The following is a 72,089-nucleotide window of genomic DNA, read 5'->3' on the forward strand; positions in this document are numbered from 1 at the left end:
CCCATGAAGAACCATGTCTGAATTCAGGAATAAGGTGGGTAAAATTTGAATTGAGTGTGCAAAGACTATCAGAATAAAAAGAGAACATGGGTTGAGAACTGGAGAACTCAGTCTGGTTCTCTTATCACCAAACTGTATGACTTTGAGTAAATCATTTAGTTTTCAAGAGAGTTTCGAATGTTTGTTAGAAAAAAGAATTTTTAATGATATGACCACATGGTCATTTTGGTGATCCACAATATTTATAAATTTAAGAAACTAGTACATAGTATTCTTTCCTTCTGTTGTCTTCTAATTTTGCCTACTCATGTAGATCATTAAATATATATGTTCAATATATGTCCTAATTTATTCACTAGGGCAATTGGTGTATGATACAAATCCAGGAGCAATGATAGAACATTGAAATCCAAATATATTTTTAAAAGATGTTAAGCCCTCAAAGAACTTTTAATATTAGTAAAGAAAAGAGAATAAATGAAGAAGTTGTGCTGTCATTGAGCAGCAGCTAATTGTTGAGCCTGGGGTGTAATTTTTTATACAGTCAGTACCTTTAGGTCATTGCCCTAAAATCTAATAATTAACGTTACTGTGAAATGAACATAATTTATAGATGAATCTGAGTATAAAAGAAAATTACTTGCAAAGATCATTTGCCTGAGGAGATATATAAAGAAACCACTCACAGAGCTGATTGGAGTACTCTGAGAAAAAGATTTTTCTACAATAAATTACAAAGATGTTGTATGATGGTTAATATTTGCCAGTTGTGTGTATAACAGATGATACTTCAGTCAGACAATTTAAACACGTATTAGCCTGTGTTCTGAATGGGAAAAGACTACCTCTGGTAAAAAGGAATCCATCCACAGTCAAAACAAAAGAGGCAATACACTGAGTATTTGCTTCCCCAACCCGTTCCACATCATTGCAATTGATTTTGTTAATCATTTTTAGCAGAGCTAACTTTAAAAACAAACAAACAAACAAAAAAAAAACAGGTGAAAGAAAGAAGCTTGAGGCATGCAGACTACTGACTATTTTCTTGAGGACTTCCTTTTCTAATTTCCAGTATGATTACTTACAAGCTAGTCTCCAAATTAAGCTGTAGAATTTTTCCTTTTCTCCACTCTGCTTGCTGGAGACTCTTTAGCTTCATCTGTACCAGCACGCCAACAAATCTACCGTCACCTTGAGGATTACCACACTCTCCACACAGCTATCATTTACGGCTGTAAATTCTTAGAACAACAGCTAAGGCCATAGCCATTGTGACTTATGAATTGACTTCTCTGCTGTGAGCTCTTTCAGGCAGGATTAAGAAGCAAAAACCCATCATTTTGTGAATCCCCGGTGTGTATAATGAAGCTGTTGAAAGTTAGTGATGGTAAAACCTGCTTGAAAAGACAGATGCTCACATTTAAAAGAAAAAAATTGTCCCTGGTAGTGTTATAAATCCACTACTGGTAAGATTATTGCCTATGACTGATGTTCAAATAACAAGAGATGAATTGGTCTCTTTTTTCTGATATAAGTTTTCCTCTCAACTAGATTTTACCTATAACTCTTACCAGGGTTACTTTTCTTCAATTGAAGCATACTTATCCTACTTAATGAATCAAGTATTAGGTTATTTAATGTATATTATCAACAAATATTAGCAAATTGGTATAGGTTTAAATGAAAACAACTTTGAATGCCAAGTGTTTTTTGAAGAAAATAGTTCATTAAAAATGAGTGTATTTTTGTACTAACAATTAGAGGAGTTTGGCCAAGTCCATGATAAAAGCAGCCATATTTAACTAATGTAAAATGTGTTGGGAAGCACAGAGCAAGAATTTTCAGGACCAAGTACCTTTTTCTAACAGTATAATGTTCCCTTTGCTCCAGGTCTTGGTTTCTGATACAATGTCTGACAGCTTGCTTTAGCAGCTCAACTGTGCTGAAGTTAACCAACAGAACACACACATGCACATACATTAATCTGAACAAAATTTCCAAATATAACAGATGTCACACACTTACACATGGGTGGAGTTCCATCAGATAATGTATTAAACAAAAAAGAAATTATAAAATGATTGATTCTCTTTTGCTTTTTTTTCCAGTTTTGCAGAGAAATTAATGCTATCTTTCCTTTGGTGTTATTTAAATACAGATGCCCCCACACCCTCATGTGGATTGAACATTTGGTCCTCAAGATGGCACTGACTTAGAAGGGTGATGAGCTTTCAGGAAACAGAGCCTAGCTGAAAGGAGTGGGCCATTGAAGGACTTAGAGTTACAGCCTCGCCACAGCCTAATTGAGTACCCTCTTTTCTGCCTCCACTTGAAAGGTTATGCTCACTGCCATAGCTAGGGACCACTCCTACACACTTGATTTTATGTTCCTAATGGACAGTATTCCCTGAGCACCAAACTGAAAAACATTTTTTTTCTCTAAAGCTGTCTTGTCAGTTATTATGTCAGAGAAACCAGGAAACTATTGAAATCACCACCTGCCCCCACTATACAATAAACAAAACTGAAGAGTACAATCTGTTCTCATTCTCAGAAATTAAGAGCAGGTGGTAAGGTCTATAGCCACAAACATGTGAGGCAATAATTATGTAGTCTTTCTCACCATTCATCTGTGGAAACCAACAGCCATCCTGGCAAGCTCTGATATTTAATCTTGTCAACTTGATCTTGATCGGCAGTCCTCTGAGCAATGTATCTTTGGGCAAGTCTGCGAAGGCATCTTTCAGGAAAGATTTACTGAGCAGTGAAGACCCTCTCCCAGTGTGAATGATCCCCTCTGGTAGGCTGCGAGTGTAAAGTGGACCAAATACATGTTACCAAATTGCCTTCTAAATATTTGCAGTTATAACCATAGCTTAGTACTACTCTCAACGAAGGATCTTCTTCTTTTGCAGTGGGCGGTACTCAGGGCAAAGAGCAATTAGTCAAAGCGTTGACAGTTCAATTAGTTCAGTGCTAAATGGGAAAGGTGTATCAACGTCTTCCTAAATTCAGAGAAAGTTACTGAGGAAATGTTGAAGAAAAAAATGTAAGAGTCAGAATCTTGGAAGAATGCTGTAAAATGCTGTCTTCTGGACAGACCATGGACCTTGCGCTCAGGAACTCCCACAGCTATAGATATCCGCACAAAGACTGTTCCGTGTCAAACTAGTCACTACTCTAACTTGGATGGGGGAAGGACTCCTAAGAGTTAACTCCTAGCTGAGGAGCTATTGACAGACAATGGATGTGGGGGAGTGTGTTGGATAGTTCTATGTCAACTTAACACAAACTAGAGACATCTGAGAGTAAGCAACTACAACAAATAAATTGTTCCCATCATGTATGGAAGCCCGTAGGGCATTTTCTTAATTAGTGATTGACTGGAGAGGGCAGCCCTTTGTGAGTGGTACCATCCCTGGGCTGGTGATCCTGAGTTCTATAAGAAAGCAGCCTGAACAAGGCTTGGGAGCAAGTCTGTAAACAGCACCCTCCATGGTCTGCCTCTGTATCAGCTTCTGCCTCTAGGTTCCTACCATCTTTGAGTTCCTGTACTGACTTCCTTTCATGATCTAGAGTGTAAGACAGAGAAATAAACCTGTTCCTCCCCAAGTTGTCTCAGTCATGGTGTTTCTTTACAACAATAGTGATCTTACATAAGATGGAGAGAAAAAGTGATTTTTGCTTTAGGGGTGTGGCTTAGGTTGCCCTTACTCAAGTGGATTAATCTACACTCATGTCAATGTGAGCAGCACCATTCAGACTCAGGCGATATAGGGAAAACAAGAGGAGGACATGAGTCTGGGAGGGGTATGCTTTCGGGGTCAGAAAGAAAGGATAGTTTGGGGAATATGGTTAAGATATATTGCATGCTTCTATGAAATTGTCAAGGAATAAGTAAAATATTCTAAAGAGGAGGCTAGAGAGAATGCTTAGAAGTTAAAAACAATTGTTGCTTGTGTGCCATTGTAGAGGACCCAACGTGGGTTCCTAAAATCCATATAATGTAACTTACAACCTCCTGCGTCTCCAGTTCTGAGGAGGCTATGACGCATTCTTCTAGCCTCTGTGACCACCTGACCACCAGGCACACACAAAGTACACAGGCACACATGAAGACAAGACAATTATATGTAAAAATAAATATTTTAAAATACTGAGAAGAGCATTAAAAAGTGGTTCAAAGCCAAACTCATGGCTGTTAGCCTGGCTGCCTGCTCTACTTGCTGGTGGGTGCTATTGCTGCTGCTAGAGATGTAATCCTTCACTGATACCAGAATCCAGCTTCTGGGTTTTCCAGTACACAGGAAAGATGAACAACTCTCCACGGGATTTCTACAAGCCCTCAGCACCATAGTGGGTTTATTGAGGCATTCAACTTCATGGACTGAGAAAACTACCAAGTTCATATTCTCTCCAATATGCCGATGGCCATGTTTAGCCTACCCAAGCCCCTGTTGTTTGTAAGCCCTTATAATAAATTCTGTGTTTGTGTTTGTGTGTGTGTGTGTGTGTGTTCTTTCAGTTCTGTTTCTCTAAAGAACTTTAACCTATCATTGTTTCAGCCTTCCAGGAAGTTGAATTTCTATCTGAAATTTGATTTTAAAAATGTTTAGGTTTACCAGGTTTTTCACCTAAGCAAAATACGTCTGCATACTGACTCTGAACTATGGAATGTCACTTTACTTCCAAAGAAGTTAATGTTACAGCATGGGGCAAAAATTGAACAAGGTTACTGAATCATTTACTTTCCCAAACAAAAAATCCTTTCTATAAGTAATGGCATCTCCTGTGGTTTTTCTTTCTTTCTTTCTTTCTTCCTTTGACTCTTCTTGACCTCGAGATTAAGAGGGACTTCTATGTAGTGGGCACTCTAGACAAGCTTACTACCTTTGAATCAGTTCTCCAGCCTTGTCATGGATTGTTTTATTTTGATTGAAGTACAGGTAGGCCTTCAATTTTTGATTCTCCTGCCTCAGAGTTCCCCCAAGTAGATGAAACTACAGGTCTATGGCACCAAGCCCAGTTCTGTTTTTATTTGGAATATATTCTCAAATAGGAAAATTTATGGGAGAAAGAAAGGTTCGGTGATACTATTTAGCCAAGAATTAGAAATATACACTTACTTGGAAGTTCTATAGCCCATGGATTACAAGAATAGGAAGCTCTGACTCTTTGTGGACAATTTAAGAGAAAAAAACAGTCTGCTCTCCTCACTGAATTGATAACCTGAAACTGCTCATCTCTGAGTTGTAGTTTTGTTAGAAAGTTTACATGGCAAGTTAAAAAGTTAGAGTTATTACACACATAGACTTATAGAGAGTAGGAGCTCAATGTGCATTTATTGAGACAGTAGATTACATTACCACATTCAGCAAAGGTGTTTGAATTTTCTTGGGATAACTGCAACAAATGGCTCAGCATCCTTCCATCGCTAAACTAGGAACATTTATTTATTTTTGGCCGCCACAACAGTGAATAAGAAATTGGCTGATACATTTTCTTTTAATTAACTCTTCCCTTCAAAAAGTAAATAACAACTAATGATTCATGTGGACAAAATGTTCAAAGTAAATCATGTTTCCTTCTTATATAGTCATCTTAGCTGGATTTTGATTTCCTTAAGTGTATAATGAGTAGTTAGAACAGAGATCTTTATCCTACTATAGAAAAATACTAAGGATTTAATAATAGCCCTGCCTTAAGATTACTTGACTGATTTTTAATATTGATCCCAAGATTCTGAAATCACCACAGTCATTTGGGACTGAATAATCAAGTTCTACTGCTAAAATGGGAGAAATTTCAAATAAGTGAAGAGAAGTTGTAATGATCCATTTCACAGTGGATAAGCATTGCAGACAAAAATATAAATTCACATTGGCTTCACATTCTTTTCTGGTGGGAACTCTGAGCAATCATCTATCAGCAACATTGAGAACAGTGAAAAGCTGTAGTAGCTTGCTAAGTACTTCCATTTTCTACAAAAATAATGGTAGGATTTTGATGTGGGATTTCCCTCTGTATGCTACGATTACCATTGATAAATAAAGAAACTGTCTTGAGCACACAATAGGGCAGAACAGAGGTATGTGGGAAAAACTAAAATGAAATCTAGAAGAAAGAAGGACAGAATTAGGAGAAGCCATGTAGCCCCGCCATAGACAGATGCCAGCACGTTAGCTGATAAGCCACAGCCACATGGTAATACACAGATTAATAGAAATGGGTTAAATTAATATGTAAGAGTTAGCCAATAAGAAACTGGAGCTTATAGGCAAAGTAGTGATTTTAGTAATATAGTTTCTTGTGATTATTTCAGGGCTAAGCAGCCAGGAACCAACAAGCAGCTCCCTTCTTACTACAGAATTTTATGCCTCATTCTATAACAGGGCAGTGCATCAACATGATAAACCTGAAATATCTACTTTTAGTAAAAGGTAATGGAATGCCTAAAGGTCAGAAAAATAAACAAAATGCTATAATAGTCAGTGGTACAAAATATCCAAATCTAAAATAATGCCAGAACTGTAATAATATAAATAATTCAATTTCAATTAAGATAAAAAACATAATATCAACATCTATAAAAATGTTAATGTTAGTAAATTAATTCATTAATTAAGTAAATAAATTGGGAAACATAAGCCAATTTTCTAAACAAAAGAATTGCAAGTAATTTACAGAGATACCCCAGTTTTAAGAGGATTTGCATCTCTTTAAGTGAGAATTGCTTATAGTGACTTACTTCCAAAGGCAACAGTATGAAAAGAAGGAAATGAGATAAAATTCTTAGTTGAGAAATGTGAAAAACATAACCTCTACCTAGTTCAGCTTGAACACTGATAAGTTGTATAGGTGACAGCATACTCTTGTGTAATTACGTTATATTTTATTTCTCTTTAAAAGTGTTTTTCTTCTTCAGATCAGAGTACAAATATAGGAAAATTATTAAACTTTAGTTGATTGAGACTCTACAAAATACTTGACTATCGTCCTTTAAACTGATAATGCCATCAAAAACAAGAAAAAAACATTCAGTCTGGTGGTATAGAAGAGTTCCAGCTACTCAGAAGGCTGAGACAGAGGGATTGTTAGTGCCTGAACTACTAAGTTCAAGTCTAGCCAATGCAGTTAATTAGATTCTGTCTCTTTTTCTTAGCTTTATAGTATTGTGATAAGACATGATGATAAAGGCAACTTAGAAAACAAAGAATTTAGTTGGGCTTACGGTTTCCAAGGGTTAGTTCCTATGATGGTGGAGCCAAAACATGACAACAGAAACAGCTGAGGACTCACACATGGATCCATGAGCAGGAGGCATAGAGGAGCACAATGAGAGTGGTATGAAGCATTTGGAATCTCAATCCCCACTCCCAGTGAAATTCCTTCTGCAATAAGGCCACACTTCCTAATCCTTCCCAAACAGTTCCACCAACTGCAGAACACATATTCAAACAGACGCTCCTAAGTACCAATTCTCATTTAAATTGCCACACTGTCAAAATGAAAAGTAAAAAGTGGGTTGAGATTATAGTTTCATTGGTAGAATGCTTGCCTAGCACACACAAGGCCCTAGGTTCAATACCTAGTACTGGCGGTGCGGAGAACTGGTCAACACCTCTAAATGAATTGTATTGTATTGACTCAATGCAATTCCATAGTATCCTGGATGATATAACTATAGAAGAAAAAGAATGTGAGGAAAAAAAACTAAGAAAATATGAAACATAGTGTGGTCTGAAAAGAGTAAATAATACATTCTTACAAGGTCAAGATGACCTTGATTTTCTTGATCTTTTAAATCTCAAGAGCTAGCTGATAAGCCAGTGTCACCATGCCTGACTTAAAATATCTTTACATAGGACAATTGCTAAACAAAAAACACTCAGAATTATTTTTGAATAGTTTAAATGAATGAAAAGATAATCTACCTGTAGCTGTGGGGTTACATACTTTTGCCTAAAGAAAATGAACATATTAAAACATATGAAAGACTTAGAAAGCCAGAGAAGGGAAAGAAAAAGAAGTCAAAAACAAAGTGAAAAAATACATGTTAATAATAGAAACAAATGAATTTGAAAAAAAAGAAACAAAAAAATTCAAAGTTGATTTTTTTGTGGGAGAAGGTTAAAAATATCACAAAGACTAACCAAGAGAAAAGCAGAAAGGACAAAATTTGTAACTCATAGATGAAGCAACATGCAAAAGTGTGGAGCCAATAGACATAAGATAACAAAGGAAAACAGTAAACAACTTAATATAAAGATGATAATCTAGATGAGATGAGCTAGTCCTTTCAGAGACGCTATGCCAAAAATGATAATGATACAGAATAATAAACCACCTGAGAAGGTCCGTATCTATTAAAGAAAGTGAATTGACAACTTACAACTTTCTAAAATAAAACACTAGGCCTGCATGAATTACTGAGAAATCCTACGAGTATTTAAAGAAGAAATTAGATCAATTTTCTTAATCTCTCTCTAAACACATATGTAGAATGAGTACATCATAATTCTTTCAATAAGGCCATAAATTCCACATTATCTAAATCTAAATATCTAGATATGAAATATCTAAATAGGTATTTCATAATATTAAATTATGGTTCAATAGATTTAATGCCATAAATTCAAAAATCTTCAATAACGCATAAGCAAATTGAATAAAAAATGTTAGAAGGAATAGTATACAACCACTCAGTATAGGTTTAAAGAAAATGTGCAAGGCTAAAACGCAATTGATGTAAATTACATAATCCTTTAATACAGAAAAATTATTTGAGGAAAATAATATTTATTTACTTTTAGAACAGCAAAAACTCAGTAAACTGATAATAGAGGCAAACTTCTACAAAAATAGCTATGGTTATTCTCTAGTTAGTATTAATGCTCAGAAACTCCAAGCTTTCTATTTAAGATCAGAAACACTGTGTAGAAACTGAAGACAAATTATACTTAGCCAGAGTTTATTTGATCAAAGAGTGATTCATCAATCATACAGTATGTCAATTCAGTGAAAATTCAAAGATGTCCAGCCAACAGAACTGGCAGAAAGAATCTATATACAGAAAGGCAGATATAGAAACACACTCATTAGTTATAACTAATCATTTTCTTTCTTTGAAGATGGTATAAGGGGCATTTTCCTTAAACGGGAAGGTTCTGACCAGTTTGCAATCTGTAGTTAGTTGAAGCGTAATTGTTGTGGTTGACTCTTTGTTATAAGGCTACCAAGTTTGGTTGTAGCTTATTTACACATAAACTAGCATAGTTCATTACAAAAAAATCAAAGAATTGAGGAAGCTTTAAACCAAATTTAATGTAATTTGTCAGAGGCAAGGAACTGTGTTCTTACCATTGTGCTTTAGTATTATGCTAGAAGACTCAGACAATGTAATAAAAAAGCTATTAAACAACGCACAGAGTGAGAAGATGACCAAACTGTTTTTGATTCCAGAGGACAGAGTAATATTTGTAAAATAATTTGAAAGTTTATTAAGTAAGCTCAACAAACTAAAAATCAATTAAAGAAAAATTGAATGATACAAAGTTAATATACATAAATTTAGCCTTTCTATATCAACAACAAAGAGGTAGAGTTAGACATTTAAAGCATCATAACATTTAAATTATCATCTAATAAATATAAATGCTCATACATATTTAATTCACAAAGAAGTATAAGGAAAACTACTACAATGTGAAAAGGAAATGAAAGAAGACATTAACAAATGGGGGTGGTGGAGATTCCATGCAAACAGACAGGAAGTTTCAATGTCTCCAAACTACTAGTTTGCTACCTGGCTTATTTATAAATTTAGTGAGATAAAATCAAATGGCCAACTCTGGAAAAAAAATGTATACATAGGCAACATTCTATGGATTCAAATATAATATTTGGTAATATATAATATGTAGACAAATACATGCATGCATACAGTAACAATCAATTAAAAAAGAGACCATGAATTTCAATAAAAGCAGGACAGAGTATATGGGGGGATTATGGAGAAAGAAGATAAAATTTTATAATTAAATAACAATGTCCAAAACAAGCAAAACACATAGGTGATGTTATGAATATCAATGCAGTCTAAAATTTGTATTAGGAAGTCAAAGATCCAGAGTAGAAAACTCAATATTAAAGGGCAAGAAATCAAGAGGCTTAATGTTTTCCAGCTTCATGACCCAGGATAAAATAAGTGATCAACATGATATAATGAGATGAGTTCCCAAGCCGTGAGAATACATGGAAGGATATCAAATACATAACGTTAAGTGGTAGCAGCCAGTGTAAAAGTCTATGTGTGACAATGGCAACTATTTGATAGTCTGTAGGGGAAACTATGGCAACAATGAAGACATTAGGGCTAAAGAGTGGTTAGAGGGAAGGTGTAATCAATAGGTAGCACATCTAGGATATGAATAGTATTGAAATGGCTCTATATGGGACCAAAGACATAATGAAACAGTTTTCTAAACACAAGAATGCACAGCACATCGAGAATCAATGCGAACGTTGCTGTGAGGTTATTAGATGATAATAAATTTATTTTATTATTAATAAGATAAATTTAGTTTATTATTCGATGATAATAAATCAATATAGTTCCGTCAGTTACAAGAAATATACGATTTAGGTGGGAAACATTGTGTAAGGGGCAGTGATAGATGGGTGAAACACAGAGAACATGGCAATCTCTATGCTTCTCTGTCTTTCTTTTTCTGTAAACTTAGAACTTGTCTAAATATAAATTCTTAAAAACTCCAATACCACATTCCCAATCAATGCCATATTGTGTTCAGGCGTCTCACTGACTATTTTGTTTTAGAAACTACTTGCTTTATTCATTTGACAACTCATCCATTATATTTCATAGAAAACTGTGCTCTCTGTAAATGAAATCTTACATGATCAATAAAAGACACACACATAAATAACTAGTCTCTTACAAAAGGCTAATTTAATTTTAATTATGAGAGAATCAAGGAAAATACTATTCTACTTTTGACAAGTGAAAGCCTTCTCTCTTTAAAGTAACAGTTACATGAACAATCAAAATAAATTCACATACACTTGTAGAGAAACCAATATTCTTATAAACTATAAAAAGTCAATTTTGTGCTTATATTTTAACTGAAAAGGAAAATAATAATCTTTTACTATAAAAGAATTAAGAAAACACAATTTTTGTAAAAAGGCTAGAAATAGTTTATGTAAGAAAAAGTTCTGGATATTAATCCCAAACATTAAATAGCAAGCACATGCTTTGTCCAATTCCCATCTTTTTCCTTCTACCATAGCCAAATACATTGTGTATTTATTGACTTGCTATGATTTTTAAGAAAAAAGGTATCAAATAATTGTTTCCAAAATGCTTTTATCTGTTATTATAATAGACTAATGAACTATAGTTATGACATCTTGTGAAAGTATTCCTAAGAATATTGTTAAGTGCTGAAATTGGTAATTGCATAAACTGGTGTCTGCTTCCTTGGAGCAGCCATAAATTCCTACACAATGTGTCCCTGACCTCAAGACTATAAAAAATGCATGACTATTGAACTCCTATCTCTCTACTTCTGTAAATAAGGCTTGCTTGCTGAAGATGTCCACACCTGACTTTTGTATATGTCAGTTACATGTTTTTCCTTTAAGCACCCAAACTGGAGGTCAAGGCTGTTACCCACTATGTTACCTGGAACAGCCCTAGTGGTGGTAATAAGGACTCCCTATCATTTAGTCAGGCAACTCAGGAGTTTTTCTGTTCAGGTAACCCATAACATTATCACTTTTGTCTTAAACTAAGCAAAATAAACTGGAGTCCTCAAGCAAAACTTTAAATCAGTTAAAAGGTTTAGATATGTTATCCTATGTTTGTCTGTGTATGTGTCTCTGTGTGTGTTTCTGTGTCTGTGTCTGTGTTTTTAGATATCTGTGGGTATACATGTCTGTGTATCTGTGTACGTGTTTCTGTGAATATCCATGTGTATATATGTGTGTGTTTGTGTGTATTTATGAGTTGTTTATATATGCCTCCGTGTTTGTCAATATGTGTGTGTGTGTATGTGTGTAGGTGCATGTGAATCTTTGCATTTATCTGTGTATATGTGTGTGTTTGTGTTTGCACATGTGTCTTTGTATGTATTGGTGTGTCCATGTGTAGGTGTGATTATGTGTGATCATGTGTATCTATGTGTGTGTATGTGTCTGCATAAATGTGTATTTCTGTGTATATGAGTGTGTATTTGTATGCATATATGCATGTTGTGTCTGTGTATGTGTGTAATGTATGTATGAATGTACTTGCGTATGTGTGTGTATGTGTATGTATGAGTGTATGTACGAAAAAGTGGGGTATGTGCACTCTCAGGCTTTTAAACCAGAAGAAACTTTTTATGTTAATCTTATATATAACTGGGGTGTGAGTGTGACAGAGATATAGTTTACCATAGGGAACCCAAATGTTGCTCAGCCTTAGTCAAAGAAGCCTCTCTTCAGGGAACAGGGGTCAATACAGAAATTCATACCTACATAATATGTGAAAATAAGTGAAAGGTCAGATTTTGTCTCAATCCCTCCAAGGTTTAACAAACACTGCAGAGGCAGAGGCAGGACATAAGAGTTGGAAGGTAGAGAGAAGGGCTCTAGGTGCCAGCTTCAGGACAAGACAACCTTTCAATTACAAACCTACAGCAACTTCAGTGTGCTTGTACTTAGTGTGCAGAAGAATGGGCTTATTAGCAGTAGGTATGGATGGAGATGGGGCTCAGAGGGCAAACGCCTCACTGTTAAGCTCTTTGTGACTGATAGATTCAAGGGGAGAGGGAGTTATTGCCTTCAGTTACATATCCACTGATGACCACCACCAGGTCTCAATTGTTAGTTCCAATCCAATGTTCTCACAAATGTCCTTGGCTAAAGTAAATGAGTCATGAAACAAAACCAAAAGTCATAAATCTGGGCAAATGATTGGTAGAATAAGTGGAAGGAGAAAGAAGGAAGATAGAAGAGTGTGTGTGGAGGGGATAATGTAGCCAGAATACATTAAATATGCATATTAAATTGCTAAATAATAAACTAAATTAGTTATAAAATGAAAACATGCATTGCACGTATGTACTATAATGTCATAATGAAGTTTATTGTATAATTAATATATGCATATAAAAACTTAAACTATACAAGAATTTCCATAGTAACTTTATAGCATACCAGAACTAGAAATAGTCTAGATTTCTCTCAACAGATAAATGTATAAACCAACTATAACACATCAATTCCACAATAATATAGCAGTTAATAATGAAAAAGATGACTGAGAGAGGAGAGTGATTACTTAACAAGCATGGGGGCCTGGATTCAGTCTTCATCATCATCACAAAGAAGGGAATGATAATAAATGCAGCAAGCTGCATGAATTTCCAAGGATTTTCATAAGTAATAAAGCCAATTCTTTAGGGTTAACTTGAAATGCTTAATTTCTATTACACTTTGTCTTTTAGATTTATTTATGTTTATGCATGAGTGTTTTGTCTGCAAACATACATATGTATATAGATATATAGATATACACTGTATTAATTATCATTACTGCTGTGATGAAACAACATGACCAAAGACAACTTAGGAGGAAAGGGTTTATTTGCCTTACATATCTTGAATCACAGTCCACTGAAGGAAGCTAAGACAGGAACCCAAACCTGGTGGGTACCTGGAGGCAGGGTCTGAAACAGAGGCCATGGTGGAGCTGCTTTTCATGGCTTACTCATCCTTCTTTATTACAGAAACTAGAGCCACCAATCCATAGTGGTACTACCCATAATGGCCTAAGTCCTCCCACATCAATTACTAATTAAGAAAATGCCCTACAGGCTTGCCTACAGCCTGATCCCATGGAAGCATTTCTCAGTTGAAGTTCCCTTCTCTCAGATGAGTACAGCTTGTGCCAACTTGACATAAAACTAGCCAGATAAATGTGTACCAAGTGCATACCTGGTGCCCACCAAGCTCAGAAGAGAGGGTCAGATATCTTCTAGAACCAAAGCTAAGGATGCCTGTGGACCACTATACAGATGTTGGGAACTGAACTCATATCCTCTTCAAGAGCAACGAGTGCTCTTAACTGCTGAGCCAACTCTCTAGCACCATTCATTACATATTTTAATGATAAAATCTGAAAAATGCAAACAGAGCAGTGATTGTCAGGGAATGAGGTGAGAAGAGGTAAGATGGTTGTTGCTCAAAGGTACCAGGAGGAATAGTTGGATGGAACATTCCTTCATCATGATTCTGTTGACAAGTGTGCAAATCTTCACTTGTAATAACATGGCAGTTAAATATACACAAAGACATATGCACCAATAAGTACACAGGTGAATAGAGAAGTCTGAGTGAAGTTAGTAGGTTATAGTAGTATACACAATTATAACAAGCAGGAAAGGGTAAGTTGAGTGAGGATAGTTAGATTATATTAGTATACACAGATAAGAACAGGTAGGAAAGACTAAATCTGTGTAGGGTTACACCTTGACTGGTGTCACTGTCATAATTTAGAGATGGTGACACTGCGGTGCATACCTAGTTGTTCTTGATGTGATCAGAGGAATAAACCAACAAACAATGAGATCTTTGCATATCACACACAGTAACTGAGTGAATCTAAAATTATGTTATATAAGAATTTCAATTACAATTATTAACTGAAAAAATATTTCAATGTTTGAAGAGATGTTTCAGCAAAGGCTTGAGAGTAAACCCATGAAAAACTGCTTTTTGGGGTGTATCCTCTGAGCAATGCATACTAAAGTCTTACAAAAATACCATTGCACAGTAGTGATGTGGATATAATTCCAAAAATACAAACAGCAAAACAGTGAGGACAAGGGCATGTAATAAAAGACAAATGTGTCTTTCATGCAATGCTTGCAGGAATGCAAAATGACCCCCCCAAAAAATAGTTTGGCATTATTTTAAGCTCTAAAATCCACAACATACAATGCAATCCACCTCACATTTGGGTTTCTATCCAAAGAAAATGGAAATAAGCGTTTATACAGAGAAAAATATATAAATATTTGACAACATTATTCAGAATAGCTTAAAAGTATAAACAACTAAATGCCCATAAAATGATGAGTAAATGAAAATCACTGGATATAAGCATGCAATAGGAAACTATGAAGTAATAAGAAATGATAGGGTGGGCTTTTTTGTGACGTATTTTCTTTTGAATTTTCTTTGTTCCCAAATGTAGTCCTTTTATATTACTGTTAGACACCAATGTAAAAACCATTGGTACACCAAGCTGAACTTGGGTGTAGTTATTACTTTGGTCTATAACGGCCTCCTTTCTCTGGTGAATGGGTTATTTGCCTAAGAAATTTTTGAAAGCAATTCATATCCCCATTTTTATGTCTTAGCTATTTGGCATTTGAGAAATCCTGTAAACATTAGGTGTCAGGGTTGGACAGATGACTCAGACATCAAGATGAACTGATGCAGAATCACGTAGAACTGCATGTCAAGAACCCATGGAAAGAGCTACATGGGACAGTGTGTACCTATAGTCTCAGCAATAGCAGGGTTGCTAAGATTACTGGTTAGCTAGTCTTCCTGAATGGGTAAGTTCCAGGTTTAGTGAGCGATCCTGCCTAAAGCATATGATGGATATATACGTGTATTCACACAGAGACACATATGCACAAACACATATTTGCTATCAGGCAAAACACAATTCAAGCCTTTAAAATAATGAAATAAAGATAGTTTTCACTTGAATTCACAATGATATTCTCAATGGTATGTAATTACAAAACTATTCTAATGGCTCCTTTTGTCTTTTCCAAACATCGCTTTCTCATTTAGCTTCAAATTAAATAATTTTCTATGTTTTCCCAAATACTAGGTCTAAAATTTTTGCGTCTGTGGAAATGAAATAATTTGATTCTGCTAGTTTTCACTATTTCATTCCAGGCGCTGTACTAAGAGCCTAATATATAAAGAATGAAATACAATAACCCCCTGTTTTCATGTTCATAAAGTAATGGAGACATGTTGCTTCATAACAGAAGTACTATTAAGGGTAACCCAGCCTGACACTGATGAAGCCCACAAAAGGTTCTTATCCGTATCTGGAATGAGTCTGAAGCAAAGAGGAGAATTAGTGGCAAAGGAAGTGGCTCACTCAATTGGAGATGAAGTTTTTGGCAAAGACTGTGTCTTAGCTACTATTCTATGGCTGGGAAGAGACACCATGTAAAGGGCAATTCTCTTAAAAGAAAGCATTTAATTGGGGGCTTGCTAACAATTTCAGAGGTTTAATCTATGATCATCGTGGCACTAGATAAACTGCTGAGAACTGTACATCATGATCCCCAGGCATCAAGTAGAGAAAGGAAGGAAGGAAGGAAGGAAGGAAGGAAGGAAGGAAGGAAGGAAGGAAGGAAGGAAGGAAGGGAAGGAAGGAAGAAAAATGGGCCCTGGCATGGGCTTTAGAAATCTCAAATCCCACTCCTAGACACAAAATGGATCTGGTAGGCAATTGGTTAAGAGGACCAGAAAACACTTTGAAGTTTTATACATACATACACACACATTTATATGTGTAATATGTACATATATATTTATATACATACATTATATATATAAACATTAAGAAGGAAAAGGCTGAATTTGTCTACCATGTATGCAATATAATAAATTGTCATCCAAGGCCAGGGCATCAGTAATTTAAACAACAAATCTAAGAACAATAATAGGCTGCCAAAATGTCTTCTGCTTACTACCTGTAATTGAGCACCAAAGGGAAAATATTCATTGCAGTAAGTGATTTTAAATATTGGGCAGATAATCTCATGACTTACCTTGGAGTTCCATTCCAGTAAACCCAGTGGAAGTTGAAAATATCATAAATTGGAAATTTCATGCACTTAACCCACTGTACATTGTAGCTTAAAATAACATACTCAGAATCTAGTTGAGCAAAGTCATCTAAGAGAAAGCCCATTTTATCATGGAGGGTTGAATACCCTCATGATTTAGTGAATACAGTGAGCATGGAGTTCTGGTGATTTGCCCCTGTACCAGTGGAAGCCTTGGTGTCCTGCTGGCCATCAGAAAAAAATGCCTGAGACATTATCAGTAGCCCGTGGAAATATCCAAGTTGGTAATTCAAATCTCTGATAAATATGAATATTTTTCATGCCATTGTAAAAGTTAAAAAGTATTGAGTTGAACCCGTACTAAAGCAGTAGCTGAGACTCACATCTGATTCACAAGTTGCAGGCAGAGAAAGAACAAGACTGAGCAAGCGGTGGGCTTTTGAAACCTCAAAGCTCAATTCCAATGAAACACCTACTCCACACAGTCATACCTCCTAATCCTTCCTGTGCCAACTGGGGACCAAGCATTCAAATGTATGAGTCTATGGGGACCATTCTCAAACAGGACACCATGCTGGGGAAGGTTCACAAGAAAAAATACTCCCAAACCTTAGTCTAGGACTTACAGAATCTGAATAATTACTCTTGTACAATTTCTAAAGCATCTTGTGATTGCAATATTCACTGTGGTTTAAAATGATTGACCAATTACAATTGAAAAGGTAGCAAATTAAAACTTGCAAGAGGGTCAAGCTAAAGGTGTATGAGAAGCCCAGGAAGATACGGACTTGTAGGAAAGGGCCACATTGAACCTCACTAATGCATCTGGATTAATATTCTCATCATGTTTAAATGTGCACTTCAAGTCAAAGCCTTTGATTCTCAAAAAAAAGAAGAAAAGAAATCAATCTTTTTAATATAAGTGATTCTGAGGCCTCTTATTCTTGAATGATGCTGTGTGTGCCAAGGTTAGCTACTTGAAACTGACTGAGGACAAGGATCCAGCACCTCTCACAATCTTAGCACAAAGCAGCCTCTGCTTTGTGAACAAAGTGGCCCCTCCTCCGAGAACGTGTCAGTTATGAAGACATATCTGTGCTCCACTTAAAAACTCTGCGTGAAGAGAAATGTTGTGTCCTCCCCAGCACTGAAATTAAGAGGCTTTTATCTGGATTCCTTTTATTTTCCTCTTAAGGACAAGTTGTTGTTTAGGGCAGGGCACTATATATCATTTTCTCCACGTATTCTCAGCCCATAGAACACTGTTGGGAGCAAAAAGGAACATAGGAAATGTGTGATAACTAAATAAATGATTTATAATGCACAACTGCATTTCCATTTAGGAATGCACAATTCCTAAATCTGGAATTGATCTCCCACTGGCATGTATTTCCCTGGCTCCAGGCATGAGCGCATGCTCTCAGGAAAGCAGAGGAGAGGTTTATAGGGAAAACTAAAGACAAACGGATGTCATGAAGAAGATGCTGCACCGGAAGTGCATTGCAACATCATTCTCTGGTCAGACAATGGTGCTCACGTGACTGGGCAGATGAGGACATGTCTGCCCAGAGCTAGACTCAATACATCAGGAGTTGTCATTTTCCACTGAAGCTCTTCGTCATGAAGGACAGTTTCTTTCCGTCAGGCTTCTCCGCCCTCCCCCTTTTCAAGGTCACCCTCACTACTGAAATCTGGCTGTTAGTCTATATCTTGGCACATCTGGCTTCTCAGAGTCAATTAGGTCCCCTAGCCTCACCTCCCCCAGAGTGTGAGCCCTGGCTGCACTCCGGATTCTTATTCCTAAGCCCTGGTGCTGTTCTCTGAGGACAGCCACTTTTCCTGTCTCCCTGGACCTGAGTCACACTCTCTGACCTTAAGCCCCACGAGCTGGCACACTATTTCAGATCCTGAATTCCTGATGCCTGTCCTGCAGCAATTGAACTATGTGTGTCATCACCTTAAAGAACATTCCAGAAGGAAAACTGGGATTTAATCTGTGGCCTAAGTCCAGAATCAGAAATTGATTTGTACCTAGCAAAAATAAAACAACAAATGAATGAATGGATCCCACTGAGAACACTGGTGATTATATGAAATTTCATGCCTGTCTTCTGTCAGTTTATTTAAAATGCTTTAAAACGTCTTTTCTGAGCTCAAAGGAGGTCTGTCCCAGAAACAAGATTAACTGATCACAAACCTTGGTTGTGACAACTGTCCCCTCTGCCCTGCCCTTCCTGTGCTCTGGACCCTAGTGAGCTTTCTCACCTATGTAAGGCAGCTGGGGGTATTTAGTGTTTACACAAAGAACAAAGGAAGGGGGAGTATGTATTGTTGAAAGACCCCCTCTAAATCCTCTCTAGCGTGGGGGCCTCGAGAGGTGGGCAGCAGCTAAGTATTGAGTTCTCCCCGTTAGCTTTCATGTGCACTCGTTCAGTGCTTAATAGACTGGCTTGCTGGAATGTAGAGAGAAGCGAGAACGTGGCCCCAGGGCTGAGACTTGGTGACTTTCAATCCTTTGTTCTTTTTCTCATACCCTTTCTGCAACACCCCTCCTGCAACACACATACATTTAAAACGATGTCCAGATATTTCTCTCTACAGTAAGTACAGACATTACAGGATAAAGCCGTCTACAGAGAGGTACAAGAGACATATAAGCAATCCAGTCATAAAATGCCAGACGTATAGGTGTATACTAAAGCTATAGATGCGTTTGAAGTGACAGACTGAATGCTTTTTATTTATTTATTTGTCAAGCTAGAACAGAATATTAGCAAGGAACGATGTTTCCAGTGTCTACACATCAACTTTGTTTTAAACAACTTTGCAATTATAAGAGACTTCCATTGTAACCCCATTTTTAAGTGAAGGGAGTATGGCTATAAACCAAAAGGGAAAGAGCTGACTGGTCTAAACCTGAAAATGTCTTCTATATGAAGTCCATCAACAAGGGCTTGAAATCATCCCACTGAGGTCCACCAGTGACAGGGGAACACTGCCCAGAACAGAGCTTTCATGGAAACACCCTAAGGCCGGTCTGGGAAGCCTCCTCTATCTCCATCGCTATCCTTGACACCTCAGGGAGATAAGAAGAGTGAGTAGTTAGACTTGGGAATGACTTTAGGGTCTAGAGCCTTCCATTCTAGGGGAGTCCGTGACTTGACTTGGGATGGGAACACGGAGTTGGGCAAGTGCTGACTGTGAGCCAGGCTTCTCCCATGCACCCGGCGCCACGCTAAGGGCACAGTGCGTAGCTCCCGCCCAGCACCACTTTGCTCTGACGTCCGTCTCCAGAGCTCTGACGATCGCCCCCGCCCGCCTCCCTTATAAAGAGACTTTTCCCAATACCCGGATCGATCACCTTGACCCTCGCAGCCCTCGTCGAGCTCCCCACCTATCCCCCTCCCACTCACCCCGCTCCTCCCTCCCTCGCTGCCCGGGAAATCAAGAGACGCCCGGACCCCGGAACAGCTCCAGGGTGACGCCCAGGTAAGAGCCCGGAGAGCGAGCTGCGGCCGCGCCCTCGGGGACTGAGAGAAGGGGCGAACTCTGGTGGAGAGGCAGCCTCCGCTCAGCTGAAAGGCACTTGTGGCTCTCCGGGTGCCAGCGGCTGCAGATACTTGGTTCTGGAGACCCGAGACGCGGGGTCCCGGGGAGCTGAGCATCAAGGAGCTCGGGCGGAGGGGGTGTTCGGTGAGTTAGCGATCACAAAGGCGGTGCCCACTGAGTCCCAGGCGCACCAGAGCCCGCTGGCATCCCGGAGGTGAGTGCTTGCACCCAGCGCCTCACCACCCACTTGTAAAGTGCAGACTTCCACCAGAAACTTAAGCTTGTGAACTGGGCATAGGAAATAACCGAGGTAGTGTGCGAAATGAAAGAACAAGAATTCCATAAGATGAAGCTTTAATTCAGAACTTGACAGCAGTCCTCTCCGTTTCGTTCTTCGTTTTCGTGACTGTGATTTATTCATTACTTTATTTAAAATCCTTTTTCTCATAGAGACCAGGAAGGGGCAGCGGGAAGAAAGGTGGGGGCATGATATAAACTAAGGACAAAGGAAGACTGAGATGGTCGAGGGTCATCATTTAAACAACGAAAGCATACTTAGTTGTTACGGTAAATTAAAACACAGGCGATGCATTTTAAATGGATTTTTTCTAGTCCTCCCCCAACACACACACCAACATGTTGGATCACTTTTGGACCTGTTTCCTGAAGTCCTCTGAAAGGATAAGTAGAGGATGAATAATGAACACACACACACACACACACACACACACACACACACACACACACACACACACAAGTGAATGTTCTTGGAGTATTTCTTTAGGATACACTTAAATTAAAACAGTTATAAAATATCGATTTTGTTTCAAATGACAAATACAGGCATAATCATTGCAAACAATCTGTTGACAGAAGACCTGAGATAAAACACAAATGAGACTTGATTTTAACTTGAAGGAATTCATGAAAATAAAAATATTACAATTGTATTTGTGTTTACCCTTTTTTCCTGCTTCTTCAAAATTCCAAACATTAACTTAATAAGTAGAAGCAGATCAGTCTACTGGACACTTGTTGGCTAAGACTAGTTTCATGGGAATTTCAATGCAAGCTTTTTTTTTTTTTTTTAAGGGATGGCTGGAGCCAGCTGCTTATTCTTGGCAGCCTGTGTAGGCATAGTGCTTGGCTGCTTAATAATGCATTGCTGTATTTTCTGCAGAAGGCTTGATGAAGTAGCCCACTGTGGAAGAATCTGCTCCTTACCTTAAATAAAAATGGCTTTTCATGTAGAAGGACTGGTAGCTATCATCCTGTTCTACCTCATTATATTTCTGGTTGGAATATGGGCTGCGTGGAAAACCAAAAACAGCGGCAATGCAGAAGAGCGCAGCGAAGCCATCATAGTCGGGGGGCGAGATATTGGTTTGTTGGTCGGTGGCTTTACCATGACAGGTAGGTATTCCCATGCTTCCTTCTAATGCTGGCTTGTGCTCTGTGTGAGAAGACAGACATTGCTGCTTGTCCTTTGAAGTTTTTCTAGCAAACTACGTGTACAGTTTAAAGTAATTTCATGTTTAATTTGAAAGAAAAAGGTTTAATCTCAATAGTACTTGACAAAAAGAAATTTATAATAAATCACTGGATTAGATGTTAGTGAAGCAAATACAGTCTTTCTTGCTTGGTTGGAGGGTGGCAGTGGTGAAAACAAAGGGGTGCAGGAAAGCAAAGCCATAGTCTTTCAAGTTGTGAATCTGTGACTTATGACCATGGGTCTCCATGCACCCACTAGTACAAGCGTGGGGATGTTCTCTTAAATGACAAATGAATACTAACTAGTTGTGATAGTTTAGCTCTAACAAGTCATTTTGTAGACACTACAATTCTAGTCTAACTAATGTCTGTTAGAAGACTACCTTCTCATTTAATAACCATTTTCCTGAAAGGAAACTATTTACAATGTGAAAAGAAAGGTTTCCAGAATCCTTGACATTAAAAGAAAAAAATCAGGGTGTGTCCTCAAAGGAATCCCCGGCCAGCATCTGCATTTCTCTTCCTTTGCAATTTTCTTTGTGCTAGAAGAGGAGAGGCCCTTGATCTTTCTTCCTTTGATCTCAGAGTCATTTATTTGGTTTTTCATATTCATCGTGGTCACTGAACATAATTGTGAAAACAATATAAACTTGTAAATGATTGGCAACACTTGTGTCTGAGCCTTGTTTAGTGAATATTCAACACCTGCAACATAATCTACTCTAGCTGGAACTCTTGACACCTCATTAGAAAAATATCTTATTAAAAATTGTATCCAAATGAAATATCCATTTTTGCACAGAAGTGCCATTGAAAGACAATTCATACTTTGTGTCAGCTAGGAATCTAACTATGCTGTGAAGATGGTTTCCATGTTCTGAAAGCCTTCATTTTGGTTGTCTGAAATCTACAGTATCCTGTATGGACTGTAGATTCTTATTTGCCAAGTATTTCCATTGTGAATTCAGACATTCACTTACATAGTTTAGATGGATTCATGTGCTCGTTATAGCAGACACTGTGAAAGGGTTGTAGAATTAAGGGACTCTCCAGACTTGATTAGTTAGCAAAGATCAGGGCCAAGTCTGGTTGACCTCACTCAGGATCCTCCATGCAGTGCTGTGTGCGGCTCTCTCAGTGATATACTGCATCCCTTTAAAAAAACATATTGTTTCCCAAAAGTCACAAGAAAAAAATGAGCTGCTGAATGTCCAAGCATTTTATTCTTTGCTGATTATTATAATATTCTGCTCCTCTATAATAATCTATTTCATATAGTCGTGCGTTGTTGTAGAATACATTCTTTCATCACATGCAGATTTGTAAAAACATGGCACACCATTAAAGTATATAAAAATAGTCAGATGAGACTGTTTCTTATAAAGTATTATCATAGTCTAACTGATGTGGTAACAGTTTTTTCTCCAAGCTCAGAAGACCCTTGTCAATATGACCATTCATTTAAAATCTGAACCATATTATTTAAGCCTCACTAGATTCAGACTGCTTACATACATTTCATAAGAAATTGAGAGGTAAATGTAGATTCTTTTAAAATATATACTTTAAAAGAATTTGTGTTCTTGCTCATTATTTGGCACAAATGGATGTAAATGTGGGGAAAGAATTGTGGCCCAGAAAACACTAAATCAATAACAAATGGAAAGGCTGCTTTTAATCATAGTAAATGACGAAGTTTTCAGTTCCGTATCATATTAAATGCAACCACCCAGGCACATATTTGATTTTTGGATGAGGGCAGCAAAGCCATGCAGTCAAAAGCAATTGCTAAGAAGCTTTGTGCTGTAAGATCATGGAGCCATTTTCATTCTGCGCCAGGTATTGCTGGCATGTTTTTGGTTTCAGCCATCTTAGCTCAAAGATGAAGTCTCAGGTTCTGAACCATGTAAGGATAAATTTCTTCTGATCCTTGTCAAGTACTCAGTGTGCAGGGTAGAGAAGAAAAACTCTAAAATTTCAACAGGATTTAGAATGAGAAAATCAATGAGCAGCAGTGTTTAGTTGTCTGCACAGCGGGTGTGAAAGCTTCTGTGAAGAAAGGAGTGGCTACCACACATTTCCTGCTCACTTCAGGATTTAGTACCTAAATTTCCCATTAAATGTGCCTAAAATTTCTTAATCAGGAGTCTTCTTATGTTAATTTTTTCATTTATTTTTGAGATTGTGATGAAATTGTACAATTACATCATTTTTCCCTTCACTTTCCTCACTCCAAACATTCCCATGTCCCCCTCCATGTTCGCTTTGAAATTCAAGGCCTCTTTCTTCTTTAATTCCTGTTTTACACACACACACACACACACACACACACACACACACACAGAGAGAGAGAGAGAGAGAGAGAGAGAGCCTTAGTTCCAGCACACTCTTTTTTGCCTGTTGGATTTAAAGGGGGATAAATTCTGGCAAGAAAACAGTTGATCACATCTTAGTGGTATAGACAGGATTTCTATACAGAGAGATATATTCTTCTACATTGCATTCTTTATGGGATGGTCAGTCTCTTGTCTGATAAGAGTATTAAGAGCCTGAGACCTTTATCATTCTATATACATTGTGCACAGGGATCACTTTGGACCTTTCTGTTATACTCGTAGAAATACATAAACTACAAAACCTTAGAGTTCTGTTGACTTTAATTTTTCCAGTAAGAGTAAAGTATAGGTCTGGGAAATATTAGGGGACAGTATTATGGCTGGACATGTTAAAAAAATCATCATATTAAATTCTCAAAGAATTAAGAAAATATTATTTGGAAAAAAAATAAAGAATCAAATTCGTTATGAGGAAAATTGGCTCGAGTTTTCTTAGCCCAAGCCAGCTTTCTTTGGCTATTTAGCTGCTCTCATCTAGTAATTGTGCTACAGAACTTTTATATATCTGAAAAAAGACCTACCTGTCGGAATACTGCATTGCAGAGTTTATAGGGCCACCTGAAGCCAGTGGCCACTGTGTTGAGTGGTTAGGCCCAGGGCACAGCAGGTGAAGAGAGTGTGTAACCCAACTGTTGGTTCTATTTCAGCCACCTGGGTTGGAGGAGGTTACATCAACGGGACAGCTGAAGCAGTTTATGGCCCAGGCTGTGGTCTTGCATGGGCTCAGGCACCCATAGGGTATTCTCTGAGTCTGATCTTAGGTAAGTGGGTGTTGAGATCCCAGTGACTCACACAGTTCTCAGTATAGAGTATAAATAATAAGTCAAATGACATGAGCAACTATTGTGGGAAAAATTTCTAAGTAGCAATTACCAGAAATTGTTATGTAGGAGAACACCAATGCTTAGATTATTAATCTTCTGGTTATGCACTGTGTAAAAAACCTCTTTGAACCTGTGGCCACTAGAACAGTGCATTTCTTAAACAACTGTGAATTATTTCCTTCAAAAAGTAGTATGGCTATATCATTAAAACCTAATCAGCTCCATTGTTCCTTTGTTCCTTTGGGTAAGTGAAACTGTTAAACGTTTCAATATTATATGAGAGTAACTCATTTTGCTACACACACAAAAAAATGCTTTTATTGGAGTTCTGCTTACTCAAAGTGTCTAAATGTTGGATTGTGTGACAGAAATGCATCGAAGTCTTCGAACGCACACCGACCTGGTCCATGGCTTCCAATTCATATGCCCCATTTATGTCATCCTGTTACCCACTGGACACAGCACTGTTTGATGTACTACGGAGTTTACATTAGGTTGCTAACTATCTCTTAGTACCATATTCATAGGACATGTAAAATGGGATTCTAAGTACATACAGATATCTTAAAAATTCATTTTCTTATGGGGAGAAAGATAAATAGTAAAAAGGTATCTGTCACGACTTTGCTCTCACAAGTACTTTTTTGATTTGTTTTAGGTGGTCTGTTCTTTGCAAAACCTATGCGTTCCAAGGGATATGTGACCATGCTAGACCCATTTCAACAGATCTATGGAAAGCGCATGGGTGGGCTGCTGTTCATTCCTGCACTGATGGGAGAGATGTTCTGGGCTGCAGCAATTTTCGCTGCATTAGGTAAGAACTAAACAAGATGGCTCAACTGAGTCTCCAACTCCTGAGCTTAGGGTTGGACTCTTTACAAAAAAATCTTTAAAACCATGTCGAGATCCATATTTATTCCTATAAAATCTCTATACTTAGAAAGGTATGGCTGTAGAGGTGAAAGCTAGACTCAGCTTCATTTATTTTGAACCTGAATCACAACATTACAGTGTGACCATAAGTTAAAAAGTTTATGAGTTGCTCTTGTGAGATATTTGTGATTTAAAGCACAATTGAACACAACTTTTTTATTACTTTATAAATAATACCAATCAAAATTTCCACTTCCTCCCACTTCCCTCTCACTCCCCCACACACCCTCCACCCTTCCCTTCCAGTCCTGAGAGCGGAAAAGGTACCCCGCCCTGTGGGAAGTCCAAGGCCCTCCCTGCTACATCCAGGCTGAAGAAGGTAGACATCCAAATAGACTAGGATCCCAAAAAGCCAGTACAGGCAGTAAAGACAAATCCCAGTGCCATTATCATTGGCTTCTCAGTCTGCCCCAATTGTCAGCCACATTCAGAGGGTCCAGTTTGATTCCATGCTTTTTCAGTTCCAGTTCAGCTGGATTTGGTGAGCTCCCATTAGATCAGGAACACTGTCTCAGTGAGTGAACCAACCCCTCATGGTCCTGACTTCCTTGAATTGAGCACAACCTAATAAAGTTAATTAAGCACAACTAAATGATACCATTTGGATGAGAACTTTAAAAAAAAATGTCCAGGAGGACAATTAAGGGAAATAAATTTAAACAAATTATTTTTGCCTTTATTCATCCCCAGTAACTGTTTTCACTTCTGTGAAATTGTTTCTTCCTGTTTTCTCTTCTGATGAATGCTATGCTAAGATTGATAAACACAGGCAAAACTAAATTTTATAAAGATTTTTGAAAGTAATAATATTGTTATGTAAGATATGCCCTATTAAAAGCAAATGTAAAACAATGTGTGAGTTTCAACCGTAAATAACATTTGCAGAGAAATAGGATCTTACAGCCTGTGGGCAGAACAGGAAGGCTTTCATCAAAACCATCTAACTTGAGATGCCAATATAAGTTTTTGTGAAGGCATAATGCTTTGGCTAGTTAATGGTAAAACTGAGGGTGATAGTACACAGCAAGGATTCTCCCACAAGTTTAGGTGGGTTTTGGTTAACTCGTGGAAAGTGTCCAATCCCCAGGTTCTCTTCACCCATATCTACTCTTGAAGGTGCAGATTTTGAGGTGAAAAAAACCAGGACCAGTTGCTGAAACGCAAATAGCCTCAGTAAGGCTGCTGAGGTACCTGGAGATGCAGACCCTGGAGAAGCTATGTGTTGCATCATTTTCATTCTGTCACCTTCCTTCTGTCAATCTCATCAGCTCTAGGACCGTTCTTCACTGTCCAGTCCTCCCTCTTGTTTGCCTCAGCCAGACTTTCCTCACTGGAGTCGGTGCAGGGGTCTCCCTGCTTGCAGGTCTGCCCTTCTCTGGTGACCAACTCCTAAATTCAGGCTCCATCCTCCTCTTTTCTTCTAAAAGTCAAAACTTCCACAGAATCTGTAGTCATGACAGAGCCTTTGTTTTTCTCTTCTCCTCATGCCCCTGTGTCATGTCTCCTCCAGAACTGTGACTCTTCCATCTTGCTCCTGGCACTTTACAAATCCAGTTGTCAGGGTGTCTTGGGACTCATCTCCAATGTTTTCAGTGGGACTGTGGAAGATCTCCAGTCTCAGTCTGCTTCCTTTAGATCAAAGATGGGCCTGTCCCAGCCCACTGCATGTGGGGCTGGGGAACAGCTGCAGAGCTGGCCTCCCACAGCTCTCTTCATTGGGCCAGAAGGCCATATCCAGGCCCCCTCCTACACAGCATTCCCCACCTCTTCTCCAAATGAAAGGGCAAGGCTTAAGTCTACAGCCAGGCACTAGGTGGCAAGAGCAAAAAGGAATTTCCATTGTGTTGTATATGCCAGACCAGTTTGTCTTCTGGCTCCAGTTTTATCATATGTAGCCTCTGTACCATCTGAGATTGGTTCACACCAACTTTGTCTCCTTAACCTCACAAATTCTTTTATAATCTAAGGTCATGGTTTTGGTTGCTAACTATGGGAGGAAAGAAGTGAGAAAAGGAAGACAATTTGCAAGTTCATAAAAGACACCAGTCACTCAGTGGAAAATACCATTCCCCTGTGCTGGACAGCAGTCTTCAACTTAGAACCTAATGACATAATGTTCAAAAAGAACAGTCTCCCCCAACCTCGCTCTCATTAGTGGAGAAACAAGGGGAGTTTGCTTGCCACATGTTTTGACACTAGAAATTTCGAGTTTAAGAACAGACTACATGCTGAGGTATGGCAGAAAAGTAGTGGGCTAAATAACAAAATACAAAATATTCACTCTGACTGAATAAACCTCCCAAACAGTGGTTCTGAAAGGTGAATAGAACTAATGAGCTGAAGTTTCTATGGCATTTTACAAATAGAAAATACAGTAGATAAACTCCGTACTGCAATAGAATTACTTCTGCTAATATTTGCCTATGCCTGCATATATATTTCATGTATATGGAAAAGTGTGAACAGTCTCTCAGTATAAACACACATGCAAAGTAACACAGGTACACATACACTATAAGCAACAAATATCTATACACACACTGTTGCCCTTGGTAGGAAGCTATGCTCTAGAAACTCCTGTCTATGATAGTATTATTGCCTTTGTCCTTTAATTATAATTGCTGGCTATATTTCAAAAGTAGTGCTTGTAGTAAATAATCTTGGGACACTTAAGAACAAGTATAAACTCTATTTGTGTTCATTGTCACCTAGTATGAATGAGCATGGGGAATAAAAATATAGGAGCATCTTTTCTCTGTAATTACAACAGACATTTATTTAAGGTAATACAACTACATAAGAGATGGTTCTCCGTGTACGTTCCAGGTGGGAGCAGCTTCACAGAGCCCATGGAGGACAGTTGTATTCATAGATTTCATCCACACCATCTCTTCTTTGTCTGGTCCTTTCTCACTTTTCTTTCCAGAATAACCTCTTCCAGACATGACTCGAGCATGTATCCTTCTCATGTTTTGTCCACTGTATTAAATAAAACATGCTGTCTCATGGTGCAGTCCAGCAGTCAGTGATTGGGTCACACTGACATCCCCAAGGTTCTCTGGGACCTGTGGCTTCTGCTACATCTTTTCCCTTGCTTATTGTGTCCTCTCATTTGACATCAAGTTGTTGAATCAGGATGAACTGTGATATCAGCCAATACCAGTCAATACCAGTGAATGCTAGCCTGTTGTTGCCAGGCTATGTCTGATTATCATTTTCAGTCTGGAATAAATCAAACTGTTGATGGCACCTTAGGCTGCATGAATTAAATGTGTGCTTATATTTATAGTAGCTAAATTCAATGATTTGTTTTATAACTTTACACCAGCAGGTCGGAAGATGCAGCTTTTTCTCACTACAATCAACATAATCATATAGAATGTATTTTCAGAAAAAAATTCAACCCAAGTATATTGTGATAGAAAAGCAGGTGACTTTTCTAAAGTCACTGAGTTTCAACCAAAATAGTATTTCCAAAGACTGTTGCTGTGAACTTTGCCTATATAAACTGTAAATTTTATGAAAGCAGAAAACATCACCAAAAGAATGACAGAGATTTGTAGCTAAAATTCCAACATGAAAAAAAAAACTTTTGAAAAAGAAAAAGTACTCTGTCCATACATTAATTCTATCATTTATTTAAAACCCTGATAAATAACTGAACTCTTGAATATTTGGATCATAGCTCTTTATTATATTGCTCTTTTTGTTCATGGAAATTGTTCTATTAACATAGTCAAAGCTAAAAAAGTATTTTGTGTTGTTGTTTTAGAACAGCCTGAGTTGCCCTTTAAATAGTGAATGTTTCTCCCGGTAGGTGGTATACACTATGAGCATGCCTGTTAAGGAGTAGGAAGAGGGAGCAGTGTTCCAAACTGCCCATTCACAAAATTCTCAGTGGGAAGACAGGCAACAAAAACAATGCAGTAAGGCAAGAAAACAAAAACAAATATTGAAGATGAAAGTTACTCAAACAATCATTTCCTCTTTTTTCTTTTAGATTTGTTTGTTTTGTGTGTTTGGATATTTTGCCTACATGGATATATATGCACTGTGTGTCTGGTGCTGATGGAGGTGAGAAGAGATTGTCAGATCTCGTGGACCTGAATGGTTGTGAGCCACCATTTGGGTGAACTGAATCAGGGTCCTCTGTGAGAACAATATGCGCTTTTAACCACTGATCCATCTCTCCAGACCCAAAATTATGATTTTTAAAAGCCAAGATTCTTCAATATGTTATGGGCAGAAGCCACATGCTTACCAACTAAACAATTTAACGAGATCTATGGAGACTTTAAAAAAAAAGAAATTGATAATTACATTTACCAATTTTATTATTTTCCCCTGTAAGTTTGACTCAGTTCTTTGGTATCTTGTAAGGTTTGTGTATTATTCTGGGCTAGCAGATAGTAAAATGGAAATAAATATTCATCGCAAATTATGGAAATGAGTGCTCATGCCTCTCAGAAAGACTTCTTGGATGTAAAGAAGGCAACTATACATGTTTAATTGTCAGAATTTTATATAGTCAAAGCATTACAAGTTCTGAGAATGGAGTTATGTTTAGCCATATTTCTAGTTGTTCTGTTGCCATGTGTTTTAGATATGTTTTTGCATAGACTATCTAGCAAAACATCAACTTAAAGAATATCCTGCTATATGTAGAGAGATGCATAGTTTATTAAGACATAGAATTAACACAGAAGTTCTTTCCCCCTGCGGTCATCCTGTACATCTTACAAGCCCCTAGGACATACCTGCTGGGACTTCACTTTGGAAACAGAGTCACCTGTGTTCCCTGACCACTGAGCTGCCTGGTCATTTTCCTCTAGGGGCCACCATCAGCGTGATCATTGATGTGGATGTGAATGCATCGGTCATTGTCTCTGCCCTCATTGCCATCCTTTACACCCTAGTGGGCGGGCTCTACTCTGTGGCATATACTGATGTTGTTCAACTGTTCTGCATTTTCATAGGACTGGTAAGTGACACAGCCCTCATCTTTTATCTCCTTCCTTCTTCTTCCCTTCCTTCCTCCCTCCTTCCTGCTTGCCTTCCTCATTTCTTTCTAAAATATAATATTTAACATAACTCAGAAAAAAATCAGTGAATATATGATTTTTCTATCATGAAAAATACACAGTAGATTTAATGCTATCTGAAATACTAATTTTTTCTATGAACTTGTTAGATCAAACCCCTGGTTATTTTTGTTAGCATTTGACAGAAAGGTATTCCCTAACACCTACAAATATCTGGGTTCTGCTCTCTATCCCTGTTAGCTTGGATCGGGCATACTTGTGAGCCTCTTTAGTATTCAGTGGCAACACTTTCATCTCATGATGAAAAATTAACTCCTTGGTAATATGGGCAAAATACTTCTTCTTGTCTTCTATTATGTACCACAGGGAGACTTGCAGGACGTAGATGCTATGGCAGGCATCTGAAAAGGAGGGGTTTACTTACATACAGTATTAGCAAGATTTACTATGTTTGTATTCCTCTGTAAATTAGATCACACGCATGTCTTATTAAGTAGGAATACTATCGCTGTGAAGAATGACTAGTATTAGGACAGCAGAAAAAGTACTTCTGCACTTATTAAATTCATCCGTGTCTGCTTTCCAAGTTTTAAATCTTCAAGTCTTAAAATGCAAGCAATAATTACATTTATGACAGTATACAACACCTAATTCATATTAAAGGTATATAATTAGAAATGCGTGTCCATTCTGTGTCAAGGGCTGACTTGGGTCCATGTGCACAGTCTCATTAAATGTAAGAATCACGCCCACTGTCCTTATGCAGAGCCACAGAGAAAGCGTGTGTGCTCATTTTCCCAATCAGGATCAAAATATCCTTGATTTTCTTTTCTGTTAATTGCTTTACTTAGCGTAAACATCCCCACCGACTATTTCAGCTTTTACCTTCCATGTTTGGAGATGAAAAAATGACTCCCATAACTTTTTATTGTGACTTTGCATCATCAGTAATAATGTCCCGGAGGACTCCATTAACTGCAATCTGACTTACACTGTAAATATTAATTCCAATATAGTCACAAAAACCGCATTTCCCCTTCTTCTTCTAGACATTGTTTGTGTTGTAAGATGTCATTCACACATTTTAAAAATTGAATTGAGAATATTTAATTTTCTCAGGAATTCCTGCTTTTTTATGTTTAAGTGGATGTTCACAATTCTGCTTCTTACTCAGCAGCTTCATAGCCATCCATAAAGGAAGCTGAGAACACAAAGGCACTTCTCGGGGAGTGTCAGAGGTGAGGTCAGTGTGATGAGGGAAGCTCTCATAATTGATGTGTTTGTTATCCCATGAAGCCCAACCCCAGGGGAATGAATCTATCTACCAATGATGTATATCCTGCGTCACTGCTTTGTATGAAAGCAGAACTTAAGACACACAGACTCATGAATCAATTGTGTTGGCATAGGACGAGAAGGGCAAACCTATGTTGGGATATATATTATAAATTTTTTGGCCATAAAGCATAACTAAGTGGATAAGTAATGAATATTAACTAGTCTTTAATTCCTAAGTTAAATTAGATCATGTGTGTGTATTATTCAGTAAAGAATACTACATAATTATGGGTTTCTTAGTTAAAGTACTACAGAATTAGCTGTCTAGATACAGTTTATTTTCCCAACTTTAATTCCTATATACACACATACATATATAATCAATCTATACCTTAACCATACCTTTTCAGACTATGTAATTTTCTGGGTTTCGTAACCATCCTTGGAGATCTGAAACTGAACACTTGGTTGGCTTAGTTTTAGCTTCTGGCTCCTGTTTCGTGTTCTAACCCAGGGGCTGTTGACTCTGCCTCCCTGGTCTTACTAACACCTTTCGATTGCCAATGTTACTGCTAGCTTTCAGACCTTTGTCAGGAGGTATAAGAGACTACCTGTGGCACTCCCATTTGTTTCTGTGTTTTGAAACTCGCCATTAGTGTCCATGATATTAAATTGAAATATTTGTCAAACTTCAGAGAATGTCCTCTAGTTTCCAATTACCTACAAAACAAAATTAAAATCGTTTAGCTCGAAGCTCAAGGTTTTCTTCTTGAGTCTTTGCCTCTTATTTTCAGAAGCCACTCCTCTGCCAGCAAACCTTGTTGCCCGGTAAATCTGACCACACACAAACACACACTCACACTACTACATACTTTTATTTTCTATTAAATAGTCAAAGATAGTCATTCATTAATATGATCAGGAAAGAGATGATTCAAGGATGTGCCCGTACACTGACAGAGAAGAGCAGAGCTGAAGAAGTCAGGGGAAAATGAGACGAGAAGAAGCACACAGACACTATTCAGCTTACGGCAGGCTATGTAGAGTGAAATTAGTATAAGCCGAAAACGCTCATCACCCACAGGACCTACTACATGCTATTGCTCAACAACAAAGCATGCAGAAATGTGTTTGTTGGTCATTTTTGTTCTGTGTGATGGAATGTTTTCTGTCACAAATAAGCTGATTGCTTCTATGGTTTATATGATTCTATGTAGTCAAACACATGAGTGGTCAATGTGGTTTTTTTTTCATTTTCTTTCTAAATTCGTGTTCCATGGCATCCTATAGAAAACATAATTTCAGGCCTTTCTCTGTCTGAGAAAGAGCAACTATCAAGCTGTGCCAGTTCTGAGAAAGATGAACTAGGAACAGGACTTGTGCATGTCCAGGACAGTTAAGCTCATAGTCAATGCCCCAATGTCACTCTTTGTTCCAGTGGATCAGTGTCCCCTTTGCCCTGTCACATCCTGCAGTCACCGACATTGGATTCACCGCTGTGCATGCCAAATACCAGAGTCCCTGGCTGGGAAGCATTGAACCAATTGAAGTTTACACCTGGCTTGACAATTTTCTGTTGTTGGTAAGTGACACTATGATCGGAGAAATGTGATCTAATTGTTCAAAATTTCACATGTCTATTCAAAGCTTCACCTGCTGATTCATGGCCATATCTGAATTGACTCCTGTCTTGGCTCCTCATGCCTTGGCTCTCAGTGCATGAGGTAAGTTGGGGAAGCATCACTAGGAAGTGGTTCCAGAGGAGAAGTCCTCTGTTGTAATATGGAACAGCGGGCTGCATTCCTGCCTGGCTCCCACATAGCTAGCTTTACACCCAGAAATAATAACACAAAAACTGTATTCATTGAAACACTGCCTGGCCCATTAGTTATAACCTCTTATTGGCTAGCTCTTACATATTGATTCAACCCATTTCTATTAATGCGTATTGCCACTTGACTGTGCTTACTTGGACAAGTATAACCGGCATCCATCTTGGAGAGGAGAGCTATGGCGTCTGCCTCATTGCCTTCTTCCCAGCATTCTGTTCTGTCTACTCCACCCACCTATGTTCTGACCTATCAGGCCAAGCAGTTTCTTTATTAATTAGCCAATGAAAGCAACAGAAATACAGAAGACCCACTTACATCAGTCCTCAAGAGACAGAAGTAGCTGGAAACATAAAGAACCCTGGTATGGCAGCCCTGTCAGAGAAGGGCATAGGGGGAACAATGGCAGAGTGCAGGCCGAGGACGAGGGAAGAACCATGTAAATTCTACCAGACTTTATGAATCTGCTAACTAAGGAGATGATGTATGAAAATAACACATTGCATTGAATTTCAAGGCAAGAAATTGATAATTTCTTATAGACAGTGGAGAGGGAATCGGTTATTTTTTTCCTTTGTAGAGGACTGATAATATTTTATGAGTTTATGTGTGTGGCACTTTACTGAAAATGAACAACTCTTCAACACTCAAGTTAGGTGTTTCTTTTCTAGTAAAGAATTCCCCGGTAAAAGGCAGGAAAACTTGGGGAAAAGTTTGTTTCCAATAGAATCTTCTCTACTAAGGCTTGAGAAGAAATCCCTTGGCTTTCTTTTTCTTGGGATACTTTGTGAATATGAATATAAAGAGTGAGATGTAAAATGACATCTGCCTGCCAATGTGTTTATAGCTGCATGGAGATGCTGAAAAGCAGAAGCGGGCAACTTGTTGTCTATCAAAATGTGCCTGAGCTAGGAATTAAAGCAGAGCATCACAATCTCATGGTCCTTTCCCCCATACCACATTGAAGTCCTCATGAGGTTCATCTATAAAATAAAACTTTATATCCAGTTCTTTAGTCAGACTCATTATCTCAATTGTTTGACAAGAAGAAAACAAATATATGTTGAGTGGAAGGAGAAACCAGAGAAGCAAACTATGGATTGTAATACAAATGGTCTTTGTCCTTCTGGTAATTTTCCATAAATCTCTATGCTAACATGATTCCTAAGTTCTGCTAATGGCACTGGAAGCCTTTGTCAGCCCCACCACCCCTAATTAGCTCCACATTAGACCTATAGCCTTCTTACCTTGTTTCCATATTGTTATTATTCTACACTCATTTTCCAAATTGCATTCTGTATTCAGTAATAAGGGCTACCACAACAAAGTACCACTTATAGAAATTTACTTTTCAATACTCTAGTAATAGAGTCTGAAGTCAGACAGCCAACATAGGTAGGTTCTGTCAAGGATTCTTCTCAGGTTCTAGGCTGCTAACTTCTCACTATGCCTTCCCATGTTGTAAAGAAAAGCATATCATTCAAAGGTCACCAATCCCTTTTGGAATAGCTTCACTCTTATCATCTGATTATGCCTTCCAAAACTCAATTTAGTTCCAAATACCATCAAACTGGGGTCAGGTTTTCAGTATATAAACTGGTCTTTTAGAAAGCATAGGTAGATTTTACTTATAAACTATGGATGTTCAGGATGGTTCTAATGTTTCTAAAAGTACATAAATTCATATAACATGGACAAAAAATACTAATGACATACTAATGTATAGGTTTAGAAAGAAAGAAACATGTTTTGGGAAGATTATAGATTTGGGTTGGTGAGATGACTCAGAGGTTAAGAGCATTGACTGCTCTTCCAGAGGTCCTGAGTTCAGTTTCCAACAACCACATGGCAGCTCACGACCATCTTTAATGAGATCTGAAGCCCTCTTCTGGTGTGCAGGCAAAACATACAGGCCACACACTGTATACATAAAAACAAATTTAAAAAGAATATAGATTTTAAAAACTGAATTATGTATTTTGAAATTTATTTTTAACTATTTGTTTTGACTTCTGAATATGTATGAATTTTACAGGAAAGAAAATTACTTTGGATTTAGTATATCAGGAACTGTGCTTGGTAAGACAAAGTAAAGAGAAATAAGACAGCCATGCTAGAGTTAAATCCCTGAAGGAAAGACTCAAGGTGTCATAGGAAGCTCCTTCATCTATTCCCTCATTCAGATACTACGTACTGAATACTAACTTTCTACCTGTCTGACAGCAATATAAGTATCAATACTTCAGGGAAAAGTCAATAATGTCCCAATAATGTCCCAATAATGACCATTACTCTGTACCCTGAACTCTACTAATATCTTATATGCAATTTTCCCAGAGTGTCTGGGTATTATGGTATGTATGCAGTGGTCCAATGGTGCCTGGGTATCATGGTGTTTTTACTTGTTTCATATTCATATCTCTTCACGGGACTCCCATCTTCCTATATGCCCAACTCAGTTGTCATCTCTGCAGACTTTATTGATGGATACATAGGCATCCACTTATCTCCTTTTCTCTCAAGCCCAAATAATTGTTTCTTAGTTTTGTTTCCATGCAGATGCCTTGTAGACAATTATACTGCAGCTCGATGTCATCACTCTTTTCTATTCTGTGTCTCCAATAAAAAAAAATTATTGATTTTTTTGAGCTCTAAATTTTTGTCTGCTCCCCTCCCTACCTCTCCCCTCTCCCACTTCAACCTTCCCCTAAGATTTTTTATGATGGTTGATGTTTCTCTCCCAATATAATCTGAAGTCTTCTGGATAATTTTAAGGAAGCAAAGAACAGGTAAATTAAGGAAAGGGAAAGACTGTCTATTGTAGTCACTAAAAGAAATAATACAAGGAATCCAATATTTTTTCTTTTTTTTAAATAAATCACTATTAGTTGGGCAGCAGTGGCACATACCTTCAATTCCAACACTTGGGAGGCAGAGGCAGGTGGATCTCTTTGAGTTTGAGGTCAGCCTGTGGTGTGGGAGAATTATCTGTATTCTGTCAATCATATTTTAATAAAACGCTATTGGCCAGGCAGGCAGTATAGGCAGGAAAGCCAGACAGGAAGTAGAGGTGGAGCAAAGAGACTGGGATTATCTAGGAAGCTCCCTCTGCCATTCCTGTGCAGACCACTGAAAAGGCAGCATGTAACCTGCCCTGCTGAGAAAGGTACGGAGCCATGTGCTAACATAGATAAGGATAATGGGGTAACATAAGTTATAAGAGCTAATAAGTAGCCTGACCTAATGGGCCAATCAGTTTATAACCTTATGGAGTCCTGTGAGTGATTTTCCTTGGGGTATGCCGGTTGTGGGGTACCGGGTGGGACGGAAACCCCAACAAGCCTGGTCTACAGAGTGAGTTCCAGGACAATCAGGGCTACACAGAGAAACCTTGTCTCAAAAAATCAAACATAAGTATATAAATAAATAAATACAAAAATATATAATAGGAAAATCTACAGTTACAGGTAGGACTGATATCCTCTGGGTATTTTAAGGAACTAGCATGACTTAGATGTCTTAGAAGCAACAGAACTTGTTTTTCATGTCTAACTATGAAGCCCAGGATTGAGGCACTGGCAGACTGTTTTTGGTGTGGGCTGGTTTTTCACAGATAGCGCATTCTTGCTACATCCTTACTTGGTAGAAAAGGCAATCAACCTCCCTTAAGTTTTTTATTGCTCTTTTCTTTGTTTTATTAAAAAGGATACTAACTAGATTCATGCTGACTCCATTTTCATGGTACAGTGGATTCACTCAGACCACAATAGTGATACGATTCCTTTACCCAGAAGATCAGAATTTAAACTGGCAAATGTGGACGCGGCCAAAACCTCACAACTCAGCAAACACAGTTGCCGCAGTTGGGATTTGTGGTCTGTGGAGTGTGTTCCATACTTCACAACTCTACTAAACGCATTCTAAATGCATCTGATTGATGTGGTGTTACAACGAAAGCTCCTAGAAAAGAACCCTTTCATTTGCCTCCTCCTTTGTTTGGCTGACTCTGAATCCCTGGGCTCTCCTGCAGATGCTGGGTGGAATCCCATGGCAAGCCTACTTCCAGAGGGTTCTCTCTTCGTCCTCAGCCACCTACGCTCAGGTGCTGTCCTTCCTGGCAGCTTTTGGGTGTCTGGTGATGGCTCTACCGTCCATATGCATAGGAGCCATTGGAGCCTCCACAGGTAAACTTGCACCTTTGTCGCATTTACAAGGTAGTGTCCCAAATCCCTAAATGCTGATCTCTCTTCCTCATTAGCCCACTTGGCCCTACATTGAAATTAATTTTTTCTGCATGATCCTACCATGCCTTTGTTATAGCATTCAAAACTAGAATTCTAATTCCATGATCTCTGTCTGATTTTTGTTGCTCACTCAATGATGAAACATTTGGGAAAAAAAAAAACAACTTTGTTATGTTAGCAACTGTGTTCAGTCAAACATAAACACAGGAGATCAACTGTGATGCTCACAGTGCAACCTGAGGTAAGCAGTTGGATGTAAAAATATCACTCCATTTTGGCTACTCCATGGTGAGTTTAGCTATAAATGGCAGAAATGGACACTGAAAACTTTCCACAGCCTCCCTGGAGCCAGAGAAAAGTAGAAATTGCAACCCACTGGCTTAGGAGACAATCCTCCTGGTCTCCATGGACCACTGTGAACTTGAGATTTTACCTTTTTTTTATTTCCAATAGTTTGCTAACGAAGAGTGATATTTATTTTCCCTGCAGAAACTAAGCAGTAAATATATTGGTTAATATAGACTAAATACTATGGCAACAAAAAAGAGCAATATAAAATGTTTATTTCCCTGTTGGCCTCTATGAAACATTTCTGAAGTCTTGCCTTTAACTCTCTTGAACTTGATCATTTCTGTCTCTTATGTTTCTTCCATGCTAGACAGAGGAAGCAAGAACTCCTGTAAGGGCACCGACCATGGTCAGGAGGGTTCTACCTTTGTATCTTACTCAACTCCCTGCCTAATAGCAATAACACCACCTTAAGGACTCAGGTTTCAAAGAGCCAGAGGAGATATAAACATAAGATCATAAAATCATAATGACAGAAACTGAGATCTGTGGTCCGTGGAGCATTTTATAAACTTCAGAACTAAGTTTCAGCTGCTTTAAGTGTGATTAGGGAGCAGCTTTCAGCACGTGGAATGAAAATACATAGTATTAATCTATATCGAGGAGCATTCTCTGAGTAAAGATAATTAAAACAGATTAGAAAGGGTTTATCACCCACCCTGTTGTCTCTTATAAGAGTAATGCCATTTATTGAGTTATTTTGGTTTATTTATATTTTATTCTTTAAAACGGGAGTTTTAAATCACGATTTGCAGCATAATCATCCCCTTCCATGATAATACATGATATAAAACAATAGCTGAATGATAAAAGCATTTGGCAAAGGTGTCTGCTTCTGCAAAAATAAAATATGGCTTGTTTCACAAGAACAGATCAATCCACCACCCCCTGAGTGTGTGCGCATGCACATTTAAGCAGGGTAACAAAATCAACATATGGCTTACTGTTTTTTTGGATTGAGAATACATTATTGGTTATGATTTCTAGTGACTTAACTTCTCAGTTGCAGCATTAGCCCTTAGCATATAAGCATGGCTTTAGTGATGACTGTAATGGAAAGTAGGGGAGTGATAGACCCCAAGTAAACCATTACTGCTTGGTCCTGACATTGACATCAAGGAGACCACCAAATATCTAAGAAGCTAACTAATGTATATAGCCAGGCCCCTTGTCTCCTTCAACACAGGTTGCAATGAAACAGATAACACAAAGACAGTGAGATGGCCCAAGGGTAAAATTACTTGCCACTGAACTTGATAACCCAAGTTCCATCTTTGGAACCCATGGTGGAAAGAACAAATTAACTTCCACAAATTGTCTTTTGACTTTCATATTCATATGCTGTAGCACTTGAGTGCTACAGACGCTTGGGCACACATGTATATACACACACTCACACAGAGAGACAAACACACACACACGCACATGCACACACATACACACAAATAAATAACAAAGTGGAAGCTATATATTCAAAGATAAACTTATGTTTCAACTCATCTATTAGACCAAGTTCAAAGACCTCCAAAAATTCCGAGCTCATGAATGAAAAGGAGCTGTCTTTAGCATGATGTGCCCCCTATTTCTCCTAAAGAAAACCCAATGTAAGATGGAATTGCTGAGGAGAAAACTGACAAAAAGGTAGCTCCAAGGCTGTTAAACGATCTTCAGGAAAAGGGTGAGTGATTAAAAAAAAAAAAAATCGTCTGTGATCTCTTTGTGTGCACAGGTCCCTGGACCTTTCAGAATGAACGTTAGGCTTTCACTCAACTCCAAATGGTCTGGAGGAAATGTTTGGTTTAGGGAAAGTAGGTTGTCTGAAATTCTGATTATGCACTGCTGCGCACAAAGAGCCCAGCAGGTGTGACTCAGCCCCAAGGCTATCAACACTCACAGGAGCCAGGCAGGTCAGCCATCTTATAGGACCAGCATAGGGACTTCCCACCTCAGCAGACCACACAGGGACTCTCAGTGGTGACCATTGTTTCTGCTCCACAGACTGGAACCAGACTGCTTATGGGTTCCCAGATCCCAAGGCCAAGGAGGAAGGAGACATGATCCTCCCGATTGTCCTCCAGTACCTCTGTCCTGCGTACATTTCCTTCTTTGGGCTTGGTGCTGTTTCCGCCGCTGTCATGTCCTCAGCTGACTCTTCCATCCTGTCAGCAAGTTCCATGTTTGCTCGGAATATCTACCAGCTTTCCTTCAGACAAAATGTAAGTCCGGCCTTCTAACCAGTCATAATCTGTCATTCTTTTTTTCATCATTGCCACTGCATTCTCTGTGTTACTGAATATCAAGTGTGATTTTGTATATAGTATGGCAGGCTGAAATGCTTATGGTAAGTTCGGAAAGTTCCCAAATCCAAAACTTTTTGAAAACCAGCCATATGTCATAAGTGGGAGGCCCCATCCTAGGAAACCTTGTTTCATTCACAAAATTACTAAACACAGTGTTACAAATAGCCTTCCTGCCATACCTACAGGGTACAAGTGAAATGTAAGTTAGCTTCTCTTTTAAACTTCGGTTTCATTCCTACGTATCTTATTATGGAACATAAAATATTCCAAAATACAAAAATAAACACCTCTTGGTATGAAACACTTCTGCTCTCAAGCATTTTGGATAAAGGATCAATCTGGCACATATTGAGTCTGTATTGCAATTCAGCCTTTATATTGGCTAAACACACATATTTAAATATGGTGAATTTATCCTGCAAATGAATCATAGCAATGCATATAATTGCTCATTTTCACATGAAAGGGAACATGTTAGTGTAACTATTTCCTAAGAGATTGTCGTGATACTAGCTTAAATTTCTTGTCTTTTTGTCGAAAGCAAATGCATCTTCAAGTGTTTTAGGAAGCATTTAATCTGGTTAAATACGCTAGGATGTTAGAGAGTTCTGGTAACTATAAGTCAAGGTGAGCTACTTCACACCACATTTCTAACAACTGCTGTGGTCTTTGACTTCCAAAGGATACCCTTAACATGCAGCCTTTCAATTTGATTTTCCTTACAGAGCCAAACGGATCTAGGCCAGTTTGCTGCTGTGTTCCTTGGAGGACAATGAACCCCTCCCTCTCAAGAGCTTTTCCTCTATCATGTAAAATTTGGATTCTCACCAGTTTCCTAGGTCATAGTCAGCAAAATAAGTTCACTGGAACCAATGCGATGGCTCAGAAGGGAAAATGAACTTGCCACCAAGCTTGGTGACCCAAGTTCCATCCGTGGAACCCACATAGTCAGAACTGAGTCTTGTAGATTGTCCTCTGACCTCCTCACATGCGCGGTAGCATGTGCATTTGCACACACATACATGTACCTACAAAGGCAATTTTTAAAAATGGCCCATTGGTTTTTTTTTCAAGGAAATCCCTCTAGAAACACCTGATTTAAGGCACCAAAAAATAGTTACCTTTGAAAATGGTAGGACTCTTACAGAGACAAGTCTGAAGGGTGCTTGTACTGTCAGTGCCTCATGTGGGTGAGATCTTACCTTGCCTTATTTCATGCGTGACATCCGACCCTCCTCTAAGCTTATCCCCCGTACATTCAGAGAAAGATTCCATGATTTCACTTCATTCATATGGTACAAGAAACCCTTGTACCCAATTGCCATGGATTCCATCAGCTTTGGACATGGGGTACTGTATAAGATCAGTGTTGAACCATAGACATTTATCCTGTTCATCTCTTAAAGAGCCAGCACATTGTTTGTAATGTTGACTCTGCCTTGATTGTTTGTAATGTTGACTCTGCCTTGATTCCTCACAGGCATCAGACAAAGAGATCGTGTGGGTCATGAGGATCACTGTGTTGGTGTTTGGAGCATCCGCAACAGCCATGGCCTTGCTGACAAAGACTGTGTATGGGCTCTGGTACCTGAGTTCTGACCTAGTCTATATCATCATCTTCCCCCAGTTGCTCTGTGTACTCTTCATCAAAGGAACCAACACTTACGGGGCCATTGCAGGTTACATTTTTGGACTTTTCCTGAGAATTACTGGAGGGGAGCCATATCTATACTTGCAGCCCCTAATCTTCTACCCTGGTTATTACGTTGACAAGAGTGGTATATACAACCAGAGATTCCCCTTTAAAACTCTCTCCATGGTTACCTCGTTCTTGACCAACATTTGTGTTTCTTATCTAGCCAAATATCTATTTGAAAGTGGAACCTTGCCTCCGAAACTAGACGTATTTGATGCCGTCGTTTCGAGGCACAGTGAGGAGAACATGGACAAGACTATTCTAGTCAGAAATGAAAACATCAAATTGAATGAACTTGCACCTGTGAAGCCTCGACAGAGTCTAACTCTCAGCTCAACTTTCACCAACAAAGAGGCCCTTCTCGATGTTGATTCCAGCCCAGAGGGATCTGGGACTGAAGACAACGTACAATGACCCCACCTAAACTGTACAGAACAGCGTGTTGCTGTAGGATGGTCTTGGAAAGAAGGTTTGGAACATATATAACAGACATTAAAATATAAACATTTGGGGGTAGAAGCTTTGCATAAATAAAAAGTTATGATGGATGAGTTCAGAAAAAAATAGCAATTGCACAGAGAGAAGGAATCAAGTGTGAAAACAATGGCTTTATTTCTCATCATAGCACTTTTAATTTTGAATAGTTTTGTTAAGGCATATATAAATGAATAAAGTCCTAGCCAAAGAAATGGCCAGATATTACTTATCTCTATTATGGAAAGAGGAAATATATATTAGCGAGCCCATGGAAAGCAGTCTGAATGGTTCTTAGCATCTTTGCTGGCTAATGCACTGGACATTAGGTTAATTACTACAACACATATACTGTGTTTATTCTCAATCACTACTGTCAATTTTTCAATGAGTTAACCAGTTCACCTCTCTCCATGTGTATAGTAGCCTGCTTTTCCATGATCTGACTGTGACATTTGCTCAGTTTTCAACTTGCATTCTCTTAGCCTTTCCTGTTCTTCTTCATGAACATGCTCTCCCTCCCCATTCGTCCCTCCCTTCTTCCCTCTCTCTGCCACTCTTCCATTTTTTTTTCTTTTCCTTCTTCCCCCACTCTTCCCTATCTCTCCCTCTCTCATTTCTCTTTTTCTCTTCAGATTTTATTTATTTATTTATTTATTTGGTGGTGCTGGAGATCTATCACAAGGCCTTGCACATGCTAAGTACTGGCTCATCAGCCCCACAATCTGATGTGTTTTTTTTTTAGTGATATCATATATTATTCTAAGCACAAACAACACAAACAAAAGTTTATGTGTAAGTGATGGAAAATAGGGCCCACATTGGGATGGAAAGCATGCACTGAATTCTTTGAGGATGTCAACAACTGCCATACGCTCAAAGAAAGTATCTGAAGGAAAGCATGAAAGCATGAATGGTTATTGGACAGCATTACAGCAATAAGTTTAGAAGAAGATTAAGAATAGGGGGAAAGGAAAAGGATAATTCTAGCTCTAGCTGTTGTCAACCCTTACAAATATAATGCCTTGGCTTATTTTCTAAGTCAGTATTGGAGACAAAGTTGAGCCATATATAAAAAAAGGTCATTGTTTAACCCCTGTTGCAGGTGCCGATTGCTGCAATAGCATGTGTTCACTGTGTGTTTATTACCAGCAGTTCCCAAACAACTCACCAAGAGACTGAAAAACAAACCCCACTCATTTGTGGACATTCATTAATAGAATAGTTTAAAGTTAAAGGTCTACTCTGGGCCCTATTCCACATAAGCCGTTTTTAGGGACCAGACAGATCTCCAGAAGTGTATATATTGAATTTCAAAATGCAATAGAAAACAAAAGGTTAAAGCAAGTCATGAAGAGAAAAAGCCATCATTTTTAATATTTGGTGTGCACATGACTTTCAAGAGGTCAATGATTAAATGTAATTTTGCCCCTGTCTGTAATATTCGACATCAAGTACAAACCTTGTGCTCTGAGCCCTAGAATTCTTTTCTGTAGTTTGCAATTGGAACTATTTCAAAGCATCAGCAGGTGGACATCCTTTGTTTAAGAATGTGGCTTAAAATCCGAGTGTAATTTTCAGAATGAAAAGTGAAATGATTTTATATATTATAATGTCCTATTTTTCATTGTTGTTTCAAAACTTGAGCCTCATTATTGAATCATGCATGTACTTAAGGAACGTACGATTCCTTCATTTACCAGGTTTTTTCAGAATCAATTCAGTAACAGTGGAGTGCTTGCCAGTATGCAGTCTGAGATTCTCAAATGTGGGGTGAGAAAAGAGTTAAGGAAAGCACAGACAAAGAAAGAGAAAACTTGACATGAAAAAAGTATTAACCACAGGGGTGCATTTTGGGGAACATGGTATTTCAGACCCACCAGGTCTCCCAACATGGACAGGAGTGAATTTTGAGCATCTCTACATCATGTGTCCTCCCTTCAGATGGGCGAGCTGTGTGCTTCTATTCCACACATCATGAAGCCTCACTCATACTGCAGAGCCCACGGCAAAGCATGCTCTTTTCACAGCCATTACATTTTGTAGTATTCTTAGTCAATGATTGTCCAAATAACCTTATTTAATTAGAAGAAAATAATATTAATGGTAATTAGGAGAGAAACTTTTGCCTCATCCAAAATATTAAACTGAAAGATCATAAACAGTGGATTTTTGTTTTGTTTTTGAAGCTGTAATATACACTGTCAAAACAGTTATCAAAACTTGCATACCCATAAAATTTGCTGATGATAAACAAGATGATATTTAAGGTATTAAAATATCAAAAGAATGAGTGAAGAATTCTAAGACATTAGTCATGTATTCTGGCATGAATTCTCTCTGATTTCCAAGCAAGGGAAGAAGCTTCAAGGTGCAGAAGGGCTGTTCTGTTTTGGAATGGAGACACCTGTATGTTATTCCAGACTCGTGCACTGTACCTCATTTTCATGTCCATCTTCAGTGAAATCAAAATAACCCAGGTGTTTCCCTGTCACTTGGGAGGGAATACCCTTAGATAATATCAGAACAACAGAGGAGTTTCACTAACATACTTTGCCAATGACTGTAACACATATCTTAGGTAAATTGCGTTCCTCCACACGTTCAGAGCCTTGTAGCTGGAGTGATATGTCAACAAGCTGTTCAAATGCTCAGTGCCAAATCCAATCTCATTGCAACAAATAAGTAATGAATTTTATGTGAATATCATATGAATGTAAGCTTGAAATGAGTGAATTTAATATAACGTGTATAGAAATTTTTATTTGTAAATAATGAATTAGCATTATATTTTAAACATAATTCATTTTCCTTTTTATCCTTCTACAAAATTTACTCTTGTATCATATATAATTTATTATAAGTTTGTCATAATGTATGTTTGCTACTGCATAGACAAATGCATATAATGGTTCCAAAACCTATATTTTTATCAATCAAAGTATTATACAAAGTTATACTCAAAATAAGTAGATTTACAAGTATATATGTATGTGTTTAAACATAATGACAATGTATTAAATTATGCCATTGCAATCCAGGATATCATGTCTAGATTTAATGCTTTGGGGGGTCTCTCTTCACATATAAATGGTATTTAAAGGCAATTACACAATGTAAATGAAATAAACAATGCATAGAAAGATACTTAAATGTCAAGTAGAAAAACTGCAACTTGTAAAGTTTTGTGACAACCTGTGCATCTTATCTCATATCAAGATGTACATTTTCATAGATTAAACATTATACACAGGCCCTTCCTTTTAGTTAAATAAATCAACAAACTGACCATTTCATTTAATATAATTCCATTACACTTAATATAAAAATACATATCTTTTAAAAAAGCTGTCTATTTCCTGATACTGGACACTGAGCCAACACACAATGTCAAACTAGTTCTCAGTGTGTTCCAAGGACAGACTCCTGTTTTTTGGTTGGATTTAATGAAAGAAACTTGTAGTAGTGGGAATAGCCAAAGAAGTAACTACAAACAGGCTCCAACAGCACAAGATGCACCTGAATTAACCCATAGGAAACAAGACTTATCATTCATGCTTATGGTCACAGGATGATTGTTAGGATTATTGAAACTCTAGAGGTCTATTTTCAGCTATGCAGTACTTCTGATTTGAGCATCTTTATGTTCTAGAAGGCTCTCTTTAGTTTGGTTATATCCTATTCCATTGGATATAGCATAACTTGATAGCTACTAAGGTTAGGAGCACAGACGAAGGCACGGACATTGACAGCTGTATGTTCTTTATCACTTACACTGGGTTTCAGTCTTGCTGGGAATAATGGTGTGTACCTCTTTTTAACAAACAATAAGATATACACAAGTTCATGTGGTAGATAATGTTTAGAATAGGAAGATATAGAACCAAAGACTCTGCTCTCCAACTAACTACTTTATCATCATTGTCATTGTGGAATTTGCATAATGGACGAAGGAGTTAGAGTCTCATTTTAGTGTGCATTGACTTACAGATCATATTTGCTTCACAGACACAGCTTAATAGTTTCCAGACTGTCCTATATGCACCCAAATTGAGCTCTGTATATAACCATGACCTTAACCAAGAGGGCTGAGGTCACATCACTGTGTTTGTTGGATTTTTGGTCAGTACTATCTGCCAAGTCAAGAATACTTTGGGTGCAAAAGAAGAAATCAAAACTGAAAAGGGACCTTGGAACTTTAGAAATGGCAGTGAAAAGGTTTAGTTTAGTTGCTATGTGTATTGCTGGGAGCATAAATTATTTTAAAAAGCATTTTTTTTTAATTGGAGACATGGGTCGCACATAACCCAGGCTGGCCTCCAATTCACTATGTAGCTGAGGGTGGCCTCCTGCTCCTATCTTCCAAGAGCTAGGATTATAGGTATGCATAGCCATATCCTACTTAAAGAATTTTATAGAGATGCTAAAGTGATAGGAGATTGATATTGTAAATTTAAAATATGACAACTAACCAAATCTGGCCTTTAAAGCACATGTGTGGTAGGGTTTGGGACAAGTGGCGATGGCAACCAAACAATATTACTTGAAATTTAAAAGAGAAATCAACATCAAGAAAATATTGTAAATTGTCCAATTCTATGTAGGTTAAAATGTCCCAGACCTAGATAGCCGTCGGCATCAACTATGAACTGTGACTAAGTGCAGAGAACAATAGGGCTGAGCCCAGGAGAGAATGCTGCTGTCCCAAACCATTTGTTTGTGTTCACAGAGCCAGAGTACATAGTGGATGCCGTGTGTCTGAATCAACATCCAGTTCACATCCAGCCCTTAGGAGAGACCTAACCTATATCAGCCCCATTTTATGGCAGATTTCTTGTCATTTTACTCCACCTAATATAGTTAAAGGAGTAGCAAAAATTTTCCCACATTTTACATTTTGGAGAGAACTTCAAAGATCCAGAAGGTTCACTATTACAAACAGAGATATAAGAATGTATCAGGAAGGGAAAAGCACAGTTAGGACCCTCTTATCTTTATTGAAGTTTTTTTTTTTTAATTTATTCTTGGTGTCTTTCTCATCATGCCCCCCAATCCCACCTATCTTCTCCCCCAACACAGCCAGCAAATAAATAAATAAATAAAATCTAAGAAAAAATAAAAGAGAAAAAAAGGAAAAAAAAAAGTCTCTTGTCATGGAAGCTGCAGTGTGACACAATGAATCATATAGTAATCCCCTTTATCCACATATCCACACCTTTTTGCTTTGTTGGCTGTGGTGATGCATACTAGTAGGATTTTCTGAAGGAGGCAGAGGCAGCAGGATCAAAAATTCAAAATTCAAGGCCAGTCAGGACCATCTTTGGTTCAGCTTTTTTTTTTTTTGGTTTATTACATGCAAAACAACTCTGATACCATAGTTATTCAGAAACATGGCTATCAAAAAGAAAACCACTAAAATCCATAATTTGAATACATTCTTCTTCGTAATTCAAGCTTTAAAAGTTAAAAGCTTTAGAAACAGTATTCAATGTGAAAGCAGGTTTTATCAATCCTCTGACTCGTCCATTAGCAGGTTCTGTAGAAACTAATTCTCTTATTTTAGCTCCTGTATTAGGAGAAATTCTGCTTTGTCTCCTAATTATTTGATATCAAGTGATAAATTGCTGTTTCTTGATTTCAAGTAATTTTCTAAAAATATTATAAATAATCTTTAAAATATTTCTGCCCCAAATGTCAGAGTTCAAAATAGAATAGCAGTGAAACCTTGCAACGTACACAGAATAGTGAGTCAGAGAGGGAACGATCAGAGGATGTCCTCAGGGGAGAAACAGGAAGGCTACACCCTTAGAAAACGAATGGTATAGGCATTTCATGTTATCATTCTTGAAACCAGTTTCTTATCTGTGTTTGTGACTTCAAGTTTCTAAAGATAGAAACCTATCTTGGAATAAATTTTTGAGTTACCAACCTTTTCCTTAACTGCTGCATGTAACTCGTGATTATACTCGGGCTACAGCACCCTCCCAGTCTTACCATCATCTTACTTTTTCAGTCATAATTGTCGTCTTAGTTACTCCATGGGTCAGATGGCAAAATTTTGGAAATGTCATGAAATGATTGGATAAAGAGGAAGAAATTAAAGTTGTAATTTTTATTGGAAGCAGATATAAAAGGGAATAAGAGATGAAGGAGAGTGGACTGAACCAGGGCTATGGCCTTGTGCATGCAAAAGATGGAATGACCTGGAGAGACAAGAAGCAGATTCTCAAAAAGAGAAAAAGGGAAGTGCACACAGGATATCTTAGCTGGTCAATAGGTTTGCTGCCAAGCCAGATGACCTGAGTTCAATGCCTGAGACCCACATGGTGGAAGGAAAGCACTCACTCTCCCAAATTGTCCTCTGACCTCTATGCATGCACCAGAGCATGTGTGAGCCCTCATGCTCACATAGGCAAACAGACAAATGAATAAATGCAAAATTAAGAAGAAAACAATGGATCATCTCTACGGCTCAAGAGACTGATTTAAACCTACCAGGATGAACACAGGGGGTAAGGTAATTTGCTTTTCTGTATATATAGTTGTCCCTCAGTGTGTAAGAGGAATTGGGTCTCAAACTCCTTATGTTGACCACCTGTAGCTACAGAAATTCATGACACTCCAGGCTTTTGTGTAAAAAGTTATGATGTTTGCAAATAGCCTATGTATACTCCTAGACCAGCTCCAGATTACTCATAATAGCCAATGCCAGGCAAATGCAATAGAAATAGTTGTTACAGTCTGATCTTTAAGGAACAATGACAAAAGTGCCTTCTTGTTTGGTGCAAATAACATTTTTCCATGTTCTCCATTCGCAGTCAGTTGAACTCACAGACACAGAACCTGAAGATTCAGAGAGCTGACGATGACTGTTAATGTAGATTCCAGGTCGTAGAATCTAGTGACTCTTAGGTCTGTGGTTCATGGGCTTGAGACCACTTGAGACTGCTTATTTATGAAATGAATCTAGTCAAGGTTTCTATTGCTGTGATAAAACATCATGACGAAAGCAACTTCAGAAGGGAGGGTTTTATTTAAGTTTCCAACACTCAGGTCACACTGCATCACCAAGGGAAAGCAGGATAGGAACTGAAACAAAGGACATGGAGGGGTGCTGCTTAGTGTCTTAATCATTGTCATCTAAAATCCTACAGACCTTATCCTGAACTCTAAGCCTTAAGTGGCTTTTCCAGCCAGCCTGAAGTTCAAAGTGTTTTCTCTCTCTCTCTCTCTCTCTCTCTCTCTCTCTCTCTCTCTCTTTCTCTTTCTTTTTCTCTCTCTCTCTCACAGACACACACACACACACACACACACACACACACACACACACACACACACACACACAGAGTTCTCGTACCAATGTTTGTCTTAGAGTTGTTATTGCTATGGTAAAATACCATGACTAAAAGTGGCTTGTGAAAGAAAGGGCTTTTTTGGTTTTTACTTTTGTTTGTTTGTTTATTTATTTATTTATCTATTCATTTATTTTTCAGCTAATAGGTCCACATCACAGGTCATCACTAAGGAAAGCCAGGGCAGGAATTCTAACAAGGCAGAAACCTGAATGCAGGTGGCAGATGAGTGCTGTATACTGGTTTGCTCTTTCTGACTAATGTAGTTTGCTTTCTTATACACCCCAGGACCACCTTTCTAAGAATGGCCCTATCCAAAATGGGCTGGGACCTCCCCTCCCCCATCAATCACGAATCAAGAAAATATTACACAGGCTTGCCTACATACCAACCTGGTGGGGCATTTTCTCATTTGAATTTCCCTCCTCCTAAGGATTCTAGCTAGTGTTAAGTTGACAAAATGTCCAGGTAACCACAGAAAGGCAGAAAAACTAGGAGACCTGTGTCCAGGTAGTGCAACAGAAACTAAAGAGCTGGTGGGGCATGCTTTGACTTTAATGACAGTCACAGATATATCTGCATCTGCTCTAATCACACAGGGCTCAGGAAAAGACCCTCCCCCTCCTGCCACCTACTTTAGGCCACTTTTATAGATTTGTTCTCTGAGGACTCTGAATGCGACAACCATCTCAGTAACCACTTGTCACTGATCTGATCTTGGGGATTCATAAACCCCATGAGTGGCAAGCCACCACAAGGATGCTCAAAACACCTGGACATTGACCCCTGTCTGTTTCTTAGTCCTGGAACAAGTCATGGGTTCCAAACTTTCTGTACCAAAAAACATTCCTTTGGCCTGTTTGACAGCTAATTTAAAGGAGCTCTAATTAGGAGATTGGAAGCCAGAAACTCTCCTTAGTATTTCAATACAAATCTGTACTTGATCCAAATTTAGAAATTTTGATTTATAATGCCTAAATTAATTTAGGTAACTCCATAATATGAGATGGAAGCATGGTCCAAGGCCTGTCTCCACCATAAAACTTTTAGTTCACTTTATGATGCAGGTGGGTCTTCTGTATTTCTGGTTGCTTTCATTGGTTAATTAATAAAGAAACTGCTTGGCCTGATAGGTCAGAACATAGGTGGGTGGAGTAGACAGAACAGAATCCTGGGAAGAAGGAAAGTGAGGCAGACGCCATGTAGCCAGCCACCAGGTCAGACATGCTGAATCTCTCCCCGTAAGCCACAACCTCGTGGTGCTACACAGATTACTAAATATGGGTTAAAGCAAGATGTGAGAATTAGCCAATAAGAGGCTACAGATAATGGGCCAAGCAGTGATTAAAAGAATACAGTTTCCGTGTAATTATTTCGGATAAAGCTAGCTGGGACCCAGTTGGGAACGCAACCCGCCGCTCCTTTTACAACTTTAATGTTTTGCAAGACTCTGGCTTAAAACCACATCCAGAGCCAGACTACCCACCACTTCTGCAGGACCTCCAAACTGGTATCTTCATAGGACTCTTCGCCTTATGCCTCTTTTCCTTAAGCTTTAGGCCTACTTGTGTTTCTGCCTCTTTAAGCCTAGGAAAATCCTGCTTGTATCTGTAACAGCTAAGAGGTAAAATCATTCCAGGTTGTTTACTTCCATCTGGAGACGCACACACACACGTAAACTAATTATGGATATGTAGATCACTGGGTTCAGTCTTCCAGACATTCAAATGTATTTTAGGGATGGATAATATTGAAGTCTTGTTTAACGCTGTTCTACTCTACTAAGAAGGCTGACTTCAGGGTTAGATTTTGGCCCGTCTGGCCTAGTCCCAAACGTGGTTATTCAAAATTCTCCTCCATAGTCTCTGTCCTGAGGTTAGGACATCCACCTGACTCTGTACTAGGGAAGAGAGAAAAATAGAACAGCCTAGAAAAGGACACTTTACATCTTGAGAACAAACAAGAAGGAAACTATTTCTCAGAGAGCTCACAAATGTCAAAGTGTTTAACTCTCTGAGTTTCCCCCACCTTGGCTTTCATTACTATCTTTAAAGTTTTGGTTGAAACTTTAACTTTCTGTATTTTACAATTTGTAAATTCATTGAGTGTGATTTAAGCAGAATGTATAGATAATCTCAATTTGCTATAACATATCCTGTATGTAACATGGTTGGGATTTGTGTCTCCACAAACTTGCTGCTCCCACACCAACAACCTCTGTCTGGTTTTAAATGGGGCCTAGAGACAGGGTCCAGTAAAAAATTCAACCCCAGCCTTCTTCTTATATATGGCCTTTTGGTTCCCTCCAGCTCTGGTTTCTCCCCTTGTTCATTTCTTTCTTCCTTATTATCCTCATATTTATGATTTTACCTTGTTTTTAAAATGTTTTATTTATTGAACTGTATATTATACCCAAACAAAATGTTCCACACAAGCTCTCCCAATTGCTCTAACCCTACATCTCTAATTGGAAAAAAAAGGCCTTTTAGATGCTGTGAAGAAAATCTGGCTAAAAAATATTTCCATCCCCTTTATCCCAGGCCAAATATAATTCTTTACATTAGTTTTCTATTTTCTACTGATCCCTTCCTTTTAAGCATTGTAGCTCACTGATGCTTCTGCTAACTCATTTCACTGCAGGAAGTCTGGCATCCAGACTAGTCACTGTGATCCTGAACTCTATGCCCACTTTCTCTCACCAGCCCACTCCATTTCTCCTGCCTCTTTTTCTCCCTATTCCTCAGCCTTCCTGAAAAAAAAAAACTCTCAGTCTTACTCTGTAAAATATCATCTGTCTACCTCTTACAGCTCTCCAACAATATTTTCCAAGTCTTCTCAGGAATGAGGACAGCAATCACTTGATCCCTCCCAGAGAGTTGTTACAACCTTCCCCTGCTACATAACCAGAGGATCCCCCCCCACTTCAGTGAACCTATAAATAAATCCTCTGACTAAGACCCTCCTCAGAGGGAAAAAAAGGACAGTTATAAACACTCTGTCCTGCATTTTTTATATTCTCCAAGAGTTAGGAAAAATAGTTTCTTGCTGAACGGTTGCCAGCTTCCCTTGTGAATGAACAAATGAAATAAAAGGAGAACACAGTTACTCCTGAAGTAAGAAGAATATTTTAATTACAGATATAAAGGAGAAAGTAAGCAGAAGGAAGAATCCAGGCTGAACATGGCTGGCAGGCTAAACCACATCATGAAAGGAGAGAAGGGGTTGCAGGGAGGAGAGGAAATATGGACCAAGAGAGGTGCCCAGGGTCAAGAGGCTAAGATACCAGTGTAGCCAGTAGTCAAAATGCCTGGAATACATAAGCATCAGGCTGGGGAAAGGGAGACAGAAACCTGACCCCTGGAAGGGAGAAGTTTAAGGTAGGAGAAGCCTCAGGTACTGAGTGATCTTGGAAGAACTGGCTTTGCTATAATAGGCACCTCAATTATCCTTTTGTCCTGGGTTTCTAGGACTTAATATCCTGGAGTCTACTCTATAAAGGGCCATGTCTCATCCTCCTCTGTAGGAATTTTAGCCATCTGAACAAGTATGTTACAAAATACCCCTTCACCAGTAATAAACATAGCATCACCTAAGGTCAGACCACATCTCTCTGCCTTCAATCTCTACAATTGCTTCTTCTTAAATTAATCTAACAGTTAGCACCTTTGAACCTTGAAGCTTTGTTTGTTAGTCTGCCAGTGCTTGCAACACTTGGCCAGGAAAACTTTTAGGTCCCCTCTAGAGGGTAAAAAATGTGTCAAGTAAAAATCATATCAAGATGAAAACAAAATAAAACATCCACATTAAAAACTAAACACTTGGAGGTCTGATAGTTTTTTCTTAGTCAAACATAAAAGAGGTGTGGTGATCCCCGGAAGACTGAGTGGGACTTGAAATTTTATCAAATTCCAACAATTTGTTTTGTACCATGTGGTGACACTAGCCAAGATGGTAGTGAAATAACATGATATTTGTCAACGTTCTTTACAGTATCATTAGCAAAGATGATAGCCAGGTCGCATGGTTGCTTCCATCTCAATGACCTCCCTTAGCCAAAATGGGAAGAACTCACACAGTTGTATTCTTTTCAAGGTGAACTCAGTCCCATAGTAAAGTGAGCCTATTCCCCCAATCAGGGAATTCCAAATCCTTATATAATTCACTACTTTGTAGATCTAATGTATGATGCTGCATTATTTTCTTTAAATATATTAGTTAGGTAGTTTCATGTGAATATAGAAGGAGAGTGTACCTATGGCATAAGCTGGTAGGCCCAAAATGGGGAAGGAATTTCCTGGTCTTTTAATTTAATTTAAGGAAGATGAGTCTGTTTGTAGCTGATAGAGTAGTTACAGTCACAGCAGGAAGTTTCTCTCAGAGTTGCAGAAGAATAACTTCCTGAGGAATATTACCAGTACAGTTCAAGGATGAGGAGAAAGTTGTACCATTTTGCTCTCTTTTATGCAGTCACCAAGTCAGGAGTCCAAACTGACCCAGAACAGGGATTTGGAGGACAACACATTATTCTGGAATGGAAGGCTAAATCCCAACTAGAGACAGTATCTCAACTTAAACAGCACAGAACATTTTTATAGCATAAGTTAATATGTTCTGTTTTTTAGAGGGAAGGGATATATTAGACAGATTGACATGAGAGAGACAGAGAGAGAGAGAGAGAGAGAGAGAGAGAGAGAGAGAGAGAGAGAGAAATTATGGAAATGGGTTTAAGAGTTTGAGATTACTGGTGAACCAATGTGTCTCCATTTTAAGTTTAAAAGCCATCTTACAGTAAAGACTAACTAGGCTCATTCCTATTTATGATTAAACTTCCTTTTCTCAAGGACTGGGTTATGCCCTACCTATAATCTTAAATATAAATGGTTATATATTCCCTGTTCTAGGAAATGCAGCCATGTCTATGTTTCAAAATCATCTTGCAACCCTTCGTTTGTTTCAAAAGGTTGTTATGACTACCTTGTTTTGACTACCTGTTATTATGACTACCTTGTTATACTGCCTTGCAATCATGTCTTTGTTTCAGGAAGTCATTATGACTAATTTGCTATGCTTATGTTCTGTTTTTATAACTGTATTTTGCCTACTAAATCCCCCATTTGGAAACCTCCTACCCTGAGCTATAAAAGCTTTGTCTTTCTCACATCCAGTGCTGATCTCTTGAACCCAACTTTTAGGGAGAGACAGACCATATGCAGGTATAAAATTCTATCTTTAATTAATTGCTTGCTTTAATCAATTTGGCCATGATGATTTGGGAAGGTCATCTTTCTCCTCAAATATTTGGGATTAACACTGTAAAATCTGAAGTGCTGATATGGAAGCATACAGCACAAGACAGGAGTGAAAACAGAGCAAAAAAGATTTAAAGGTGGAGAATTCAAACATTTTTCTGTTTTAACTAGTCAAATTATCTAAGTCAGTGAGGACTTGAAGGTTGAAAATACCAACTTTAGGTATGTGTGGCCCTTGTCTAATTGACATGGGTGTCTGATCTGAACAAGAGAGGTTTCTGCTTCCAGGGATGCCTATCTTTATTTTGTTTCCAAGGCACCTCCATCAGTGCCAATCTAACAAAAGGCTATAATTCTCAAGTAAATGTTGTGATTTTTATATTTAGTACTCTTGCTTTCCAAACCTATTGGTAGGTAAGAGTATTGCACAAGTATTGTCTTTAAAACCTTAGCATGAAAAATCCTTTAAAGAGATAAGGTTTGGAAAGTTTACAAATGTCCTCAAATGAAAAAAAAATTAATTAGTTTGTGCCTTACTAGGGATATTGAAGGTTCCACGTTTCAAATTATCTACCTTGTTCTAATATTCTAGTGATTTCCTTCACTCATTGTTTAGTTCAGTGGCTTTTACAGAGCTGTCACACTGTCTTCACTACACTGTCACAGGATATTCCTTCACCTTAAAGAGCAACCTTAATGCCCTGACTGGCTGCCCTCACCCATCTCAGATCTGTTCTCCAGGCCATCCTGGCATCACATGAATGGAATGGTAGAGAGCTTTACTTCTTGTGAGTGATGAATTACTACTATTTGTTCTGGGTGTTCCTAAAGCACTTGCTAGAAAATGAAAACTGGAACAAAATACCTATAGCTATGAGATAGCATTTTTCCCTCTGAGTTAAATTTTTAACATTTTTAAATTTATTAATATTTCTTACAATTTATTTCAATTATGTCATTTGACCATGGATATCTGTACAAAGTACCACTCAGTCTATTTGTTTCCACTAGCTTTAAAATGTGATGTTGTAAGGATAAAATATTTCAAATAAGGGGTTCGCAAAGTACAAAGCATCACATAGACTGAAGCTCTTTTATTATTTCTCTACTTTTCCCCCTGAAGAGAAAAATGGGCTATAACTATGCTTGCTATAATTTACAAGGTAGAGCAAAGTGGAAATCGGGTACTGGTGGGTGCACACCCGTCTCTGTTAAGGGGCTATAACTCAGGCCCATCACAGCACTTCCACCCAACACACTGTTCATACATAGGGAACAGTTGCCTAGACAAACTGAGAACTAAATTGATCAACTTTATGTGCTACATTCAGGTTTTCTTTACATTCATGAATCTAATTTACAGGCATCAACTGCATATTCACTGTATTGATTCTAGCCCTACTCTTGGGCCCTAGGAATGTGGAAATGTTTAAGAATTAATTGCCTTGCTTGAATCCAGGCTATTGTAAACATTTGGAGCATGGTACCCAGTTCTGTTTTTAAGGTTATTTACCAATTCTAATAGTTATACTATTCAAAGCTCTGACATAGAGTAAGAAGGAAATATGCATACTTTAGCATATTCTATAATTAAATGTTTTACATAACTGAAATTTTATATGTGTAAAAATATGGATAAATATGGTTATATGTGTATTTATGCACATATATATGTCTAATATCTAGAATGATAATTTCATGGAACAATGTTCTATTAACTTAATCTGAAAGGTCTCATACCAGAGTTCCTACCCTGACATGCATGTCAAAGTTTCACAGGAGGTTTTTTTTTAAAATGCAAAGGTCTCGTTTGTTTCCAGGCTTCACTAATCAGAGAGCCTTATCCTGGGTCCAAGCATCAGGATTCCTTGGTCTTACGTATTTTCATTAATACAATTATTCATCTTTGCTAAATTTGTCTGCTAGATTATAGTTTTCCTATTAACTAGCCTGCTTCAGGAATTACCAAATAATTTTTTCATGGAAGTATATACTATTAAAATTCTTTTCATGTGGATATATTCTCTGCCTAGGACATTTGAGTGACACAGAGCAGCTCTGGGTGAATTCTGAGAGACATGTTTATTCCTAGAATAGCCAACCTCTGATGAACTTCTCTGCAGGTCCCTCATGCTGGTCAAGAAAAGAATATGAAGAAGATGAAAGCAGGGCAGGGCCTTCGTCAGGCAACAAGCACACCGAATATTCACCGGAAGACACACTTTCGTGTTTTTCTTATGATAAGAGAAAACAAGAGAAATCATAATGAAACAAGGAAGGAGTTTTCAAAACCAGGTGAGAAGCAGTTAGAATACTGAATTCCTGCAGTATTGAAACACTATCCATGACTACCTAGACATGTCCACATCTGCCCTTGACTGCAGATCTCCAGTTCAGACAACATACTGAGCCAAAACTCCTAATACAGTTCAGCAGGTAATCAGACTCTGGTCTTATGCCTTTACACTAAGGATATGCTGTTCTTTATCTTCTTGTTTGTAAGTCTTAATTCTCAATTCCAACAGTAATTTCCTCACAAAAAAAATGTTACTACTCTATAACACATCAACACCAATGGCTACCATGCCAATCCCTACATTCCCTGCCTTTCTTTTAGAACACCAACTTAAAACTATCTGGATCTGTGTTTTCTGAATTGCAGTTTCTAAGAGCACCAAGTAAAGACCTTTACACATTTACAGCTTTCCTACTGCATTTATGCCATCTGCCATAGATATTTGTCTTACTGAACCTGAGTTACATCACTCAGTATAATCTTTTCTAGTTCAATCCATTTATCTGAAAAGTTTGTGATTTGTGATTTCATTTTTTTATTACAAATGAACTGCATTCCATTGTGTGAATGTACCTCATTTTCAGTACCCACTCATCAGCTGAAGGATATTTATGTCTGTTTCATTTCCTCACCATTGTGAATAAAATCGGAATGAACATGGCTGAGCAAGTATGTGGGAAATAGGATATCAAGTTCTTTAGGCATAGGCCAAGGATCATGTGGAAATTCTTGTGCTTTTGGTGCTTTGGTTTGGGTGTTTGTTTGTTTGTTTGTTTGTTTAGCTTTTTGAGAATGCTTCTTCACACTGATTTCTGTGACTGGACAAGTTTGCAAGCCTACAAACAGTGAACATGGGATTCCAGTTAGTTAATTATACATTCTGACGAGGGTAAGATGAAATCTCCAGGTTTTGTTTGTTTGTTTGTAGCCATGATGATTTTAATGAAAGACTTTTTTCTGCATCTATTGAGATGATAATTTCTTCTTTACATCCATTTACATGGCTTATTGCAGTTATTGTCTTGCACATGTCAAACCATCCCTTCATCTCTAGTATAAAGTAAATTTAGTCATGGTTGATAATCTTTTGGATGTATGTCTATATTTTGTTTGCATGTATTATATGGAGCATTTTTGAATTTGTGTTCATCAGAGATATTGGTCTGTAGTTAGTTTTCTTTTTTATTTATTTCTTCTTTCTTCCTCTCTTCCTTCTTTTCTTTCTTTCTTTTTTTTTTCTTTCTTGTATCTTTACCTGGCTTTGGTAGTAAAGTGATCCTGGCTTAATAGAAAGAGTTTGGGAGTACTCTTTCTGTATTTTTCCTTTCATATATATATATATATATATATATATATATATATATATATATATATTCCAGTTAACATATATATTTCAGTGTTATATATATATATATATATATATATATATATATATATATATATATATATATATATATATGAATGATGAGCTGTTTGGTAGAATTCTACCTCAAATCTATCTGACTCTGAACTTTTCTTAGTTGGAAAGTTTTTTTCTCAGTCTTTCAATCTCTTCATTTCTTATCGATCTGTTTAGGTTTTGACATCTCTGTTTCTTTTTTGTTGTTTGGTGGAATCTATAAATTCACCCACTTCTTTTAGGTCTTCTAACTTACTTGACTGAAGATTTTTATAGTATTCCTTATAATGATCTAAAATTCTTTGATATGTGCTGTAGTATTTTCTTGTTTATTTTTTATTTGTTAATTTTGGCCTTCTCTGGCTTGATTTTATTTAGTTGAGTGAAGGGTCTGTCACCCTTGTTTACCCTTTCAAAGAAACAGATAATAGATTCCTTGTTTCTTTGTATTTTTTCTTTGTTTCTGCTTCACAAGTTTCTGCTCTGAATTTTATTATTTCTAACTGTCAGCTAGGTTTTGATTTTGTTTGCCTTCCTTTTCCAAATATTTTAGTTGCTCTATTTAGCCATGTGTTTGTATTCTGACTTTTTAATATAAGCTCTTAAATTTCATTCATAGAGTGGTTTTTATGGTGTCACAGAGATTCTATGGTATTGTGTTTTTTCATTCTCCTTTAGATCAAGTAAAAAATTTTATTTTCTTTTTTACCTATTTATCATTCAGAAATGAGTGGCTCAAAATCCATGAGCCTGTATAATTCTAGATATGCATTTTCTGTCAATTTAGCTTTCATTGCATTGTGGTCAGAGAGGATACAGGCAGTGATTTCAGTACTTTCTCAGGGTGTTTAACACACTGTGGCCATGTTGTACTATGTATTTATACTAAAGCAACATTTTCAACATTGATGATTATGGAGAAAAATATCCATCAACTCTAAAAAATGATGAAAATGCTTTACCTCCTGCAGCATCAAATATGCAGTGAAAATTTAATTAAATGTGTAAAAACATGCATACCACCTCATCAGTATTCAAATCTTATTTCTATATTAAAATATAGTAAATTATATGTAAAGCAAAGAACTATTTTATAAAGTATTATATATGACTTCTTATCAGTAAAGGTATTATTGCTATACTTTTTATATACCTGTTTACCTAGGGCACAGACTCGCACTTGAATGAGGAGACTGCTCTCTTTGGTAAATCCCCAACTTTGGGATCCAAAGTGCTAATGAGAAGCAGAATGGCTTGGTCATACTTCTGGAAGAAGCTTTTCCTCTCCAGTTTCTCCCATGCCTGCGTCTGGAAGAAATTATCTCCAGGCAAGTCAAGATGATGTGATACATAACCTTGGTCATTGTTAAGTGTAATTTTTTATTTTTATTTCATTCTATTAACAATATGAATATTGTTAAATAACCAAGATGATTTAGTACATAGTCCTTTACCACTGAATTAGAAACTACAGAGAAAAGCCTGGCATTGTGGCTCAAGGCTTTACTGCTAGAACTGAGAAGGCAAAGGCAAGTGGATCTCTTTTCACTTGAAGCTGTCCTGATCTACATAGCTAGTTCCAGAAAAGCCAGGGCTACACAGAGAGACTCTGTTTCAAAAACAAAATAAAGCAACAAACAAACAAGAGAGAAAAGAAAAGTAAGTAGAGCAAAAATAACGGAGAACTAAAACCCAACTGGTACATAAGCTACACAGAAGAACACTGCTCAGCCTAAGTAGACAGGAGGCTAAAGCAAGGGCTGATCAGCCATACCAGTCTTGGCATGACACAATACATAGAGAAAGAATATTGTCTGGGAGAGATTAAAAGAGCCTATACCTAATGAACTTATCACCCACAGAGCCTGAGCACCTGCCTTAGTGAGAGGCAAAGAAAGAACAGAGACATTTATTGGCCAAGCCCTTATGAACACAGATGTTTGCTTGTGTAAGTTCCCATAATAGAGGACAAATTCTTTTGATGAGTGCTATCCAGGAGGCTCAGGTGGGGGAGCAGTAATGACATCTTCTATTAAGAAAACCGAAGATGAAGAAGGCACATTGCTCATGGGAAGAAAACAGTCCTTTTTTTTAATATTAGAATACATTGCTCCGGGGTGATGAAAATAATGCTTCTCTTCTAAATGCAATTTCTTCAGCAGGGTGTATTTTTATATAGAGTCTACTTAGTCTCATAAGTGTGCATGGGCACCACACATTCATATACTTACACGCACACATACACACACACACACACACAAACACACACACACACACACACACAGAGAGAGAGAGAGAGAGAGAGAGAGAGAGAGAGAGAGAGACATGAGGCAGTTTTCACCTAAGCATAGGGGTCTAGGATTAAGCACGTCCACTTCAGGCTGCTTTCCCTTTACAGGCGCTGAACATAGCTTCTCAGTTTGCAAATGATCTTGGTTATTTGCTCAGCCTAAGAGCAACAGAAAGAATGAGAAGAAACAGATTTGTTGTTGCCACTGTTGCTTTATTTTCCTGTTTGCAGACCATAAAATCAATACATAAAAGTAAAATTATGATTCATAAATACCGGCAGTAGGGCTGAAGAAATGAGTTCCTCTAGCATCAAGCTATAAATATAAGCCTTTTGTGTTCAAGAAAATAGAACATTCTTTATATCTTCAAACATAATGTAGTAGCTAATCTCATTTTGAAGATGGTATTTGGTTCATGTAATTTTGCACAGTGTTTGTGATCTCCAAGTACAACAACAGTTCCCAGACAGATGGAAAGAAAGGGTGGCATTTGGTAAAACAATTTGCCTTGCACTGTTTCCAGGCAAAGGTCAAGGTTCAACACATGTCAAGGTTCCAGACCAGAATGAATCTGAAAGGCATTCGTGAGAAAAGAAAAGTACATATCCAAAGGAATAAGAAATATAATTTTCAGAATTTGAAAATGGTGTTTCTAGAGCATTTGTTTCAGCTTGGAAGGGAAGACTAGATATAGTCAGGTGGAAGGCAGAGCACTCTGTGCTTGGAAGAGCCTAAGTGTATATGGGAGTCACCAGAAAGAAAGCACGGAGCTTTGAATTCATTTTATCAGGGAGGGACTCACACAGGGTGAGGTGATTATTCTGTCAAATGTATAGCTGGCTAAAAACAATGGGAATTAATTATTTTTGCCTGTGAAACATTTGCTAGAACCTAGATTCACTGGACAGTAAGGGACTTACTAGCTGAAACTCATCAGTAGTACCTCAGGTCTCATACCTCCAAAGGACAAGAACACACTGCCAACCATAGAATGGAATGCATGAAAGTGGCTTCTTGAAGTGTCTACAACATGGTTTTGACCACAGCAGCCGGAATTGAAAATTATTTTTGTTATCATTTAAAAAATTGTATTTCTTGATAGTTTCATACACAAAAAGAAGACTTTTTGAAAGCAGAATAGAAGTTTTTGAAAGAGAGCTCCCTAGACGAGGCTGGGAGGACTGGATCCTGTTAGCTAGACTCAACCAGACACCCTGGCAAAAGAATTCAACTTTGACCTTTATCCAAAGCAGGACCTAAGGAATATTCACTTTTGTCCAGAACAAGAAAATGGCCAAAGTAGTTTAACACATACATGAAAATTCTTTAGTGATGTCCATTGCTATAGCATTTATAAGCAGAAGGGCAGGGCACTGGTTAAAAAAAAACAACTAATTTTCTGTGGTAGTAATGATAGTAGCAGAAAAAACAAAATTATACGTTCCTGTGTGCTTCACCATGATAGGGAAAGCTTGTCTTTTGGGGGCAGTGTTCCTGAGAAACAACAGGGCCCAATACTTGGTCCAGAGACCAGCAGAAGATTGAAAATTCAGGGTTAGGGTGCTTCTGGTCCTTGATGACCAATCATTTCCACATGCTGGGAAAGTATGATGGAATGCATTCTCCAAGGACGTGGAAGATAAAGGAAAGATAAGGTCACAGGTGCTGCATCACTGTCTGGAAAGCTTTTGCTTTTCAAAATGTGGCTTTGAATTAGCAGTGTTGCAATACCTGGGAGCTTGTTATAAATGAAGCCTCATACAGGGCGATGATGGTACATACCTTTAATTCCAGCACTCAGGAGGTAGAGGCAGATGTATCTCTGTGACTTTGAGGCCAGCCTGGTCTACAAAAGCTACACAGAGAAACCCAGTCTCGAAAAAACAAAAAAGAAAGGAAGGAAGGAAGGAAGAAGGAAGGAAGGAAGGAAGGAAGGAAGGAAGGAAGGAAGGAAGGAAGGAAGGAAGGAAGGAAGAAAGAAAACAAAAAAGAAGAAATGAAGCATCTTGGGATAGGGACATGGCTCAGGTGGCAGAGTCCTTGCTTTAAAAGCATGAAAACCTGCATTGGATACCAGTACACACATTAAAAAAAAATGAGGCATAGTGACAGTGTTGCCCACTCATAATCCCAGCATTAAAGTAGTAGGAGCAAATAGATCCCTGAGGCTCACTGGCCAGAAAGTCTACCTAGTTGGCAAGCTCCAGACAAGTAAAGGACCCTGTCTCAAAAACCAGTATAGACAGTTTCAGAGGAAAGACACCCAAAGTTGCCCTCTGGCCTCCATATGCACCTCTATATGTATGCACCTAGCCATACATGAACACACACACACACACACACACACACACACACACACAAACAACAACCCCCCACACACACATGGTGGGGGAAAGAAAGAAGGAGGAGGAGGAGAAGAAGAAGAGGATGATGATGATGATATTGATCATGATGATGATCTTAGGGGTCGCCCAAGCTTACTGAAATGGAAACATGCCATATGATTATTCTCATTTGAGTTTGAACAGCAGCTATTTAAACCAGTGGCTTTTAAACTTAGGTGTACATCAGAATCACTGCATGAGCCCTTTAAAAGTTCTAATTATGAACTCCAGAGATTCTCAGTAATTGTTCTGGGACACCAAGTGAGAAATTTGATTTTTCAAAGCTCCCCAGTTGGTCCTAATGTGCAACCAATTTGACGATGGTGCTTCAGACAGATGACCCTCTGTGTGAGCCAGGGGAAAAGCACAGGGCTGGGGTAATATTTTCAGACTCAAGTACATAGGCAGATGGAGCATTAGCTTCTAGAACTGTGAGGGCCTCGGGTACAGAACAACGGCTCAGGCACATGCAGCAGACTTGGTTACTGGTTGACCAAAGAAGTCAGAGAGTTGATAAAGATGGGTAAGGTGGTGGAACAGTCAAGGAAGAAGGCAGTTCCTTTAGGACTGGTAAATAGGTTAGAGGAAGTCCAGTCAACCTAGTTATATTTCAGATTCCTTACAAAATAGGAATCTGTTCTAGAGTAACCACTATTCAAGAGGAATATTAGTGTAATGCAAATTTTGTGTCATATTATACGTGATTTCATCCACTAGATATACTGAGTAAATGCAAGAGACCAAACACACTTACATAAAATGTTGTAACACCATGACGTGCAGAGACACACCCGAGGCACACTGTTATCTCTGTTCCTAGGTCCTCTTCTCATGTCAACTTTCTGTTCAATTTCTGGTCCTAGTCTTCTTCTGCTTTATTATAATAGTCTGTAAACAAGACTTCTTTTCCAAATTTAATGCTATATCTATTGTACTGATTATGCATTTCCTGACTGTTAACATGACAAAGTAGTTCTATAATTTTATTAAATTCTTACTTAATCATACATCATAAATTTCTGAATTTTTCTCCAACCCCACATTTTCCATCTCTGCTGTATAGTATTCAGTGTGTAAGTTTTACATAGAACAGTTACTTTTGAAATGCTCATTATGGAAGACTTGAATGTAAATCCAAGTAGATCTGAAATCAATTTCTTTAACTTCTAAGCCAATGATCTAAAAATTCTTTTTTTCTATATTATTACTTTAAAAAAAATACCAATCCAAATTCCCACTCTTTACCCTCCTCCCCGTCCCTCCCTACACCCTCTCAACTCCTCCCCCTTCAATCCTAAGAAAGGACAAGGCACCCTGCCCTGTGGCAAGTCCAAGGCCCTCCCTACTACATCTAGGTTGAGCAAGGTAAAAATTTTTATTAATAATAAGATTATAAGAAAATGGAGCAATATACCAGTTTTGGTCAGTGATAGACACTCAAAGTGTTACCTGATTCTTTCCATCAGTTATGTCCAAAGACTGAGTCAATCAATATCCATGGCCACCAGGAAGAACTTAATCACATGTCATTTGCCCAGCAAATGTTTCTAGCTTATTAACAAAATTTAGCGATGCAGTACAGGCTGACACATATAACTAGTACAGATCTGCTCTGTCAACCAACAGCCTAATACCACAAAACCGGGTGAGCATAATAACACCACCAAGCACTGCAAGGAAGCAGATTGCTGTATGCACTCATCCTGTCCGAATTTAGGAAAGGAAAAGCCAACACACCTTGGAGAATATTCTAAGCCTGCCAACTGTATCTGTGGGAAAAGATTGAGTCCATTATGGAGGTAAAGATATGCTGCTCTTAGTATAAGATAGAATTTGAATATATTGTTAATGTATTCTTGTTAATATTAAGAATATTTTGCTTGATTGATCTTTTTGCTTCTTTATTTAATCTTAATAGGTTTATTAACCATTAAATTTACTGAAAATTTGTGAAGTTAAATGTATTAATTTGTCAGTACTATTCAGGCTGTTAATATTTTCATAGATGCAATAGTTACAAACTAGGGAAATAATAAATGCCAGATTTATCTTATTAAACTTGGCTTTGAATTTAACTAAATTCTGAGTTAACAAATTGTCAAGACTGAGTGCCTCTTACATGGTACGTAATGTTCATGTTTTGTTAAGTGGTTCTGCTGGCTTGCTACACAGCTGTCTTTAGACAAATGGTGTTGGGAGGATTTTAAAGAGCTGTGTCCCCTGCTCTAGCGCTCAGACATTGATGACTACTGAATCAACCTGTACAAAATGATTCTCCTGAAACTGAGCAATATCAAATGTGTAGATCTATCTAGTTACTGCCCTCAGTGTCACCACAGAACTGAAAGTCATAATCAGCCTCCTCTTCCAATAGCAAGGGCTTCTTGAAATTTTACTAGATCACATAGAAAAAGACCATCTGCATCATTTGCCAAGAGCCTCTTCTGGTTAGAAAACTATTTACCAATCTAAACTGGTTGCAAGGATGACGATAAGTGATATTATTTGGAATTTTAGCTCACGTTATTTAGTCCCTATGATTATTTCTTGGTAATTGTGTATTTTTTATAGGTACAAGATCCCATCATTAAGCTTTTTCTTCCAACTATTTTCACAGGATAACGTGAAGTTAATCAGTCACTGGCTCTACAAAGCATAATTATGGGTGGAAACCTAAGGCTGTCTAGCATTCAATATATAGCCAGCAGCTACTCAATAAAATGCCTTTTCTCGTTACCTATGATTTGTTCACCTTTTTATTAAGAAGAATAAATTTGGCACCTAAATCATAGTGACATAGAACTCTGATCGTGTTCTATTACAGGAAACATCCACCGAAATCAAGCCTAGGGCATTTTAATAAAGCAGAGCTTGCAATGAATGGGAGAACTGGTGCTGATGAGGTCTCCAAGAAAAAGTGGCTGTTTCGTAACTGCTGCTTCTTTATATTTCATTGTTTTATCTGCATGGAAACTGTTCTTGCCATGAAAAGTTCATACAGTGAGATTGTTTCTCCTTTGTTGTTCCAATAGGAGAAAGGGTTAAATTCAAATTCAAACATTAGACTTGCAATTTCTTGAAAGAGACCCATTTTTCTAAAAATGATTTTTAACAAATGTTAAAAATAATATCAATATCAGTGCTCTGGGTTATAATCAAGCTCTAAGTAGCTTTTCAAGACATGCAACAAACAAACACTGTAAAATAAAATAAAATAAAATAAAATAAAATAAAATAAAATAAATTAAAATTCCTGGGCTAGAAAGATGTCTGGGGACAGGAACTTGCTGTCAAGTCTGGGGACCTGAACTGGATCCCTACGACCCACACAATGGAAGGAAAGATACAACCAAGCTGTACTCTGACCTCCACCTACACACTGGTGGCTTGCATCCCCCTAACATTAAATAAATAAATGCTCAAAATCTCATTTGAAATAATGTTTTTGCCCAGAGGGCTGTTTTCCATTGAATTAAAAGGTTCAGCACTTCAGCATCCATTAGATTTACTAATTGAGGCTAATTTAATGCTCTCGGAGGCTTAAAAGCGTACACGGAGAGATGCAGGAATTAAAAAGATCTCCCTGACTGATTAGCAGTGTGTTTCTGTAAACAGGTGGCACCGTGATTAGCCTGTCCGGAAGCAGACCTTGATGCAAAATATTAATTCTCATTTGCATTAATTGCCTTTGACATCAGCACGTCACATGCTGCTTGCTGTCCTGCTCAGTGGGTACTGAAGCCTGGGCTCCCCAGGATGGCTGGCCTCTTGCATTAAGAATTCATCAGAGAAGTAAACATTCAGAGCCCTGCCCTACACAGCTTCGGAGAAATCCAAGCTGGTACCCGGAATAGAGAACATGGAGGCTTCTGCTTTCACAGGGTTCTGTGGTGTCATAGCTTTGGTTGGCACCTCTAGAGAAAGTCCCATGTGTTCATCTGAGGTTGTAAGACATCCCATGATGTGATGGCACCTCTCAAGCTTGCTTTTAAGAGAATAGTCTCAAGACATTTTTAATTCTAGTGGCACGAAGCAGGTGATGAATAACTACCCCCAAATTGGCTTTAATGTCAGGAATAAAAATCCTTATGCCTTTTTGGCTCTCGGGGACAAGCTCTGCCAAACAAAGATGAGTGTGCCTCTGTGCAAGAACTCTGCATGGAAATTAAAAGAGAAAAGTGGGGAATTCCAGAACACAACCAACAGGAAGGAGGAAGAAAAACAGAACATAAAACTGAAGCCAAAAAAAAATAAGAACAGAAATGAAGAGAAAGCATTTTACTGATTAGTTTCAAAAGGACACAAACTAAGGATACCTGGTAAAAGAAAAACCTCAACTAATGAATTGCCTCCATCAAATTGGCCTGTGGCCATGTTCTCAATTTCTAATTGATATGAGAGGCCTAAGCCCAGTGTGAGCAATACACCCCAAGGCAAGTGGACTTGAGCTATATAAAAGATAGCTGAGCAAGCCAGAAGGAGCAAGCCAGTAAGCAGTGCTCCTCAGTGGTTCCAGCTTCAAGCTCCTGCTTTGAGTTCCTACCTTGGTTTATTCCCTCCCGCCATAATGGACTATAATATGCAAACCAAATAAATGCCCTCCTCCTCAAGTTGCTTTTCATCTTCCTCAAGTGTTTATCCTCAAGTGTTTATCCCAGGTCTAGACAGCAAACTAGAATAATCATGAAAATGAGAAGACAGAAAAGTAACTAAAATGAAAGCAAAACAAATGTGAGCCAATCCTTTGTAAGCCCATCATAAAATACCCTGAGACTGGTACCAACAATGATGCTATTTGCCCTTGACATTATTACATAGCCAGGATTTCATTAATTCCTCACTCAGCAATGTTGAATAGAGAACAAATAATTATATGAAAGAGTGAAGTGCCCAGAGACATAACTATACAGTTTACCTGCTGTAAACTGTAAACACAGAGAGAGTGAGGCCTGCTGCTTTCAAGAAAGAAGTGTGGCTTATTTAAAGGGAGACAAACTTTCTTAGCTACGTTTTTGGAAATCTTTCCAGAAATAACAATTAGACGTCATGTTGTGTGATTGTGTTTGATATGAACAAATGCCCTCATTCACACTGCTAATTGAAGGAAGTGGTCAAGGATAAATGGGAGCCATTGAAGCAGAGCCTTTGGTGCAAGATCTATTTTAGTCTTAGCCGTCAACTTAACTGAATTAAGATATGCCCAGAGTCCACATATGAAAGACACAATATACTACTTGTCTGAGTCTGCTTTATTTTACTTGATACTATGATTCCAGTTTCATCCACCTTCTTAAAATGATATAATTTCTTTCATCCACACAGTTGAATAAAACTGCACTGTATATATGTACCATATTTCCTGTATGCAGTCTCCTGTTGATGATTGGTTCCATATTTTGGATATTATTAATAGTGCAAAAATAATCATAAATATGCATATGAAACAAAAGAAGAGGCAGGAGATCAGCTACTTCAAAGTAGAAGGAAGTCATCCTGATTTCAGTATATGAAGCAGGAATTTGCACAGTAAAGAACACACTTTCTCATTTCAGGAATATAGGATTCTCAAGAGGAGATGCTGGGAAGCTTGAGAACATATGGACTCCAACCTACTTAACTCACTACCAGACAAACTGTAACCAAGGTTAGAATATATGGTGTCTTGAATGACGATGGCCTCCAACAGGCTCAGATGTTTGAATACTTGGTCCCCAATTGGTGGAACTATATCAGAGAGAGTAGAAGGCATGGTTTTGTTGAAGAGGTATGTCACTGGGGCAATCTTTGAAATTGGAAAAGATTCATATCATTCTCAACGTACCTCTCTCTGTGTGTCTCCTAATTGTGGATGAAGATGTGAACTCATAGATATCCCTGCTGCTGTGCCTTTGCTTAGCCATATTAATTCAACACTCTGAAACCATAAGCCCCAAATAAGCACCTTCTCTTACAAATTGCCTTGGTCACAGGGAGTTTGACTATATCAATAGAAAATTAAATATGAGCTTCTATGCACTGATCCTCCTGTCCGTGAAGGGTCCCACCAGATTTCTATCACCAATCCACCTCAGTTCTGTAGTGCACCCAACTTTACCTCTGAGCCTCCAGATTTCCTGCGCACATGGTGCCAAGTGAGAAGCCTAGACCAGTCAGGCAACCCACATCATGGTCTCCAATCTTACAAAGTCTCTACAGTCTTTCTCATGATGGCTGGCATTTTTGGAAATTGAACTGGATTAAGAGATATTGAAGACTAGTAAAATGTACCTGCATGTCTATGTGACACTTCCACAGAAGATTAGCATTCAAAACCGTGATTGGAAGTGTAAACACCCACCCTCAATACAGTACCTTCCATCAAATGGCCTGGATGAAACAAGCAGGGAAGAAGAAGCAACTAGCACAAACCTACCTTTTCTTCTTCTCCAGGAGTGAAAGTGTCAATTGCTGCTGCTGTGGCTCTCTGTTAACACTGGCTTCAAACTTCTTGTCCCTTTTAAGGGAGACTACATGCCAACAACTCTACACACATATTCTGTGACAGATTGGGATTGCTGAGTTCCCTGGATTCAACAGCTAGCTACCTGGTTCTCTGCATCTCCAGCATGTGAAGAGATGCCATTGGGATACTCATCTACTGTTGTGTACATCACCTACCAATCACCATGACATACCCTGCATAATCCCTTCATAACCCCAGGCTTTTCATAGACATAACTGCCCATGTTGGTGATGCTACTACTGTCATAGATAGATGATAGATAGATAGATAGATAGATAGATAGATAGATAGATAGATAGATAGATGATAGATAGATAGATAGATAGATACATACATACATACATACATAGATGAAAGTGAACTGTCTTTAAATGTATTCAGTATTTAAAAAAATGTTCAGTTGATTAAGCACAACAAGCTGCTCGTTGCTCTACATATGGGGTCAGGGACTGTCACGCACTCAATCCCCAGATTCGGAAGCATGATATTGGGCATCCAGATGCTTAGCTTTCACTCTGCAGTCTTGAGAGACTGTTAGTCCTCAGAGGAAAGCCACATGTCTACTTGATTGGATGGAGCATTAATTTTCCACACATACTCAGAAGTGTGCTGGTTCCTCCTGAAGAAAGCAGAATCCTCATCCTCTATCCTATGAACACACAGAACAGTGAGGAGGTCATGAATGCCAGATGAGAATTCACTACCTGGTAAAGACAAAGGGCCAAGAACAGTGTCCAGTTCAAAGGAGGACAATAATATCTCCTCTCAGAGCAAGGCCAAAGATAGTAGCTCTGAGCCTAGCATCCCAGTACTTCTTGAATACTTAATTAGACTAAACTATAGGTAACTGATTCCCAACCACAGACAGAGAAGCAATTTTGTCACCTTTTAAATGAGCAGTATTTTCTCTTTCTTTGCTCATCCATACATATTAGTCGATAGAAATCAGCACTCCTCTGCATTGAAATAAAAAATCACTTATAAAATAAAAATTATATTTCTACATTTTCATCTTTTACCTCTGAGATAGAGAAACATATTAATGTATCCAGTTCTTTCCTGAAGGTTATGGATACAATCCATGTAATGGATCTTAAGAGGAAGGGGTCACTGGGACCTGGGTCTACCCTGGTTTCTAAACTTCATTTTCTTGACCAGGAGGCATTGTTATTCCCAAAGGAAGCACAAGTCTAGTTTAATGTTATAACTTGTTCCCTTTCAAGCGCAAGCAATTTTAGAGCTGAATAATTTGTACCTCAATCCTCTTCTGTTTTGCTTTGTTTTGTGGAGAATAATTTCTGAAAGATTATATTTGATTTGTTT

General features: G+C 38.1%; 1 protein-coding gene across 1 annotated transcript; it reads left to right on the plus strand.

Annotated features, from left to right (window-relative positions):
- Positions 1–20,196: 20,196 nt before the first annotated feature.
- Slc5a7 (solute carrier family 5 member 7) lies at positions 20,197–46,329 on the plus strand. Its single transcript, XM_048430179.3, has 9 exons — positions 20,197–20,378; positions 21,619–21,851; positions 24,973–25,086; positions 25,808–25,963; positions 30,915–31,063; positions 33,841–33,984; positions 38,262–38,415; positions 40,822–41,039; positions 42,604–46,329. Exons 2-9 carry the CDS (start codon positions 21,674–21,676, stop codon positions 43,231–43,233), a joined length of 1,743 nt encoding a protein of 580 aa, XP_048286136.3. The 5' UTR covers positions 20,197–20,378; positions 21,619–21,673; the 3' UTR covers positions 43,234–46,329.
- The last annotated feature ends 25,760 nt before the right edge of the window (positions 46,330–72,089 follow it).

Source organism: Myodes glareolus, chromosome 18, assembly GCF_982192425.1.
Source record: "Myodes glareolus chromosome 18, mMyoGla1.1, whole genome shotgun sequence".
NCBI classification, from domain to species: Eukaryota; Metazoa; Chordata; class Mammalia; order Rodentia; family Cricetidae; genus Myodes; species Myodes glareolus.

Coding starts and splice junctions, on each gene's coding strand:
- Slc5a7 (XM_048430179.3), top strand. CDS start 21,674: ATGGCTTTTCATGTAGAAGGACTGGTAGCTATCATCCTGTTCTACCTC. Junction 25,087..25,807: donor TTCTCTGAGTCTGATCTTAG/GTAAGTGGGTGT, acceptor GATTTGTTTTAG/GTGGTCTGTTCTTTGCAAAA. Junction 41,040..42,603: donor AGCTTTCCTTCAGACAAAAT/GTAAGTCCGGCC, acceptor GATTCCTCACAG/GCATCAGACAAAGAGATCGT.